We start from the raw sequence: 58,056 nt of genomic DNA on the forward strand, positions 1-58,056 counted from the left end.
GCTATCATGCCTTTTTTTTTCCTAAAAGGAGAGATTTATACATACTATACTTTAACTCCATTTAAATAAAGGATTCACAATATTTTTAATCCTAGATCTTTTGAAACAATGAATATATAAATCTTGTTTTAAGGTTTACTTTTATCATTTCTATTTTATTTAAACTCATACTTACATTGTTTTCAACATATTAATTTGATGAATGCTTTGAGAAGAAATTCACTGAACAAATATACAACAACAATAAAATTTGAATTTAGTGAGATCACTTTTAACATAAAATATGAAGATAATATATTTATCTCTTTTTCTATACCCAACAAGGAAATTAATATCATTCAAAATACCATATTCGAAGTTTTACTTTAAACAAGTCCATACCATATTCAAAGTTTGGCTTTAAACAATCCATGAAAGAGTGGTTTTTTTTATTCAGAAACTGTACAATTATACAAATTGCTATTTATTAAAACCATCATGCATGTCGTTATTAAGTTTAACTTTGAATATGATCATGAAAGTGTAGTTTATACCGATGCAAAAGTTTCATATTAAAATTATTCAAGTTCTGACTTTGAAACATCAAATAATATTATATATATATATATATATATTTGTTTTTTTTAATTCATTGCTAGAATTAATTTAAATATATAACGAGAATTAATATTTTTTGTTATTCGGAAACTCTCAATGAATTATCGGTGATTAATTCCCTTCAAAGTGGAAAAATCAATGGACTAAGTTTTCTCTCTCACAGTAAACATATTCTCCGTGCACGTGGTGAAGAGTTAAATTTCTGACAACGTGCTAATCCAGTTATCATTTACCAATTTACTGGTAAAAGAGGGATATATTATTATATTATTATTATTTATAAAATTAATTAACACAAATAATAATACGTATAAATACAGATAAACCTTTCAAATTATCGTTTGCGCATATTAGTATAACTTATAATTATATAATATTTTATCCCTTTTGTTGTAATTTTCTATATATTTTTTATCAGGGAATATTAGAATGATGTAGTTATTTTGACAAGCAAATAACCTTTCTCAATACAGAGAGAACTTTTAAAGTTGTATTTTTCACTCTTTTTAACTTTTTTATATAAAAAACAATAATACTTATTAGGAATCTAAATGTAAGTTGAAATCTTATATTAAATAGAGGTGAAAATTTTGAACTACATATTAAACAAGCCATTTAAGATTTTAGAGAATGTGATCATAATTGAATAGGGTTGAATCTATATACCTAAATATGGGAATTATTTACTCTAATGTTCAGTGTCATTTGCTTTGTCCACGTGTGAAGCACATATGGACAATTTTATTGAGCAATCAAGTTGCCTAAGGAGGATGCATGCGTGTTCCTTTTATCTACTTTCGTGTTAAAGATGGTGCGAAAATGAAAGAGGAAAACTATGCCAAACTATGGTCAATTCCATAATAGAGACCTTCACCTTCAATATTGAAGTTAAAAGTTGTTTAGAAAATAGAATCGTTAATGTGGACTTTGGTGATCCTTGTGTTCATTGGGTCGAGTTATGCTATGAGTAAATTTGATTTAATCTAATTCAATTAGATTAAATTAAGTTTTATTTATGATTGGATTAAATTCGATCTACTAGCAATAATGCAAAGTTGATAAAACCCAATACGATTCTGTTTTTAAATAAACCATTTGCTCTCGGCAATGCAATTAGAAGTACCTTTTTTTTTTACAAAGCATTATTAAGATAGATTTAAATACAATTTTTCTCTTATTTTTGTTTATTTTTTACAATTTGGTCATTTTTCTTAATAAAATCTCAATTCTAGTCAATTTGGTATTCGTACTTAAATTAACAGAAGATGAACATGTTGGAAATCTAAATATGAGTCTAAGTCCCACATTTGATAGAAATGAGAAAGTAGAACACTATATAAAAGACCCATTAACCCATTATCTTAAGGTTTTGGGGAGAGAGTGGTGTCAATCCCTTATGTGGTTGGACTTAAATTTCATTGGTGAACCTCCTCCTTGATAGGAGAAACATTATGTAGATTAGGAGAAAGTAATTGATTTATTGAATGAACACGGATAGAAAGATCAATTCTTTCTTTTGACAACACCATTTTTTTTTGTGTCAATCCCATTATTTCTTTTGACAACACCATTTTTTTATGGTGTGCAAGGACAAGAACGCTAAGATATAATCCCCTCATTTTAAAGAAAATTGTAAAAAACATTAAACATATATTCTCCTCCAGAATCTAATCTTAAGACTTTTATATGAGCAAAGAATTGAGTCTTAAGAAATGAGACAAAATATTGATAAACATAGAAATCTTTTCCCTTGGTTCGAAGAAAATATATCCAAGTAAATCTATTGTTTATGAACGTAACAAAAATACTTATAACCTGCATGAGAAACAATCGGGGAAATCCCTCAAACATCATTATGAACAATGTCAAATTCTAACACCTAAATGGTTATGCCACATTTAATTCAGTCATCTTTCATTTAAACAAAATAGACAAAAAATAGGATAATATGTTGAAGAAGATAAGCTTAGCGAAAAGAATCGTCCCACTTTAGGTCCCTTTAGAATGATCTTCTCGGACACTTAACCTACATAACACAACCAAAACGAGAAAATTGGACATTATAATTATGATCAACTAATTGGCCAACATAAATAAGATTTGTAGAAAGACTAGGAGACACAAAAACATTATGCAAAGAAGGGGATATATCACCAATAGCACTAATAGGTAAAGAGGTCCCATCAGTTGTGTGAATCTGTTTATTGTCATTATAAGTTTTCATATTGGATAGACACACAAAATAATTTGTCATATGATTAAACATTCATTATCAAGGTACCATGGTTGAGAAGAAACTTAAGTATTACCTAAAAGATCAAAAACAGAAAAAGTAGACATAATCATCCAATGTCCATTTTCAAAGTAAGTGTATTTGTAAGAGGTGTAGGAATAGAAGTTGGAACAGGCAATGTAGAAAAACTCAAAAAAACACCAACAAAGGCATGATAAGCAATTTTGCTTTTCAGAATGAAATGGACAAGTTGTGATAATATGTCATTGTTGCTTGTAGTAGTTAAAAAACTTTTGTGTGCAAGCCTTAACAATATGACCAAATCCTTTGCAACTAAAGCATTAGACACAATGCATATATCTGGTTTTATTCTTCCTTTATGTTACATAGGCGACATTACTAAGAGCTGTAGAATTGGTGTTATGTTCCATGGTTGTGTCAGTTGCTATGTGTTGTTCTTCGCGAAGAAATTCACTTGAGCAAGCATCCAAAGTTGGCACTAGGTTGTGGTTCATCAAATTAGAACTAGTCTTTAAGGTCAAATCACAACTTCATCAAAATTGATCTCCTTTGTTGGTCTTGTGCATAGAGAGGGTTGCACCAGGAATTGTCAGAGCAGTGCAACAAAATTGTTAGCATGAACAACAAACCAAGAGGGGGTGAATTGGGTTCTTATCGCAAATTCGTGCTTTTAATCATTTTATCAATATTTTAATTTCCTTGGCAATTAATTAAAATAATAAAGAGAGTAAGGAAGAGAGAAAATTACACAGATAATTTTTATACTGGTTCAGATCACAAGGATCCTATTTTCAGTTGCCAATCCCAATCAGAGATTAACTTTCCATTAGCACAAAACCAATAAATTGTTACAATCATAAAGAAAAACAAGTTTAAGACTTAAAAACACCTCTCTTGTTATCATAAGAGATGAAACTCACTTCCTCTGAAGGTCACAAGGGATGAACACCTCCTCCGAATGTTTCACGAAGGATGAACACTTCCTTTGAATCTTCACAAAGGATGACAAGCTTCACTTAGCAACAACAACAACACTCAATCACACTCTCAGTGAAAGTTCTCTATGTCAACAATAAATTCTCAAAGCCACAACACAAAGGTTACACAAACCCTAGAACACACTTTTCATAAAAACAAAATACTCATATGTTTTCGTGTATTAAAATGAGAGTTTAAAACCAATATATAAAGATCTCACTCAAAGACACCTCCAAAAATTCGTTATCATATATTTAACGCATGATAATCGATTATCCACTTATGGTAATCGATTATGCATTTAATGAATGCACAACGACCATAAACATGCCTAAAAACTCCAACGGTTAGTCGTGATAATCGATTATGGTAAGTCATAATCGATTATAGATAAGTCATAATCGATTATAGATAATTGATTATCATAGATTGGTAATGAATTATTCCGGAGGCAAAATGAGTTTTTAGTAACCTTTAAAAACCTCTCTACGATAATTGATTATCTTAAGTGTTAATCGACTATTGCAGAGTTTTTGTGACTCCAAAACGAATTTTAAAGCATACAATACATGGAGTCAATCACAAATACAACCTTATACATAAATCTACTTATTAAAAAAGCTTTAACACACAACACAAGTCTTCGGGAAGATCTTTTTACAACTAGAGCACTTAAGACTTGATTTGGACATCATCAAAACTTCTAACTTCAAGATTTTGCTAACAAATAACAACTTAAATTCTTAAATCTAGAAAAATATTCCTCAATTGATAGACTTCCTTGTGTGTAATTAGTCATCTCATACTTCAATTGAAATCTCCAAGTTGTGTTATCCTATGACAAGTATCCAGGTCATGATTTAGGAATCTTTGGTTTCCTAGTTTGCCAAATCTGTTGAACTTATTGGTGCTGGAATTTTGCCATCAATATGACCCCATAAATATTTGCCTTTGAAAAATAGTTTAAATTGAAATTCTCCAAGCAGAGTAACTTTTGCCATTAAATCGAACAAGATAGGATTCAGATTTATCATAAGACATGATGAAGGGAAAAAAAAACCAATGGGGTTTCTTATTTGTTGTTTTTCAAATTGATGCACTTTAGTACTTGCGATTTGCAGAAAACTCATAGATCAAGACAAAACTCACGAAGAAGGAAACTTTTTGGATTAAAACGAAATTCAAAAAGAAGATAATTATGACAAATCCCAATCACCCAAAATAGGTGTTTATTCCAATATGAAGACACCCACCAAAATACAAGATTAAAACTTTTGATACCATATCAAAACAAAAGAGAATATACTTAAGTGACTTGTTTGTATTTTGCAATCTTCTTTTTTTAAATACATGGCATAACATATATTTAAGCGAGAGATTCTAAAAAATATTCAATAAAATGAGCTATTATAAGATATTTCTTATTTACAAGAAGTTATGGTGATAAATTCCGAATGACTATATATAAAAGGTATAAAATAATCTATTAAATACATAATAAATTACGTTTATACAGGTTAACATATAATAATCTTTCCCTATTTAAGCATGCACTACAAACTTTTTAACACAACTAAAAGAGTTTTAAAAAATGTGAGTGATATTTTTCCAATAATTAAAAAGTTGTAAGATAAAAAAAAAGTAAGTAAATTTTGCGTAAATTTATACAACTTCAAAATTTAGTCCTTTTTAGATAAAAGAAAATAACTAAACATGATATTAAGATACACAATGCTATCATTTTATAAATAATTGAGTTTTAAAGTAATATTCATGTGTTGGAGTGTAGCAATGGAGCACACGAGATAGTATTTTATCCGCTCTTGTTTTTTTTCGTAATCAGCATAGATATTTTCTTCCACTACTATAGCCATTAACTTGGCATCCAATATGATTAAAGTTTCCTTTTACCAAAAACACTACTCAAGTTCATTAAAGTTTGACGTCTTAAATAAACATTCGCATAGCTATTTTATGATTAATATGTAATCACCAAAACATTCAAATATTTAAGAGGTGAAGCAAACCCAGCATTCCTCACTTAACAGATAATGAATACGTTAGTGATATCTGTTCCACCTAAACCATTTTATGCCGTGTTTAATTTGCTATTTCTTTTATTTGGCACTTATTTGGTTATGCACGAATCATTCATGAGTCATTAATTTGGTATTTCAAATTTGACTAAAAGCTAATGAAATATACTACTCAACACATACCAAAATAAATGGTATTTTATACATTAATAGATTTACCAAATTATCTATACCAGGTCAAATGCACCCTTCTCTGTATAATTTACTGCAATTACCAATTTTTTCTTCACTTTGTGCAGTTAACATTTTTCTACTAGAAATACTTCGTTCCAAAATTTACTGCAAGTAGAGCTATGACAATTCCTCTGCTTCATCTGTATCAAAATCCTCAATTACAAATTCCTGTAACCATTTTTTATTCTAGACGAGTCAGAGGATCAGTGTCCAAATTTTCAATTAGACTGAACAGTTTTACACCACCAAAAAATAAACCCAACTGCATCGACATATTCTGCACGAAGATGAACTGGGGCGTGTTTTGATGCATGAGATGACATTTAAGAAACTTTACAAGAGATTCTTTACTGCATAGTTGTTGAAGCATAAGGGATAAATCTCATGAGGAAGCTAGACAGGGACCAAATGCAAATCACACCAAGGAATTGTAGGACATTTAGAAGGGTACCCAAAGAGCTGTTTATAGCCATGTTGTGTGAGGTCATTTCAGCTCCTCTGACTGTAAATGATAAAGCTGTCACCAGTTGTGCTGCTCTATTTAGTTGGTGAAGCCTGTACACCTGTTAATTACACTTCATTACTATTATGAATAACAAATTAATTGAGAAAGTTGGTTATAAGAATATAAGAAATTTTTAAGTTGATTCAATCCACTAAGGAGAGCAAAGCTAATCAAAATCTAATCATTTATAGGATCCAGAAAATCAAAATGTAAAATTACACTATCGAAGCATCAATCAGGCAAAAGCAAATAAATGTACTTGACACAATCTAGCATCACAAAATTTAGAAAGTAAATCAACAAGGAAATGGATTGTCCTTACTTGAAAGATTAATGGAATGGCAGACCGTGACGGTGACTTTCTATATCTGGCATACTGCTCAAATGCAAATTGGACAACTATACCAACAAGGTATGGAGCGAGAGTTGCAGAGGCTGCAGGGCCAGTCCATGGCCAGACAAAACCCATAGTTACCATTGGAATTACTAGACTAAGCACAAGAGTAGCAACAGAAGAGACTCTTTGTCCCAACTGTGGGGGTGGTGTATCACTATTGATTGTAGCAGTATCCAGTACCATGGGTCTTCTTAAATGGTCCAGTAGGAAAAGGAATACCGCAACACCACAGTAGAAAATTGCCTCTGTGAAGAATAAGATGAGGAAATCTGGAGATGAAGAAAGAAGACACTTCAGAGTTTAAAACTCAAAGAAAAAATAACCATTCACAGCAAACAAGAAAATAAAAAAGAAATAGAAAAGAAGAATTAAATCAAGCAATTTAACGTTGGAAAGTTTGAGATCATCTACCATGGTTGCAGCACATAATACACAAGAATTACAAACAGTAATTCTACTTTTCGCAGTCACAAACATTTTGAATTTCTAAACCAATTCTAAGTTTAGGAATGATTTGTTTATCATTGATATCAAAGATGCAAAATTATTTCATCCTTGTGTTTGATAGTTTACTCTCCACTTCGGTCCAATCATCCAATGAATGATGTCATTTATTTTATTGAGAAACAAATAATTCCAAGTCAAGCAATGAGCATCACATCCAGTTTATGAACATCCATAATGTTTTCCCTAGCGTCAACGAACCAAAATACATGTAATTACTACTTTCTCTACAGTTTTCATTAGCAGATAGCTATCCATATTGATTGACTCAAGGAGAGAGATTTTACTAGCTTACTGTGAATTACAATCAAATTATAGAAAACGCTCTACATAAAAATAGTAAGCTATGCAAATTACTGCAGACAAACCAATATAGCACAACAGGGTCTTTCTTAAAAGCATTAGTTACCTGTTAACAAAGAGTCCTCAAAAATGATGGAAAGCACTTTGCGTAAATAGAGTGAGGGAAAAATGAAGGAAGCAACAAGGACTGCAGGGCCCAGAAACCACAATATGCTGTTTTGACTTCTCTCTGAATTTGATAAAAGTATCTTACTATTTCTTCTGTAAGGCCGGTTATAAAATGATATTAAACCTGACTTTCCATCACTCCCTGATAAATGAAAATACAAGTTGCTTGCAGGAGAGATGCCTTCTACAACAATATCATTGTTTTCTGGCACTAAAGTAGTTGTTTCAAGCTCACGATCTTCAGAGACAACAAAAAGAGCATTATGCTGTTTCTGTAACCTTCCCTTAAAGTTCAGCATTCCGTGCATAAACTTAAGCTGGCATGATTTGTCTAGCCATGATACAAATGCAAACCAAAAAAGAATGTTAACAGATATATATTTAAAGGAGTTCATACAAAATAAATTATAAATTGCAGCTCACATCCTTCAACTTTGGTCCATTTGCAGATTAGAACTAAAGGTTAGAATTGCACAAGTGACACCGTGGAACATCACAGTTCAAACAAAAGCAGCCTCCATTAAACAAACTGTTATCCATCTAATGAAACTATTACATGACAATAACAAAAAACTATGTTAGAAAAACTGCAATACGGTCCTAATCTAAAATGCATTATCCTTTCCATTTTTCAATCTTAAAATGTAGTATTGAGATCTTACTTTGACTACAGAATATAGATATGGCAGAAGTAGAGGTTAGTTGGACAATGCTTGCCTCATGAGCTAGTTTCCAGAGTGAGTTAAACAACTTTCAAATTCAAGATATATCATAATTAATGGTTGTCTTAATAGAGGGTTTTCCATGGTGAGAGGTTCAGTGAATATTTGCACCTTTATAGAACCCTAAGGTCTAATCCACACATGAGCCTCAGTTCAAGGATTGGCTGCAATATATACTACAATTACACATTTCTACAACAAATGTATTCAAGAAATATGCTTGGGATTTTTAAAGGATGGAAAGGCAATTGAGTTGGATACCTAATGCAGAATGTAGAAATTCAGGAATCAACCAATAAATAAAAAAGGTACCTTTAGTGTACATTTGCAGCTGAGCACCAGTTAGCTGGTTGACAAACAACCCTTGTGATAAGCTCAACTAAATATTAAATGAAAAGAAACTAGGTAAGAATAAATAAAGCAATACTCAAGATAAAGCAGTTATCAATTTCGAATTAGCATTATAATGAAATAGATTTAATCCAAAAGAGAGAATTACTCAAATAGCATATAAAAAAATTGGTCAATTGATAGTTTAAATATTATGCAGAAAATGGAAATTGTAAAGTCACGTCTCATGACCTTGTCATCATTAATTCCATGAAAAACTATCTATATAGTCATTAATCTATAGCATGAATTATTTATATGAGAAAATTAATTGACTAATAATAATTAAATGCATAAACCATAAGGTACGCTAAATTTACATGGAACAAGACTCGTGAATCCCAAACAGAACAGAGTTTGCAATATAGGTCCCAAGACATCTATGGATTTGAGTAAGTGACTATAAAATGAATTCTTAATTATATTTTCTTCACTCAACATTCATATTAAACATTATTCATTGCTCAAATTAATGCACAAAAAACTATTAGAATGTACACATCCATTTGATCATGTTTCCAGTAATTAAAATTTGCAAACACCTATTTGACACATTGTAGCAACTTATTGCACAACTTGTATCTAACCCTAAACTTAAACCAGTAACCACCTTAAGAAACTTGACAGAATGAGCAAGGAAGACAGAGAAAGAGAAAAGACAAAAAATCAGCAGTTTTACAAGCCAATTTCAGCTAGGAAACTCACCAAACCAATTGCTAAGTTAGCAATGACTTCACTAACTACTGAACTTTCAGTTGTCATCAAACCAATACCATTTAGTTCTACCTCATACAACCACCTTAAAACTAATGTCTATGCCTCACATATGTTCTAGCAGAGCAAGCCACTGGTAATTATATTTCACCTGCCAGCTGGTTATTCAAAATTTTCAGTGGGTAACCAAGTTCAGGTGTCGGTTTATCTTATTTGAGGAAAGATCCAACTAAATGTATATTCAAGGGTCTCCTTAATCATCCTCTTCTTTTTCAATTCCAAACGCCTATGAAATATAAAGCTGGCGTCATTGTTAAAAAAAAATCACTAAATGAAGAATTAACATCAATCTTCACAGTGCCAAAGTGTGAACAGAATGCCAAGGATTTTCTTCACACGTCTTCTTCATTAAGCTGCCTTTTCCAAATAACACAGGTGAAGGAATCAAGTGCCTGCATTTCCACTAATGACTATTTCCAGTCAAACCCTACCGATGAAGAAAAATTCAGCAGCAAACCCTACCTTAGCTAAGTTCAATAGTAGGAGATACATTCTCCCAAACTCCAAAAAAAAATGAAACCAAATCAATTTTCAATCCTTAAGGTTTAACAGAAGAAGTTCTATCATCCCAGTTCCAGAAAATTCAAACCACAAGCCTAACACCACTGATAAAACACATAACAATTGGTCACTCTAGGTCAACCCATGTTGACAAGTACTAAACATCAACTATTAAAACCAGGGAAAACTAAAATTGAAAAGAAAAATCATAGTGAAATTGGGGAACGGAATAAATTGATAAAGAATTCCAAAAATTGATTGGCATAAGTACCTGAGCACTTCTCGTGCGTTGTAAAGGAGAAGAAGAAAGAGAAGCCGCGGAACAAGAAAAGGAAGAACCGAACTTGGCATTTGCCATGATAACATGCGAATGAAGGAAGCAACGAAAAGGGTCAAAGAGGGTCGCGTTGGATCACCCAACCATCTTAACTTGAATAAATAAAGATTCGAGAAATGCTAAGAACACAAAGTGGAACGCAAAACAGAGTATGAGTCATACAACGAGCGCCACTTCCCTCAGCCGTAGATTTCTAGGTGTAAGATTGAACCGAACCCTTTGGCTTATGTCGCTGATGCTGAGCTGCCAGCCAAAATACTTTCATTTAAAACCCCATCCATAGTAACAATTTTACGAATTACATTTTATTTTTCTTAATTAAGTTTCAAATTCTTAATTTTTTATTCAGTCTTTGTTATTCAATATTTTTTATTAATGAGATTATCTTATTTAATTGTTTTATTTTGTAGTTAATTACAAAATAACATATTATTATATATAAATTACAAAACATTAACACGTAGAGAAAAAAAAAACAAGATCATACAACATTATAATCCATGACATTAACTAAAGAAAAATTAAACGACAAAAACTTAATGAAAAAATATAAAAAAATTAATACTGGATTGTTAAGAATATGAAAATTAATAAAAATTCAATTAAAAATATGCGAGACCTGAGATTTAACTAACTCTATATTCTTCTAAATTATTATTACATTCTCTTTCATTTTTAAAATTTAAGTTTAAATTTACTTTTTATTCATGGTAATTTCGTGGATGTGGAATATTGATTTCCCATGCAAATTTAACTACACATTTATGAATTTTGATTTCCCATGCAAATTTAGTTACACATTTATTTTGTTGGCTTTTCAAAATTATCTTAATTCACTCTAATTGCTGGTACATGTATATTAGTCAGGCACTTGGGGACTTTAATATTTAAGTGAAGAACAAATTTTGTGATAATAGATTTTGAAAATGATATGAAAATGTTAAATCATTTTGAATTGAGATAAGAAGAAATTATTTGACAACTACATGTTAATGTAAACTGATATTTGAACTTTCTTTTAAAGTTGTTGCTCGGAAATTTTTGACAAGTAGGGTTAAGTTTCACCATAGTTAATGTTGACTTCTTTTTTATGTATATTGTGACTTTGTTTTTGTCGAGGTTTTAAGGTGTACACATGATTAACTATTAAGTTATTAGAGACATACTTTTGTAATGCGCTTTTTCAAATAAGTAACATTTTATTCCATAGCATCGAAACTATGATATCTTTACTTAGTTCCTATGAATACATAAAAAGAGTTTTAATGCTAATTCACTATAGATAAATAAGAAAGTTTAAGATTCTCTCAAGTGTGTCAAGTATTGATGTGTGTTATTATTTGGTCAAATATTGTCTATTAGTCTATCAGTCAATTTTTCACTTTGCTAAAATTTAGTGACTTAAGTTGGAATTTTCAACTCATCGATTCATTTTATTCTATTTCACATAATTTATCAAATTGATGAAAAGGTGGAACAAAACAGGCTAACCTACTAGTCCTTTTTCCTAAATAAAAATTAAAAAGATTGTATTTACAAATATATAGTAATTTTATAATCTGAACCATCAACTCTTACGAATTAAATTATTAATTACAATACAAACATTTAACATGTAAATATAATAATTATTTTAATATATACATATATAAAATAAATAAATAAATAATTAAAAAAAAAGTTTGGCTAGGATTTTCGGCCCGCTCTCTATGGATCAGCTTGCTCTCTTTCCATGAATCAACACATTGCATCATTTTTAACAAACCAATGATGAGACAAATCAAAATGAGTAAGCATTCTTTGAAACACTTAAATTTTTTACATTCATTTGATATTATCCTTACTTACTTTTTATTTTTATTTTTTTCTTGAAAAAATACAAAAGTTTATACTTTTATGATAATTTTATTCTTATATTCTGTGTCAAATGAATGTAAAAGTATATCATAGTACCATTACTCAACCAAAATGGAAGTGACTAACCATTTTTATCACTCCTAATTGTCAAGTGTTATATGTCTCACCTTATTGAAAGGTTTATGGACACAATTATTATCTATCTCACTCGCATCCTTCAACATATTTATAGACATTTTATACACTTTTTGCACAAATATATAACAACTAAATAAGATTGTAAAGACTAGAGATCACACATAAAATTTATATTGGTTCATCGCTAAACACAAAGGTTTTTTCCAATCTTTTCATAACCACATTTAAGAAGTTTTACTAATCAAATATACCAAATATACCAATTTGATTACAACGAGTACATAAACCTTTACAGGTTATGAGTATTAGATTTTCTGGGTATAAAGAGTATCAACCTCTTCAGGTGAGTACAACTCTCCTAGATAATCTTCCTAAGATCAAGAACTCTTGATATTTAAATGAGAAACACTCTAAAAGAAAAAGAGCACAACTAAAGCTCACTAAGGTACAGATCACAATGTAAAGAATATTACAATAATTTATCACACAAGTCTTAGATAAGTGTTTCTCCCTGCACCTCATTGTTTTCTTCCTACATCTCCAATTTTTCAAATAATGACAGATTTGTCCCACTGTCAGGTCAAGAATCTTTGCCCTCTTTTATTGTGTCTCAGATTCTTATCTCTCATATTTCCTTATTAAAAAAAACCCTAGAAGCACCCTACACCTCCACGTCTCATTCTTCTTTTGTCGCGAGTTCTCGGTCTTCTCCTCCCCCTTCGTCTTTATTTCTCTTTCTCGCTCCTCAATGGTCATCAATGTCTGGCCTGGAATGTCCCTACAATGGTCATTGGTGGTTATCGTTGTTTGTAGCATCTTGTTGGTGGTGTAGCGGTGCAACATTTCGTCTTTCTTGTGCAACAAACGTATTCATCGTCTTGGTAGAGGTCACCCTCATTTCTCCCTTCCCCTTTCTAATTATAATGTGCTAATTGAAATGCATAATGGGTTAATGATTCTAAGTGATGCATGGAGAGATTAAGAGGAGGGGATAATGAACAACGTCAAAATGTATTCCGAATGTTGGCAAAACGTTAATATGCATTCGAAAGTCGTTGAAGCCTTGACTTTTGAAAGTCGGTTAAGGCTTCGACGACTTTCGAATACCGGTTAATGTTTTGTCGACATTCAAAATATTTTTTTTATTATAATTTTTTTAAATGTTAATTGTAACTTTTTTTATTTTTTTATAATTTTACAATTATTTGTTGTATAATTTTTTTATTGATATTTTAAATTGTATGTTTTTTCTATTCAATTTTAATTTTTAATTTTATGTTTTGTTTCTTTTTATAAATTTGGAATATTTATTAACTGTTATTAAATTTATTTTTTTGTTTGAAATTATATGAATTTTTGCTAATTTTTTTATAACTGTTTAATTTAATTTTAGCTGATTTTTTTAAATATTACAATCATATTTATTTGTTATTTGATTTTTTTTAATTTTTTATTTGAAATTTTAGCAATTTTCTTAAATTTGGTTAATTGTTTTTTTTTGTTTTTTTATTTTGCAAAAATTATTATGTATTATTTATTATTTATTTATTTTAAATTTAACGAAATTTGTTAATTATTTTGAATTTTATATTTTATATTTTTTAAAATTTATAATTATATTTTTTATATAATTTTTGCTTATTTTGTTATTTTAAATTTTATGATTTTTATTAATATATCTGAATTGTTTATTTTATAATATGTTTGTTTTTTAAAATTTTGAAATATTTAAGTTTTGTTTTTTTTTGTTAATTGAAATTGTATGATTCTTGTTTTATATTTTTTGTTTTTAATTGTTTATTTTATATTTTTTTGGTTATTTTAAATTTTGCAATTGTTTTTCATGTGTAACTTAATTTGTTATTAAATATTTGAAATTTTACGAAATTTGTTAAATTTTTGAAATTGTTGAATTATTTATTTTGTTGGTTTTTATTTTTCTTTTGAAACTTTTGTCATTTTTGCATTTTGTTATTTCAAATTTAACAATTTTTGCTAATTTGTTGTATAATTTTAATTTAGTAATTTTTTTTGTGTTTTTTTATTTGAAATTTTTCTAATTATGTGGATTTTTTTAATTGTTTATGTTATATGTGTTTGGTATTTTTTAATTTGTAATTGTTTTGATTTGTTTTATAATTTTTGTTTTTTTTACTTGAATTTTTGTCTTATTTTTTAATATTTTATATTAATTATTAATGTTATATTTTGATGGTTATTATAATTTTGTAATTTTATATATTTTGGTTAAGAAAGATTGTCAGAACAAGTGATGCATCTAGCTATCGTGGTGAAAGTTCATCAAAGGGTGGGACGAGAAGAAGACCTACGACATCAGCTGGTAGAGCACAGACTCAAGAAGCCAATGCTGATGTGATTGAATTAGTGAAGACTATTAAGACTATATATTGTTGAGCAAGGGGATGTTAACCCGTTATACACAACATGTTGCATTTGCTTTGTGCCAATCCGGGTTAATACATAACTTGAATTTTAATTGCTACTTAGTTGGTTCTATTTATTTTTTGTTATATATTTTGTTGGTGTTGTTGTGTAAGATCGGGGGATCTCTCATGGCAAAAAAGTTAATACATTTGGATTATACCATGAGACAATTAAGCCTTTTGTCTTAATATTTTGTCCTATGCCCTTAGTGAACTTATCGTATGACTATGATGATAAGGGATTAATCATGACATTTGTTGAGAGGTGACACTTTGAGACAAATACTTTTCATCTCCTGTTGTTATTGTTGAGTAAGGGTTTGTGTATGCATAATGATAGGGTTTATGTCTGTGTTGGGTTTTCCCTATGAAAGTATGTATGGTTTTGTTGCGTTATCCCATAAACATATATATTGATGCTAAGGGGGAATAAAGTCATGATGTTTGGAGTTTTTACCATGTAAATATTTGTTGTAAAGAGTGGTATGATGATCATATGTAATATGTTGGGGTTATTTGGGTTGTAATTTGCATAATGTTGGGTTTTGAATGATTCAAATGATGTAATGTATGTATTTGGGTCTGTTTACAAGAGTATGCGAGGCTTGAATGCATACATGATGTGTTAAGTATGATTCCTCGTGGTTTACGGGTGATGTTTGTATGCTTTGAATACTTGATGTTTGTCAAGAATGAGTTTGGGTTCAACAATAGTCGATTATCTTAAGTGATAATCGATTATTTGCACATCGTTTTTTAGTTCGTCACTGGAATAATCAATTATCTGGGATGATGATCAATTATCCTTTCATATTTTGAAATGCTGAAAAATTGGTATTGAAGTTGTATGCAATAATTGATTATCATCCGTGATAATCAATTATCCTAGTGTATTTTTGCTGGAAAAGTGCATTTTAGGGAAGAATGGACGAGTGACAAATGTATGAACTGCAGAACATGACGAATGAGAATAGTTGATGTGTTTAGGGTCATGTTTGATTTATGAGTGGTGATGGAGCATGAATGTGTGATGAAATGCACAAGGGTGTGTATGGTTGATTAGTGAGCATGAGACATGGGAGATTAGTCTACTTGTTGTACCTAGTAAATCCTAAGACTATTTGCGATAAGGACTCCCTTTGGCATTGATTGTTGAAAAAGGAGTGACTCTCTTTGACATTGGTTGTTGAAAAGAGAGTGATGTTCTCTTTGACAAATAATTGTAGAAAAGAGAATGGTAATCGAGTGTTGAATCTTCTTTGGTGTAAGGATAGATGTTCCACCTTGTGTGATGGGGTAATAGGTCCAAAGTCAAAAGAGGGATGACTCAAGTCTGCCTGTAGGGGAGGCTACAAGTGGGTGAGGTAAGCTATAAGAGTGTGATTGAGTCTTATCATGATGGAGTTCATGGTTTAGTGATGCTCATGGTGTTGTTCATGATTGGGATAATCATGATGATGGTGTATCTATGATGATAATTATGGTATTGAAGATGTTCCTGGTTATGCTATATGGATAGTGGTGTTACTATAATGGTTATAGTAAGCAGTTATTTTAGGTGCTAATGAGTGGATAGACTAAGGGTCTAGGTGTGAGATGTTGGAGATGACATCAATGGTTAAAGATCGAGGATTGAGGTTCAAGGATCGATGATCGAGTAATTCATTATGATTTAATTATTTGTGTTAGATGATTAGAAATTTTATTGTTAATACTTTTGTGTATGGGGTGTTTGATTATTATTGATATAATCAGTATGTATATATCTTGTTTTTATGATTATTTTATCGATAGCTTGCCCCATACGTTGTATTGTGCATTTGTGAATGAATTTATCGGCGATGATCGTATAATGCGTTATACATGAGCATATGATATTGCATATGTTCCAAAGGCATGATAGATTCGTGAGATGACAGGGGATATTTGGATTTCTTTAAAAAGTTCTTTTGGTATAGACTTTTGAAACAAGGTAATTGTAGTTTTTTTATTTCCTTAATCATTTTAATTACTTTTGGAATAATGTAATTGAACAAGACTTTTGAAACTATTATGTTTTGAATAAATTATGCATATTTAAAAGTTAAGGTTGTTGAAAAATATGTTTCTGCGTTATAAGAAAGTTTATAAATATTCATTTCTTTTAACCCGTGGTATCTCAGAATTGAGGTATTACATGTCATATTTTTTTCTTCAAATTAATAGAAGATTTAGGAATAAAATTAAGAGGTAATAGAATTTAAATTTATGTGACATAGTCTAGTATGCTAAAAATCACAACTTTCAAACATTTGTATTAATCAAAGAAAAACTACTAGATATTTCACTAAAAGATAAAGACATAAGATTTAATTTAAACAAATCATCCTAAATGTATACTTTAACCAAAAAAAACACACCATGTCTAATAATAAGAATCATATTAGTATCATAAACACATTTCTAACCATGTTGGACTAACAAGGAAGTATTTTTAATTTTAGAAACATGGAAAACTCTATTTAAAATAAAATGATTTTTAGAACATAACTCTAATTTTACTTGACTCTCTCTTAGAACATATGTCATGCTCTTACTCCCCTACTCACAACATACATACTTATTTCCTTTCATATGGTAAATTAGACGCAACACTCATATTAATAGTGTCAACGACATTCGCAACAAGTTTTGGCTAGATCATAAATTCGCCCACAAACAAAACAAGACATGTTATTTCCCATATCTTTATCTTTGTGTTTTTGTTGTTTTTATTAGAGAAGTTGTTTTTTGTTTTAGAAAAGATGTCTTTTCACAAACATATTTTTATTAAAATGAAGTTTTTTTTAAGGATTTTGGATTAAGCTTAAAGTAGTTCTCAGACTTAGAGTTCTCAACCAAATAAGTGTTGAAATTAGACTTAGAATTTTGAACAAACTTTTGTTAAGGAATTTTTTTTCTCAATACAAAGACACACAAGCAAATCATTAAATGAGAAATTTTTAGGTTTTAAACTTCAAGCACAGTTAAATCGTAAAGATGAAAACTTTGAGATCAAAAGAGTCACAAGAAGGATGTTATAATATATTTTTCAATTTTATATCATAAACAATATTTTCAAAATCATTTGATTAAAAATAGGTTTATTATCTAACATTTGAAATTCAATTATTTTTTTTTTTCACAATATCTAGATAAACCTTTTTTCACAAATTAATATTTAAGTTCAAGTGCTTCCAATGATTCAATAATAGTTTTAGTATGACAAAATATTGTGTGCATATTATCATATAAAACACTTAAAATATGTTAATGTTGAAGCATCACTTAATAATAGAAGAATTAGTAACTTTAAAAATCACATAAAATAACCCTATTTCAATAAGTCACAAGTTCGTCCAGTAGAAAAAAATTATCCGTAAATTTTGTAAGCTTATTTGAGAATGACTTCATTATATCCATAATAAAAATAAATATTATATAATATTATCTCTGGCTTTTGCAATAAATGAAATAATGAAGAATAAACTAAAAGATTTCTCTATAATAATGATAAAAATGAAAATAAAATAGAAAATAATAATAAAAACATAAAAATAATAATAATAACAAAAGAATCATCTAATCAATAAATGAGATCTCATCCTGCACCTCTCTATTCTTTCGTATTTTCAAGTGTGCCCTTATCAGGAAATCTTTTGACGGTTTTTTTTATTTTCACCCATTCAACAATTAAAAAAAAGCACTGACCCCTTCCTCCTCTGTCTCTTGGTCGCATTTCATATTCTCCTACACCCCCTTTTTTTCTCCTTTCTTCTCACGGAATGTTTCTCCCCTCCTGCATTTTATTTGTTGTAGCCTCGCGCTTTATTCTCATAGACTTGTTCTCGTTTGGTGGTTGCATCGTGGTGGTGGGTGAGCTCTTGCATTGGTGGTTGTGCGGTTGAAGTCCTTGCCGCAACTGAAGTGCGATTGAGAAGCTGTTAGAGTTGGAGATGCGGTTGATGGTAACCGCACTTGGAAATGCGGTTGACGCTCCGCATTTGAAGCTGCAGCCGCACTTGGAAATGCGGTTGACGCTCCGCGTTTGAAGCTGCAGTTGATGTTCACCATAGTTGGAATTGCGGTTTAGGAATTTTTTCTTGATCCTGGGTGTGGTCACCATGGCCTCAGCTTACATCACATTCGAGCTTGGGAGGAACACTCTAATGTTGGATTCAAGCTTCAACGCCAAGCTTGGTGATTTTGGTTTGGCTAGGTTGGTGGATGGTGAAAAGGGGTCACAAACGACGTTTATAGCTGGAACAAGGGGATACGGTTGCACCAGAATATGTGACCGCAGGGAAAGCTTATAAAGAATCTGACTTATACAATTTTGGAGTTGTATTATTGGAGATAGCGAGTGGAAGAAAAACCATTGATCTAAAGGCACAGGAGGGGAAGGTACCAATAGTAGAGTGGGTTTGGGAGGTGTATGAATTGGGAGAGATAGTGAAAGTTGCAGACCCAAAATTGTGTGGAGCATTTGATGATGAACAAATAAAAAGGTTAGTGGGTATAGGTCTTTGGTGTGCTCATTCAAATTACAAATTCAGGCCTTCTGTCATGCAAGTCATTCAAATGCTTAAGTTTGAAGCTAAATTGCCAACTCTGCCAAAATGGCTACCTGTTCATAATTTTTATCCTTCAACAGTAAAAAGTAAATTTTTCATCGTCTTCAAACACTGTACATACCCAGCAAAGGGGGTGTAGGGGAATATGAAACGTGTCAAAGAGAGGCAGAGTAGGAAGGGGGTTGGTGCCTATTTTTAATTGTTAAATGGGTTAAATAATAAAAAAGTAGTAAAAGGATTTCCTAACAAGGATGTAGTTGGAAATATGAAAAAAATATAGAGAGACGCACGATGAGATGATATTAGCGAGGTGTAGGAAAAATCATTCATAAATGATCTATAAATCGTATGAACGTCAATATTTTAAAAATTAATATAAAATAAAAGACTAAAATTACTTTCATGTAAATTGAGCGTGAAGTGAATTGTTATGTTTATGTTTGTTACATATTTTTTTTCCATCCAAATAAGTTATATTTATTGGAAGAAGAAACTAAATAATAATAAATTTGATTCAATTAAAATAATAGACAGAAATAACTCTGTTTTAAATAATAATAAATACGATTAAACTAAAATAAATATAATACATTAAAAAGAATACACCCATAAATAATATTTACCTTAAAAAGCAATAGTTCATAAATAAAAAACATATAATGAATTCCCTACATATAATTATTAATAATATATTACTGATAATAATATATTTGAAGAAAAATAATAATTACTAAACGGATATAATAAAATTTATCAATATAATTATTTTTATTTCAATAATTAAAAATGATATTATAATTTAGTCATTTTAGTTATAATAAAGAACAGTAATATATATATATATATATATATATATATATATATATATATATATATATATATATATATATATATATATATATATATATATATATATATATATATATATATATAAAAGAAGACATTTTGAGTTGATATTTTTTAAACATTTATCAATAATAACCAAAACTAAGTAAAAGCCACATTTCAAAATATGTACATAATTGAAAGAATAAGAATAAGGATGTGAACAGATTATAACTCTAAACTACCTATGAAATATGTTTTTTTTTTCTAACTGTCACTAATATATTGAATTAAATATACACTTTATTTATTTATTGATAAAAAAAATCAAATATTTATTTATTTTATTTAAAATATTATAACAACTAAAACTAAGTAAAAGCCACATTTCAAAATACAAATTAAAGATATTTTTTATAGTAAAAGATAATAAAATAAGTGAGTGTTAGATATAATCATCATTTATTAAACATATAATAAAGATTTATACCATTTTTTTAAAAAAAATTATAATATTATGAAATTTTTTTTGTTAAAAATATAAAAAAATATTTATTGAAAATAAAAAGAGTGTAATTTTCTATTTATAATTGAAATTTGTGATAATACTTTGTTAGAGATAGAGTCAAAAGAACAGTTTTATGATACAGAGTGAAACAGAAGCTCAATCAATCCAGTTTACAAATGCAAAAAAACTGAGTTCTGTTAGAAAAGTAAAATGACCACAGTGCCTCCACCCTCTCCTCCTCCGCGCTCCGCCTCCGATTCCGGCAACACCTCTCCCACCGGCAAGGTGAGTCATTTCACGCTCCTCAACTTCACGCATGCACACACGCCTCTATGCTGATTATTCCCACGCTTTTCTCTTCTAAGGTGGAAGCTGCTACAAACAACGGGAATTGTAACGTCGACGATAAGAAACCTAATTTTACCGATGGGCTTGAGTAAGTTCCTCCCATTTTTCTTTTTATTTTTCTGTTTTGCTCGTTATTCACTGTTGGTGCTAATGTTCTGTGTATAGAGACTTTTTTTTCTTTGTTTTTGTTTTGGAATTTCCTGAGATCTTGAAGTGAATGGCTTGCTAGTTTAAAGTTGTAAATTTCAAGCGGCTATAGCTGCTTTTATTTTCGTTGCCATGGCAATGTCATTGATGATTATGAGCGGGCTCTGATCCCAGTCAATTTTTTGTGTATGGGTCTGTATCTTTAGGTCTTGTGATTCGTGTTCTGTTTTTGAACTTAAAGTTAATGATTATAGGAAAGATGAAGAGAGATGGATGAGGAAAAAAGATAAAAACAATGGATGGAGATTGAAATCATGCAGAAGAAATGGTCATAGAAAATTTTAACAAGAATTTTGGACAATATTGCGTACCTTGTTGAGATAGAATTTCTTGTTGGTCAAGTAGTTTAGCGGCATTGATTTGCTCACCTTCTGTATCTGGGCTTTTTTCTTCTCCCATGAGGTGTTTCCACACCCTTTAGATGTGAGTCTAACCCCACTTAAATTTCCAATGGAATGGCTGTGACCATAGGTGCTTCCTGCTAGACTAAATCACCTGCAATGTGAGTAAAGGTTGCTCAGATAAAACAGACCATGTCAAATAGACGAAGTACCAAGTTTCAAGCTTAAGTGGCAGCAAGATGTTTAAATTTATCACGCATTTGGAAATAAATGTGATCAATAGTAGAACTATTTCAAGCCATTTTTGAGATATTGATGAAGGACTGCAAATGTTGTTTTTTGTGTTGAAATTACATTGTTATCTGCATTTTAAAGCAGATTCTTCTGTATATTTAATATATTTTGCTCTGAATGAGAATCTCCTTTGAACTCATTACTTTTTGTCATAGCAATATGCAATTTTAGTTGAAAGCATAAATCTCTATGTTTGTTCAATTTACTACCTAGCTGTGTCACCTTCTATATTGTGGTCATAATTTAGTGACATCTTTTTTGGGAAACTAGGGAAAGTTTAAGAGTTTACTTCTCTTTTAATATCTTCTTATTTTGTGCATATTGTCCATCCAAATTCCTTCTCACCATAGGAGTTTAGGAAGATCAAAACCATATCAGTATCTCATGGTGCTGACTGAAAATTTTCATGGATGTTTGTAAATAAATTAAACTGCACATCTGGTCTCTTTAGTCATAATTTCATAGTCAGTTACACAGTCATCAGTTTTCCCCGTACATAGTCATTAGTTTCCTCCAATATGCCCATCACGTCCACATTCTCAGTGAGTGATATTTCCCTGACACACCTCTGTTATTGTCAGATTTAATTCTTCTTCCCCTTTATTTCATTCTGTTTTTGACAAGAAAATCCAGTTTAGAGTGCTGTAAAGTTTGAGTCTTGTATTCTAAAGGACACAAATTCAAAATCGTTGGGTTGAAAAGTGTTACTAGCTGCAAGTTATTTATCCAAACTGAAATAATTTATCATATTCTTCAATTTACAGTCACTTGGACAGTCCACAGTGCATTGAGAGATTCAGAAAATATGACAATGATTACGCTCATCGATTGTTGGCAAAATATTTCTCTAACAAAAACCTTTATGGAGGTATGCAAAACATTAGCTATTTAAGAAGGAATATGCAGATAACTCACTATGCATTATAACATGTTTGCTTTCCCCACTACTATCATTACATTTTCCTTTGATTTATGTGTGAAGAGCCCTTATTGCGTACCTTTTTGAACATTTTTGCTGCTGTTTGTGTATATTGCTTTAATTTATTACCTTGAATTTGTTTACCTACAAGAGCCCATTTGATTGCTTTTTCATTGCAAAAAACATTACTTTTGTATTTGTAAATTTATAAGATGTACTAAACTAGAGATATCAATTTTAAATGAACAAATGAATATCATCAAAAAACTAAATGTGAGCTTCAGATCAAGTTCATTCGGAAGAGGGTGTGTTTATTGTCAGTGGAAAGAGATCAATCAACATTTTGAAGCTATGGTTAAGCAAAGATATGTACAGAAAACTCTGACGGATAATAGTGGCTTAATGAAGAAAGAACATGTATGACTAAATGAAATAAGTTGCACTTATTAAAGAGAGATTTATATAGAAAATCATATGAACATTCCATTTTATTCTATGATCTAATTTAACTAATAATAATATTTTAAAATAAAATAAAATTTAAAAGCTAATATTTTAGTTTCAGAGTTCTAGCAACACACTCTACTAAAATTATTAGTTAAAGTATATGAAATAACACAATTTTTTATAGTAACCCCTTATTTAAGTAGTCTTCTTATTCTCTACCTTTCTATAACTTCTAACCAAACAATTGGGTTGTGCTAGAGAGAATATTATTAGCATGGTAGTTGAATTGAGATACAAATTATGTATCAAAGAACTTATATTTTAAATCGTGAGTTGTTTTGTACTGTTAATCATAAGTTTCATAAACATTAAAAAATGTAACATATATTTAAATATAAAAGATATATAAACATGCAAAGATACAATTAATAACAAAATAACCTCAGTCAAAAAGAATGGTTGATTGTGTATTTACTACACAATTTCAGTAACACAACCTTCGAAAAAAATAGTGTGGTTGTTGCATAAGATAAGATTCCTATAACCATAGTTATATGCTACCAAACGAATTTTGTAGATGTCATCAAAGTTCACAAATGCCGTCTTTTCTAGTTGCACATGGTGGCGCGTTGTCTTCTCTGGCTTTGATCATCATCGTTGGACTTGTCACGGTCTCCTCTCTCTGGATCTGGCTTTGCTGTCTTGATTGGAGAATTTTGGATTTTTAGGATTTCTCTCTCCTTTTTATCTAAAGCTTCTTCTGAACTTGCTTTCAATAACATAAATGAAAATGTTGAAGATGAAGGAAAATTAAAGTCGTATCTGCTTGAAAAAACTACAAACGTAATTGGTGATGAAATAAATGAACTAGAAAAGTAAATTCTAGAGACATAAAATGCAAGAAAATAAATTACCAAGGATTAAACAAGAATTGGTAAAAGAAATCAACTAAAGCGGTAACCCAAATTGCTACCATCATCATCACTAGAGTTTCCATTATCAAAGTGTATGTGTTGTAAATACAATTTGTCACACCATTTTAAACACAAATTACCTATTTATATTTTCCTACCCTTTTTGACAGTTAAGCCAATATAAAAACAAAAAGAAAATTACATAATAATCAGATTAATTGTCTAAAACGGCTCACATTGCATCAATTATGCCTGGTAAGCCCAATCATTGAAGCAATTACTTTTACCCAGCGTCTCCTTCGATTTTCATGTAACTTCTCCTTTGATTTCGAGTGTCTTTTTCGGTACATTTTGAGTTTGCCTCTTCCTCTGTCATCCCCTGACTCTTTCACTGACCCTTTCTCGATATTCTATATGATCATATATTTATTGACTCATTGAAAGTGACATTTGCAGTAAATCATATATTCCTCCACTTGTAGTTATTGACTCTGGGATTCCAATTCTGTATATTATATATTCTTCAATAAAATCGATTACATCTTTCTGATCCACTTCTTTCCCTTCAATGGGATAGCTTTAATCCATTTAGTGAAATAATCTACTGTCACAATTATATACTTATGACCTCGAAAAGAATGTAGATAAATTTGTCCTAATGGAAAAATAGCATGACCTCTAACTCAACAATTGAAAAAAGATAAGTTCCAATGGGATGATTCTGCTTAAGCTGCATTTGATAGTTTGAAAACAGCTATGACTCAAGTGTCTGTACTTGTTGTCCTTGACTTTGAAAAGACCTTTTGTGGTGGAAGTTGATGCTTCAAGAAAAGGGCTAGGAGTTGTTTTGATGCAAGGAGGGCAACCCGTAGCCTAGATGAGTCAAACTCTATGAGAAAGCCTTGAATAAATCTGTTTATGAGAAAGAATTAATGGTTGTGGTCATGGGAATACAAAATGGAGGCATTAGGAAAACACTTCATTGTTCATACAGATCAAAAGAGTTTGAAGTTTCTAGTTGATAAAAGATTGATGAGTGAGGAACAATATAGGTGGATCTCTAAGTTGTTGGGGTTTGATTTTGAATTAAATAAAAAGAAGGAATAGAAAATAGAGCAACGGATGCTCTTTCTAGGAAGTTGCAATATTCAATTATTAGTACGGTTCAATTCTTTGAATGGGAAGAGTTAGAAGCTGAAATTGAGAAAGATGTGAAGTTGAAAAAGATCCTTCAAGATCTGTTGGTGAAGGAGGGCAAGCATCCATCCAAGGTATAAATTGAGCAATGGGAAGTTATACTATAAGGACAAGTTGGTTATTCCTAAAGACTCCTAAAAGATCAACTTAATTTTGAAGGAATTTCATAATATTGCGGTGGGAGAGCACTCGGCATACTTCCGAACTTACAAAAGGATTGCTAGCTTGTTCTTTTAGGAAGAAATGAGGAAGAACATTCAATAGTACGTGATGACTGTTGCAACCCTTACTTGTTCCCAAACAAATTTGGACTGACATTTCTATGGATTTCATTAGGAGTCTAACAAAGGCAGGAGGAAAGGATACAATATTAGTTGTGGTTGATAGACTCACAAAATATGCTCACTTTATTGCTTTTGCACATCCTTATAATGCCAAGGATGTTGCTGATTTATTTTTGAAGGAAGTGGTAAAACTTCATGGATTTCTAGAATCCATTGTTTAAGTTGGTTGAGACTAAGATGAAGCTCAGTTTTTTCATATCATTGGAAGTCTCAAATCGACTAAAGATAAGGTCAATTTAGAGTATATATATGGGTACAAACATCACCTTACAAGCCAATTTTGTGGGGTTGAGTTAGGCTTAAAGTTCACTTCTTAACATGGTATTAGAGCCATGGGTTAAATCTTATCTTAGTGAGTTTTGTGTTTGTTGGGCATATCATTCTACCAGCTATAAGATCGCTATCGAACCACCCATGAATGTCTAGTTCCACTTACGAGATGAATATACTTTGGCGTGAGGGGGTGTGTTGGAAGTCTTACATCGACTGGAGATAATGTCAATCTAGAGTATATATGTCGGTGCAAACCTCATGTTACAAGCTGCTTTTGTGGAGTTGAGTTTGATTTAAAGTTTGGTTCATAACAATTCGTAGACAGATGAGCAAACTAAAATGGTGAACTAATGCTTGGAGACTTATTTGTGATGCATGACAGACACTAAACCCAGACATTGACTTAAGTGGCTTTGTTGGGCTGAATATTGGTATAATACCAACTATCATGAGGCCACTAAGATGACACCTTCAAAGGCATTGTATGTAAGAGATCCTCCTCATGTGATTAGAGATGTTTCAGCAACTCCTATGAACGAAGTAGCTGTGATGATACAAGACATAAATGAAGTGTTAGTGAAGTGGAAGAACATGCCAAATTGTGAGAATTCATGGGAATCACTGAGTAACATGATGGAAGCATTTCCTGAACTTCTCCTTGAGGAGAAGGTGAATTTTAAAGGAAGGTGTTGATACGAACAAAGAATTGGAAGGGCATATTAGGAAGATTCAAAATGTTTATGAGAGGAAGAAGTGGAATCCCATTTGATGGAGACCACAGCACATGCACAATGAACAATGATTTTCCTGATATTAGAATTGTCTGGCAGGGTGAGGGAATGTAGGGAGTCTTTTACGTTTTGGGGAGAGAATAGGGAGTATAAGGGTAGTATTACACGATCTTTTAAGGAGGCTGGTTTTGGGTGGGGAGAAAATGGATTTTGGGTTGGGATTTGGCAATAGGACCGACGTTGTCTTGGTTACTTTGTTTTTTGGTTGAAGAAATAATACCAGGGATTTCCTTTCATTACTTTTCTTTATTTTTTGGTACCTATCTGAGTTTAGTGAAGCCATCACCGAATAGTGAAGACTTTATCCTCGTATGAGTTCTTCTTGAAGGAACTCAATGCCCCATTTCCTTTATCTCCCTTTGAATGTACAATGCTAACGGTCATGAATGTGGCTCCGAGCCAACTTCACCCAGGGGCCTTCTTACAGGCTTTTCAAATACTTAGTTATTATCTCCAAATACACCCAACTATTAGCAAATTTATGTTTTTTTACCTAGTGAAACATGGACCAGAGGTTGGTTGGGTGTCTCTAACCGGTGCCCTACATGGACCAGACTCGCTTTTATTGTGGGTTCCAGATTACTGTCTGGCAGTGTTTACCATAACTTCATGATCATTTGCGAAAGCAGGTTAGAAGTAAATTTGAGGACTTCATTCCTTAGTTTCTTGTGAACGTTGTATTATGAGTTTGATATTTATTTTATACGTTGAAATATAAGTTTTAACTTCCACAAAAACAATTTAGTGTCAGTTGATAGTAAATATATTTTTTTGCAGGAAACGTATTTGATGTGCAACTAAGAGTAAATGATGAAATCATAAAGTCGAGCGGGTAAGCATGTCTTATGCGCGTTCCATGTTGGAAAAAAATAAAGAGAAGAATACTAGTGTAGAATTCCTCTTTCAATATTGTTAGCCTCTTTGTACAGAAAAATAAAGTTCAATGCAAGAAAAATTGGCTCAGCCCCGTATATTAGTAGAGCATAATAGACTTCTAATATTCCCGTTACTAATTCCTACTCGTTCATTTTTGTCTAGCTTGACTTGTTACAGGTCATATGCAGATCCTGTAGTAGGTTTTGAAGATCATTCCAGCAATGGATCAACACCACCAGCAGATTCCCAAGCTAGCATCCCCAATGGGAAGCATGTGGTGAAGAAGACCTGAATTAATATGCCTTGACAAACATCAATGCATCTCATCATAGAAATCTTAATGCAATTCAATGCATTTTTACTAGAAGGAATTGGGGAACTTGTGACTGAAATTCATGGCCTCAATCATCAATTTCCTTGCCTGACAGATTTTCCGATCATGATGTGTTATGGGTTCATCATTTCTATGATGTTTCAGCGTACCAACCGCTAAGTGAATAATTGTCACCATTTAAGTCTCCATTTCATGAGCATTTTCTAGTTTGCCTAAACTAGTTCGTAGCCTCGTACATTAAAAGTCCATAATATAATAATATAACTGGTACTTTGCTCTACTTTTTTAAAAAATTTATTTCAATGCATCCTAGCATCAGTTTGGATTAATGAAAAAAATGGTTACAAGTCTCATTTTGTTTGTGAAAAAGTTGCTTCTATCAAAATTTAACGAGTAGAAACTGAGGAAAGTAATTTTAATAAAATAGGAAACCTTTGTGGTGGAGACGGTGTACAACAAAATCATAGTTGTTCCACGAATACTAACGCAGACTGTGGTGGCAGGTTTGCAAAATCTGCAAACGAGTCCATACAACCATGGTAGATACACCAGATTAAGCACACCAAGAATATTGTTGGCATTATAATGAGTTAAAGAATCAAATAGGAAAAAAAATAGCAGATGATATCATACTGCTTAAACATAACAGAAGTCCTATTTATTTAGCTTATTAATATAGACCAATACGTAACAAATTTCTGAACAGACTAACTAATGATATTCTGACAGAAACTTTACCTCTGCTTTCATCATGCGGGGTCATTCTACAACCGATGTATTCCCAGATCCTGGCTGACAAATGTTACAACAAGTGGGGCAAAGCCTAAACAATCGCCAATTCGGCCAGGACAAGGTTAACACTAGTTTCCTGTGTTCAACAATGCGGTCGATGATACAACAGGAAAACACCAGTTTTTGGTAAACTACCAAATGACCAGTTGCAGAACAGAATTAATATCGCTTAGAACCTCGAAACACGAGAAGTGATTCAACAAAAATAAACAATTACAACCTAATCTAACAATAATGTAACGTTTTCAATATAACATGAATTAGGAACTTCACTTCCTCAAGACCATAGGCTCAAAATACCAAAACCCCAACAGAAAACGGGATTGGCCAATCTCATTCAAAAAAACTCAAATGCTACGGAGTATTCTCTCCTTCACCACTCTTTTAGCCATTCCAGGAGACTACCCCTAAGAATATTTTCAATGTTCAAATTCAAACCTAAATAAGATTAGCCCTCTTCAGAAATCTGATTGTTCGACAATAATAGGGCCATATTGATTCCACAAAATCAAGATACATCTCCAGTACCCAACCCTGCAATTCTTTCAACTTTTTTCTTGTTAGTTGTCTGTAGTCTCTATTTTTTGCGCTCAATATAGGCTGCAAAACATTAGTTGAGATATCCTCTTTGAGCTTGCCGCGAAAAATGTAGCTATAGGCAGAAATGCAGTAAGTGGGAGAATTCTTGAATAATTTCACAGTCTGTTTGAAGCTGAAGGCGTAGAGTGCACAAAGCCAACGTATTATCATGACTTGCATAGCCACAATTAGTGGCCCCAAAATCCATAAAGGAGTTAAATCCTTGGAAACTTCAGCACCATATTTTACATTAACAGCCAGGTAGAGAGGAACGCTGCAGATAAAAGATAAGGTTAGAAGACAGAAGCATTGTTGTGCCATCAAATGGTGTGAACATTGTCTAAAAGGAAAGAAAATCGAAGAATGATGCAGAACCTAATAGTATATTGACAAAGCAATAACGTTGAACTAAATGTGACAAACTGAAAATTAACTTGAAGATGACAGAACAAAACTTGAATATGATACAACAAAAAAGCCAAACATGTCCTCCTTTCACAAAGACTGCATAACTTGTAGAGAGGAAAAGACCATCGTACTTACAATATCAACAAAGGAATCTTTATTGTCGCATCCAGGGCCAGAAAATGGGACCATGCTACCTTCAAAACCTCACCTCTTTCCTTAATTTGAGTCCCTTGAAGAGTTTTTGGTAAATCCCCAGCTGATGTGGGTTCTTCAAAAATCTTCTCCACTTCTTGACTTGACGGCTGTGTGCGCAACATTGTCAGCCATTTATTGAAAAGCTTATGAATAGAGGATGACGTTGGAAGGCTATCATTTGTCTCAGATGCATAAGATAGTGGAACATTGTGAGCTTCCTCACTCTCTCCTAGTCTAACAGATGTCTTGGGTGCCTTCAATCTACTAGCCCTGGTTCCAGAATCATCATTTCGGGTGCTGCCTCTAAAGGCTGAAATCTTCAAAGGTTTGAGCTTACTTACACAAAAGCAAGAAGGTCCTACACTGGAAACAATAAACCCTTTCACGAGAAGCAAAACTACCAGGTCATGCACATGCAGTTCCAGGACAAGTTTGAGTGTGAAACAACAAGGGTATGCAAATTAAAATATTAATTGAAATATTGAAATCAATAAATATGAATACATATACAAATCAATATGTACGACTTTTAATATTAGTACTAGAAACAGAGAAGAGCATAATAAATGCATCAAACAAATTGTAAAAGTAATGTTTAAAAATACAGATTGGTTTTTCTCCCTCCGGAAACCATTTTATTTGCCCTAGTGTAATGTAAATATAATTGGTAGACAAGACTTGTAATTTTTTTTAATCTTGTGTCAAGGAAGTTCCCTCAGAGTGAAATGGACGTTTGATTATGCTAATTAACTCTATGAAACAGCCACCTCTTACACAGACTAGTTCTAAACTTCTTAAAGTGACCAGATAACAAAGACCCTATTTAATTTCTACCTTAGACAAATATTCCGCTTTACTGAGCAATGCCAGTTAGTTCTTCCATTCATGTGATGCTTTGTAAAACACTCCTTCAACTTCAGCCTTTTGCTCCATGGCAAATGCCTCGAGGAAGATGTCACGAACAAACCCTGCAGAAAAGAAACCAAATCACCAATAAAGTTCATAATCCATACCCAACCATTTGAAATGCGAAAACAAAAATTTGCTGACACCACCCAATAACAAGACTTTTTAAACTTTTTTAAATGAGAAAGAGAAGTATGTAGTCTCAACTTTCAAAAACATTTTGACCTTCACAACCCAGGACATTTCAAAACTAACGGGGGAAACCATGCGCTCCAATTATTAATTTGATACAAAAGTTGTATCCTTACCACCAGAAAATGCATCCTTCAAAACTAATATTTTAGAGCGTCTTTCTGCCGTGAAAAGCTAGAAAGTACATATATCTCATGGACACAAAGCATCGACGATAATAAATCACATCGTTCGACATTTTTTCGTAACATAGCCACCACTAATTTGACTGACATCAAACATAAAACTAGATAGTAAAAAGGAAAATAAAACTGAAAATAGATTGCAAACACAATACAGTATTAAACCTTGTGAGGAAATAAATAAACTCATAATCCAAATACCTGAGACTGATGTGCTACGAAGGCCATTCTACACTTTTATTCGTTATCTAATCCACTTAACAAACAGGACCTATTTAACAATGGAATTAAAGATATATATAAGAAAAACATTAAGACAATAAATAGAAGCCAAATTACACAAAAGTATAACAGTTTTACATTTCAAATTTGAGAAATGAATGTAAACTAACTTTACAGCACAGATTTTGAGAGAAGGTTGTGGATAAAGCGAAATTTGGAGAAACGGATAAGAAAAACAGTACCGTGTCGAAGAACGATGATGCGGTTTCGGTGGGGAAATGAATTGAAATTGTAGAAGAGTGTGGGTGAAGGAAATTGCAAGCGTAGAACCCTAATCCAAAGATGAAAGTGCAAAACAGAAAGAATATATGATATGATATCTGTTACACAGTGCCACCACCCCTATCTCTTCTTCCCCTAATTCTTCAGTTTTTGTTTTGTTTTACTTTTATACAAGAAATGCAAACAAATAATGGCAATACTTTTTTTAAAAAAAATATTTTTAAAATAATTATAATTAAATTTTTGTTTTTAAGAAAAAAATATTTTAGAGGTTATTGTGCTTTTGCTTAAAGTCTTATAAATGGCAGAATTTAACAAAAATTATTATCTGGTTGGAATATTTGTTCCTTAGAAAAGAGTCTTTTTTAGGTTAAATTAAGTTTCACTCTTTCATTTTGTAGTCATGATTTTATTAATTGTTTTTTAAATGACTCAAAATTAATCTTTATTTAAAAAAAAAACTTAATATGAATTTTGTTGTTAAATTGACTTTAACACAGTTTAAAAATGTAATGGGTATGTTTTGTCACATAATTATTTTATTTATTTTATATATTATATAATAAGAATAGTTTTATAAATGATGACGACAAAGATAACCTCTTGGTCATAATAGAGGATGCGTAGAACTCAATGGAGAATGATTTCTTTATCTAACGTGTTTTAATATTCAATTAAAAAGATATAAAATTTTGAATATTCAATACACGAAGAAAAAGTTAATTAATGATAAATTGGAAATACCTAGCAATGGTCCACCATGCATTTAGCCTACGTTGCATAAGAATTATGAGGTAGTTTTGTTGACTCATCCTATAATTTTGTTTACTCATCCTGTATAGTGATTACATTATGAGTCAACTTGCATAAAAATAATCTTAAAAAACTTTATAATGTAACAAAAAAAATTTGTTACAATGTATTGAGTTTATCATTGACAATAAAATTGATTTAAATTAAGTAAACATAAGATTAAGATTCACATCAAATAAATATATTAAAGTTATACTTCTCATAAACAAAGAAATATAACAACAAATTATCGTTTAAGATGAAAAAAAATATAGTAATTAATCAATGTTAATTTTAGTTAAGAAAACTAGAATAAAGATTAAGCATGGATTAAAGGAATAGTAAAATAAAATAAAAGAGAGTTATATCTGAATTAGAAATTAAAATATGAAAAATATTTTTTTAAGTTACGTAGGTGAATTCACTTCGTCTCATCGTTACCTTAAACCTAGGTAAGTCTACGAGCTAAAATATTTAGTTTATCCCACACATTTTCTTACAAGATACGGGCTGACCTATATGATTTCATCTAAAAATAGCTAAATTTATCGTCGACTTAAAACTTCGTTAAGCAATTTCTTTTTAACCACAACTAAATGAATTATAACTTTCACTTTATACGAAATACTTAAAAAAAGTTAAACATGTTTGTAGTGTTGAATATTAAATACAAAAATAAAATTTTGTTTTTATATCAAACTATAATATATTTTGGTTCTAAACTTTGAAAATAAATTAATACAATTCTTTTAGTCTAATAATAATTTTTTTTTTCTTTTACGAGTTAATCCGTCTTAAAGACTAACATTTGAACTGAAACCTATCAAATGATGTAAACAAATTAATTATTAATTTGAAATATTATTTTATATATAAAAAAATTAATATAATTGAATTAAAAGAATTATATTTATTACTTTTAAATTTTATGACTAAATTATAACAAAGTTTGAAACAAATACGAAATCTATCTATTGTTATTGCCAAATTTTCATTCTAGACTACAACATCTAATTTTTAAAAAAATTGTAAGGTTTCTGAGAAAATTTATAAAATATAAGCTTATTATTCTCTAATTTTTCTATCTAATATTTGTTAATCATGGCATTTTGAAACTAATTATCACCATACAATTTAATTTCTACCTTAAAGGTTTTATTTTCACATCCACATTGTTTTTCATTGCCAAACAATGATGTATTCTCATCTACAAACACGACAAACTTTATTGTCAGACAACTTTTTAGAAATTATTTTTGTTGACAGATCAAACACTCTTGTTTCTGAGAAAAGTCCAAATAACATTGTGGAGTTTCGTTCAATTTGTGTGTTTTTGCTTCTTTTTTTGGTTTCTCGAAAATATAACTAACGAACGTGCTTATTGATAATTCAATAATTGCATAGTTTTTAATTTTATAACCTTCAACTTAAGGTAATTTGAATGAGACAAAAGTAATTGAAAAGTATTACAATCGAATGTGACAAATAATTTTTTCTAACATGGAGGTTCATGAAAGTTGCTTGTGGTTATAAAATAAGGGGTTGTTCCCTCCACCACCACAACCTTCTTTCTATACCTCCCCAATTTATTTTTTTCTAAAACTATCCTTGTGATAATTATTTTTTTACTTTTATCCATCACTTTTTATACTTTTAATTAAAGATCCTAATTATTTATCCTCGTGTCCTTCTTAAGAACATCGATCATGTTTTGTCTCTCTCCCAACAACGTCATCGCACCATGGTTGTCATTGGGCCCAATTCCAAGGTCACTGGTGCGTAAAAGAAGATGTTACTCTTAAACAGATGTGAGCATCCGTCAATAAATGTCAACATCCATTAAAGGTAAAACGGTTGTGGATCTCCCTCACTCGATCTCCCTCACTCACTTCATCCTTTCGCGCCTCGAATTTCCTCTTCCACTGAAGTCGCAAAATGGAAATAACAAAAAATCAACAATGATGGTTACTCTCTACACCACCCCACATTGTTCCCTGCACCACTACATTTTTTTTAGATTTCAAAACTATTTTTTATATTTTAAAATATCTTACACCCCCACTTCTTTTTTTTAACGGATGTGACCACATCCGTTAAAGATTTTTTTTTAGTTTATTAATTTATGGTATTTTAAATTAATATATAAATATTATTTAATTTTTTAAATTTATTATATAATTATATATAAATTAATTTTATTTAATAAAATAATAATTATTAATTTAATTTATTAATTATTATTTAATTAACTATTTAAATATTTTATATAAGATTAGGTAAATGGATCTACCATATCTGTTAAGATTTTTTTTTTAGTTTTGAATTTAATAATTTATTGTATTTTAAATTAATATATAGATATTATTTAATTTTTTTTAATTTATTATGTAATTATATAAAAATTAATTTTATTTTATTTAATTTAATTTATGTATTATTATTTAATTAATTATTTAAATATGTTTTTTATTTTTAGTTAAACGGATGTGTTACATTCGTTAAGATTTTATTATTATTATTTTTTTACTTTTTAGTTTATTAATTTATTGTATTTTGAATTAATATATAAATATTATTTAATTTTTTTAAAATTTATGATATAATTATATACAAATTAATTTTATTTTATTTAATAAAATAATTATTATTAATTTAATTTATGTATTATTAATTTATTAAATATTTAAATATATTTTTTATATTTAGTTAAACGAATGTGTCATTCGTTAAGGTTTTATTTTTTATTTTTTTTAATTATTATATATAAATTAAATTTATTTTATTTAATATAATAATTATTATTAATTTAATTTATGTATTATTATTTAATTAATTATTTAATATCTTTTATATAATTATTTAGATGGATGTGCATATTTTTTAAGGTTTTTTTTGTTTTAGTTTATTAATTTATTATATTTTTAAATTAATATATAAATATTATTTATATTTTTTTAATATTTTAAATTAATTTATAAAGTATTTTATTATTTTTTTTTATAATATATTATATAAATAAAAAACATTTTTAAAATAAATTTCAAAATAAAAATAATGAACTAAAATATAAAAAAATAGGTAAACGGATGTCAACGTCCGTTTAGTTATATCAATATCCATTGAATGAAGATAAAACGATGTTTACATCCATTTTATACCAAAGATAAATTGAATATGAGGTGGTAAATGGAGCATTTAGTGGTGGTAGAGGGAGCTACACTCATTAACAATTATTTCTCAATTTCCCAAACCTGCAAGCAAACACAAAATAAAACAGATACAATTTGGGGATTGCCTTAGCCACATCATCATCGAAAAACGCGTCGAATTGATTCGCGGCAGCGCCATATTTCCAGAAGAAATGCCTCAAATTCTTCACGTGTTGGGTCTAGCGAGGTAGCGAATCGCATTGGCGCTATCACAAGAACTGATGGCATCCATTGAAAGTATTCAGAGGTTGGTCATAATGATTTGAATAAATAAAGTGGATAGATAATGTACCAGGCAAAGGAACTGGAATGTTCGTGGATGTCTTGGTTGCAGAAGACACATCATAAGCGATTGCGAGAAGACGAGTTGCGGATCGAGAGGGATAAGGGCGTTAAGGAAGAAGCGAATGTCAAAGAGTTTTTTACGAAATCGGGATAGGAAGCTGGAATGGGATTTTTTGTGGTTAGGGAAGTACTTGTGGCAGAGACCTTGGTCGTGGTTTATGTTGCACGCTTTGCAAAACTCGTACTCGGTTTTCTGCTTCTCCTTTTGCATCTTCTTTTTTCCTTCTCGCTCCACTGATTCACGCTCCTCCATACCAGAGATCAACATCAATGGAAGCCCAAAAGAAAAATGGAAAAGAGACAAATGAAAGAAAAAAAAAAAGGAAAGAAAGAACAAAGGAGAGGAAGTGAAACGAAAATGAGGATGAGAGGATGCGTGAGATTGGTGGGGGTGCAATTGGGCAATGAGTAAATAAGTAGAAGTTGGGTTTCAAATAAATTAAAAAAATCTTAAATGATAAAAATAACAAAATTTTAACCTAGAGTAGAATTAGAATTAAAAGAATTTAGGGAGGTGTAAAAAACACACTGTGGTGGTGAGGGAACAAAACTCTAAAATAAGATAAGCAAACAAGACATTTAAAATAAAAGCCAGTGCAAAAGGAAATTAAGAATTTGCCTAGAGCAAAGAGAGTAGAAGCCCATCACGCTGGAACATTCTATAAATACGTTTCTATCAGTCCATTTCTTGCTGTATCCCCATTCTTTTCTTCCTGTACCCCCATAATTTTTAATATCCCCATTTTATCCCTAACAAAATTATTCTCCTTCGTTGGCCAACACAGACCCATACCAATCCCCTTTCTCTACTCTTTCGTTCCACCTCTATCATTTTTCTCTTCTCATCAAGCTTCGGTTTCGGTGACCCTCCGACGTCATGGCCACCCTTACAACCACCGCTCCCCACCCACATTCACAACAACTGCCACACATAATCACCACCCACTCAACCCCCACATTCCATAAAAAACCTAAAATCTTACTTCTTGAATCGCTGCTTCAATTGTTCCAAAGCCAAAAGCTTCACCAAGCAAACGAACACCCTCAACGTACAACCGGAAATGGCCAACGAAATGTTGAAGGAGGTGCAGCGCCACTTCTGTAGGAGGAGAAAAGTGTCAATCAAAAGTACATTTAGAATTTTTAATATATTTTATTTAAGATAAAATGGGAATTTTATATTTTATGGGACTACAAGAGAAACATTGAGAGTGCAGGAAGAAATATCCTTTTTTTTCTATATCTACGTACATTCTTGTGTAAAAGAAATTATAAAACGAAAATGAATTTTAGATTATATGATTTACAAATTACTTTACAAAAATAAATTTCCAATTTTAAATTGTTAGATTATATGTTTTAAAAATTATTTAAGAAATAATTTTCAAATTTTAAATTGCGTAATTTAAAAAATATATTTTTGTTAATATTTTTCAATTGCTCAAAATTATCTTTAGTTTATAAATTATATAATTTAAAAATTATTCTTAACTTTTACATTACATCATCCAAGTTATTTTTTATTTTCAAAATACATAATTCAAAAATGAGAAAATAAGAAGGGTTTTTCATACGAGGTGAAAAAAGTTCCACAAAACGGAAAAAATTATGTATATTAAAATATATAACTAGGAAGGACATGCTGAATTTGAAACAAAGCTACAATTTATTAGAAATCATAAGAATTTTTTATACTAAAATTTTATTAAAGCAATAGAAAAGCCTAGAAATAGAAAAAAATGGTTCTATTACATACAAATTATTTTTGTTTCATTATGTCATACTTTTATTGACGAAGAATACATTATGCAGTGAGATTGGTCATTTTATAAACGAAAAGTATATAAATCATTTTTAACCTCAAATAAATCAATCTTTTTTCTCTGGTATTTATAACATTATGCAATATTTTGTCCAGAAAACAAGTTCGAGATTGTGAGAAAAAAATAAGTTTTGATATAAAACCCAAATTATATGTAAAATCAGGTATGAGAAATACATAAGTCAAGATTGGGTTGTTATTAAGTTTGACATTTTCCACATGAGGAGCACTAACATGTTTACCATTAGGCAATCTAAACAATAATAGGAGTAATTAATTTTTTGGAATAAAATTTGTCAAAGAACATGATAAGTTATCAATTATCCAATAATTTTTGTTCTTAAATTCAGCAAGATTAACAATAGAATACTAGTTATATGTATACTCGCCTTTTTGTGTAGAGTTTAGTCCAATGTATGAAGCAATTGATCATACTTAATTGGTTTGTGTTGTATCAGGAACATGAGAGTTTGATATAGTTGTTGAGACAATATGAAATATTGACTTTCACTGTGTTTAGAAACTATTGTCGCGAGTTCCTTCCACACTATTTACAATATTATTTCTCTTATTATAGGACTTGTGCTTTGGCAAAAACCTATATTTCTTATAGTAGACTTGATAAAGTCCTATTTTAGATTTAGCAATATAAGGTGCGATGGTGATTAACCAAGCATAAGGAAGAATCTCCATTGCACATTAGGATAACCAAAGTTATCTAGATATGAATGTTCACTTCCAAGACTCAAAGAGAAGAAAAGAAGTTCAATTAATGGAAGCTAAAACAAGAACATAAATGGAGACATAGTATTTTTGTATAATGGATATTAAAGTAACGAAAGAGAAGAAAGATGAAAAAAGATGAAAGAAAAGAGGGAAGCAGGAGCTCTGGATGAAGGCACGTCACTTATGAAGGTATTAAAGCTCATCAACCTAAGATTAATGATGTTTCCACCACTTGAGAGTTATTCTCAAAATAAGGCTTGAGGAAGAAGACACTCATAAGAAGAGCCTCTCACAAAGGTAGTCAAATATTAGTATATAACTTCAAAATATTCAACCCTTTCAAGAGTCTTAAAGTGTCTCTTATATAGGTGAGGGTGGGAGGTCTCTTAGAAATAATAGAAAGTCAAAAGGTGTACATAGAAAAAAAAACAAACTAAGCTTCTAGAAACTAGGTCTTAAGGAGGTGTCTTAAAAAGGAGAGAACCCTAGCTTGACCTTAAAGCCTCTCTTGAGCGCGCTTGACCTCTTATAAAAGAAGGTCAATTCCAAACTCCTCCTCTCTCTAAATATGCGACCCTCATGAGTGGTTCCAAGGTTAAGTGATGTCAAACACATTTACAAAGGGTTGATTGAGGATCGTCAGGCTTAGAACCTTGAACGAAATTTTGAAATATATTAAAAATGGGGAAAAAAATTCAAATCGTCAATATCTTAAGTTAAAAAACTCTTATTGGGGTGTTTTCAAAACGAGGTGAAAGCTCACATTCTGAAGTTCAATTTTGACTCAAGAAATACTTGATTTAGACTTGTAAAATGTAAGTTATGACTGGAGATAAACGGGACAAAATTGAATTTCTATAATTCGGGAGGAGAAAGAAAAAAATGAAGTGATATAGAAAAATGGAAAGAAAGAATCACTTTTTCTAAGAGAGACAACACACAAAGGATGGAAAGTTCTTTGATATAGCCAATGGTTCTTGAATCACTCAAGAACACAGGAGAATCACTCTCACTAAGGTAAAAGAGTTAGAAAATCTAACATTCCGAAAAAAAGAAAAATTCACTTGTATTCTTTTATGAAAATGGTTAAGCTTTTAAAAGCTTTACCCATCATAATTACAAAAGAGTTAATTGGGTGACTGTAACTACAAATTGTGGCAACCAAAAGTCACCAAAATAACAATCAGCTTTGCATTCTTTTTGTTTAAAAACTGATGACTAAGTGACCAATTGGACCTTTATTACAACTTGAAAAAAAAAATAAAGCCTATTAATTGATTAACCTAATACATAATTTGGTCAACCAATTTACAAAGGATTGAACCATTATTTAAACAATCTAATAACTTAAAAGAAAAAAGCAGTCAAGTGGTTTGTCTTTCCTGTTAAGAAACATATGAAAAAAGTCTTTGATATATAAGGAATGAGATAAGCCTTTTGATATATAAGGAATGAGATCCATTAACCAAACATGTGATTTCACCTTGGAATATTGTTCATTAAGACCACTCAAAAATTGTATAGTTTAATCCTTCCGTTTTCTTTTAGTTATAATAGAAAGAACACCATGTGAACATTCTGCGGGGAAAACATAAAACGAGGTCATACCTAAAATTATTTGGTTAATCCCACTTAATTCTAAGTTTATTAAAAGTTTAGTAATAGAAAGATGTCTTTGTTTGAAAGCTTAAACATTCATCTTTAACTCTTACATGCAGAGGCGTTGGAAGTCTCACATCAACCATAGGTAAGATTAATTTAGATTATATAAACGGATGTAAACCTCACTATACAAGCTAATTTTGTGAGGATGAATTGGATTTAAAATTTACTTCTTAACATGATATCAAAGTCGTAAGTTATAGTCTATCTTAGTGAAATTTGTTGCTTGTTAGGTTTATTGTTCCACTCGTTGTCAGGTGGCTATCAAATTACTCATTGTTGTCTAGTCTCAAGCTCGTGTTGGAAGTCTCACATCAACTAGAGATAAACCAATTTAGAATGTATGAAAGGGCGTAAACCTTACTTCAAAAGAAATTTACCTGCAAATACTAATAATTTGAATCGTTTCAAATGTCTTATTCGTGTTCATCTATAAGAAACTTTGTTGAAACAGAGTGAAAAATCTAAGATACTATCATGTTATTACATATACACCAAACAGAATACAAATTTCATATTCAATTTTATTATTAACACTCATAGTAATGAATATATATTTGCTGCAGGTAATTGTTGTCTTAAAGTTTAGGAAAAATAATATAGGTTGTTAGATTTTCACTACAACTATGAATAGATGTGGTTGAAATTCTTCTTTCATAAATACAAAAGAGAACAAAAAAAATAAGAAAGAAAGAAGAACCAGATATAATTCTTCTTAAGAAGAACTGGGATACCATATTAAAGTGAAATGAGAATCATAGTAGTGGGTATCATATCTCCTATTCATGATGGAAAACAAAGAGAAAGAGACACAAGAAAAGGAGGAAAAAAGAATATTATTTATGGAATGTGTATGCATAAAGAGAAGAAGAGAATAAATACACCAATGAGAAATAAAACTGATAAAATGATAATTATATCCATTATTATTTTTCTGTTGTTGAGGAATGTGAAAAGAATATGTTTCGTATACTCTATTTTACATGTTATTCTTTTGCTATGTAGAGAAGAAATTGATATTGTGTTACAAAGAGATTAAACAAAGAAATTGATATTATGTAGAATGTTTGGAATGTATAAATTTATTTATTGTTTGTTATTTGTTATTTAGAATTTGTAGAGAGGTCTGGTGGAGAGAAGAAAACGCGTTTGTGTGTGACTTTTCAGATTTGGTTAGGGTTGATGACTCATTGAATGGGAGGCATCAATGTTTCATTAAATGTAGAAGAATATGTTTGGGCCATTTCTGAGAAAAACAAATAAGCCACCACTTTAACAGAGACATGCCTGCAGTGCCCATTCCCATCAATTTTTTTAATTTATATAATTCATTTTCATTTTTTTCAAAATAATTTACTTTTTATCTTTTACTTTTGTCTTCCACAAGTTAGTACTGATAACTTACTCCCAATATATTACAACTCCTAACAATTCAAATCAAAGCATGTTTTTTTTTCCTTTTAAAACAAATTACTAATTAGATTGAAAAAAAATCCCGTAATTTTAGATAACTGTCAAAATAATTTTATATTTTACGTCTTTAAACTGATCTATCTTATTGATTACGTGATGATTTCTATATGGTTTTAATATTATATTTTGGTATATTACACTAATAATTTATATGAATAATAAGAAGATCCTTTTTATTTTATTATTAGGTTTTAAATTATAAATTAGATTAAAAATGATTCCCAAATATAAAACCCATTTTAATTATCATTTTAATTAACATGTTCACAACAATATTTATGAGAATTGGATTTACTAATGGCATAATACTTATCACCTATATACTTATTCATTAATTCATATATATATATATATATATATATATATATATATATATATATATTATAATAATAATAAATTCAAATTCACACAGTATTAGTCACACATTGATTTATTTTTTATATTAATAATTACTAATCAAAATAATATTGATAAAATTTAAATTAATGTTTATTTATTCATTATGTTATATAAAATTATTTAATATTGTTCTTATGTCTTCGGTTAATAATATATTGTTATTTTTGTTAATAGTTATCATAAAATATTTAAATATTTAATAGTTTTGTTTTACATTATTTTAAATTTACTATTTTAACGTAATATTTTTATTTTATATAAACTATTTTATTTTATCGTCAAATAATTTTTAATGAACCCGATAACAAAACAAAAACAGAAGTAATTTCTTTTATTAATTATTTATTAAATCATTATTTGTTTAAAATTGAAAACCTGTGTAGAATTCAGTTCTCGTTTTCAACGTTGGATCAGAAATGAAGGTCAAAACTTATTCTCGTAAACTGAATTCTAATATTAAACAACAAAAAGTGTCTATTTTGGTATATAAAGTGGATCTAATTTTTGGTTGGATAATTTAAAAATATATGTATATGGGATAAAAGTTCAAACTATGTCAGCCTTTTATCAAAACCAAGCAAACTGAATAACCCTGAAAAAACAAAAGATACTGTATGCACATAATATCTGTACCTCCCAATCTGCATTTAAAGTAAAAAAATAAATAAAATAACTGCAGTTGTAACATATCAATTTTAATTTTATTATTTTTTTAATAATGGAAAACGTATTTAAATTTTAGTAATTGAGATATCAATATAATAATTTTGAAATTAATATCATATTTTTTATTTTTTATAAATATATATTAATATTATTTTTTTGTTAATGTAGCAAGTAATTAATTATTTTAATCATTAATAAAATTTAAGTAAAATTAATAAAACTATATTTTCACAATAAAAATATATTTTGTCTTATTATATTAAAAAAACTGTTAACGTTTAGTATAGTAAACTAACTATTTATCTTTGAATTAATAACTCCTTATTGCCTTGTATTTACTACTCTTTCTCTTTGAAAGGACGTGGTTGGTTTCTGTATTTTCATAGAAAAGAAAATATAATAAATTCCTTTAAATATGGTAGGTTTTATTTTGAAAGTGACTAATTTGTACCAGTGCCAATAATAGTTGTAGTGATTGCAACACTTTTTCTAATAGCTTCTGCGCAACCTGATGTGCTTTGAAAAAGGAAGGAAAGAAAAGAATAAAAAAGACAATAGTGCAATGGCCCATGCTTTTGTGGTTACAAACTTTCTGTAGCTTATTATGGGTCGCAACAATTTTTTATATTATGCTTCGAGTAAGAATCACGCCCTTGCAAAATCTAACAACAATAGAAATGTTTATTAAAAAGTGTTTAATTATATTAAGTTATATTTTGTATTAAATTTGCTTTTCACTTCATCCTTTAATATAAAATAATTTGGGAAAAAGATGATAAAATATAAAAATAAGTTGACTTTACGAGAAAATAGTTTAAAAGCATAAGTGAATTTAATAAAGATATTTAATTATTTTTTCATAAAATATTCAACAATAAATATACTTTTTATTTGGTTTAACATCACTTATTTAAAACTTATTTTTTTAAAAATATTTTCTCTATTATCTCTATAGATATTTGATTTTATCTTTCATCTATTTGAATATTGGAGTATGTCATTGAATTCTTACCGTCGAGATCTACAATCTTACCCAATTAGAATCTTAATAGAGAAAATTTATCTTTTGAGTTTTGTTAGTAAATTTGTTGCATTGTGGGAGTGTAAAGGTTTGCATGTGATGTTAAAGAGCTCAAGATAAATATTTGTTCAGTTAATATTATAAGGGTGTGTTCAAATTTCTCTCTGTGTAAGTAGAGTAACCAATGTGAGGTAAAACCTGTGTGGAACACCTTTTGAGCTTGAGAGCATTCATCCAGGTAAGAGAAGTTAATTTCAAATTTAAATATGCTATTATATGATAAATTTTGATTTGTGTCTAATGTTAGAATGTTATAATTTGTTGTGTATTTGAAATTATATTTCTAAATGCGTGAATTTTGAATTGATATGTTATATGTAGTAAGAATGAAACTATGTGATTTGGTTGAATTGAGTGTAAATTCGTGTAGTATGTTAATCTTTGAAAGAATTGTTGAGTTGTTAGATTTTAACTTTGTTTGATTTAGTTTGATGTGTTCTACATGGTTGTGTTAAGATTAGTATCTGAGTTGTGAAATCGAGAGTTTATATGTGAGGTTGCATCCTTGGCTTCTAATAGTCTTTTTAAGTGGGATGAAGATAAAAAAAATCATTAGAGTTAATGGTATAATCTGATGTGCAGATTTATTCCTCTAGTTTATGCAGACTCACCAGTCGAACCAAACCTCCATTGAGTGAGCATTAAAAATAAGATTACAGAGAGAGCATAAAGACTTCTCACTCGTTGAACGAATTAGAGTTCACTAGGTGAGCTTAATTTAAATTAGCTCCTACGGATTGAGTCACTAGACAATTGAATAAGCCATTGAGCAAAAGTGAAATTCTCGTTTTGGCATAGAGGTATGGGAGGTTGATCGCTAAGTGAGTCTATCTTTGTTGGGCAAACTTATATGTATTTGGTTTCAGGGCTTGGCTCATTAGGGGAGTCACTTGGTCGCTAAGTGAGTACATCCCCAAGGGTAACTTGTTGAAAGAGCAAGTGAACTTGCCGAGTGAGTTTGTGAATTGTTTTATATGATATATTGTTTAAAATGTGACAATCAACTAATAATGTATGATTTGTACGTGAAAAGAAGATGCATGTAGTGTGTGATTGTTGTATCGAGTTGAAATAATTGAAATTTTATTATGGTTTGATATGAATAATGTGATTGAGAAGATAATGATTCCTAAGGTGAGAATAATACTGTGTATGGTGATCAATGAAGTGTATTGAATGTCAAAGCGAAATTGGGACTATCCTAACTTTACTAAATTTTGGACTTAAATAGAAAAATATATTTAGTTGTGAAAGTCGAAGGAAGTTTTTCTCTATAGATTTTGTAAGAGATTGAATCTACTAGATAAGAATTTATCTTATCATACTATTGGACAAGGCGTTGCCTGACCATTTTATATAGTTATAACTCTTAAAAGACAAGGCCGACTTATGAGAATTACATGGTTTTATTGTCTACTCAATAAACTAGTCCTTTGGAGGTTGGGTCAGATGTATATCTATATATGACAGAGTCATGAATATATGTGTGATATTTGTTATGCTATTAAAGATTGAGTATGAGATATGAATTATTGAAATGATGAATGGTTCATATAAGTTAATGTTAAATTTTAAATGTAGTATGATTTAAATTTACAATAGCTTAATCAATTTTTTGTGTTTGTTTGTGATTTATCCATCTATGATGATCATATGCTATACACGAGTAAATGATGATGCAGGTAGAAGGGTTAAGAAGTAGTGAGATTGTTGATGGTCGGTTAGAGTATAATTATTGCATATGTATATAGTTTTTGTATTATATAGATCCTTCATTTGTTGAAATCTTTTATATATAAGAAATTTATATTGAGATTTAAGGAGGAGTGTAAATAAATATTTTTTACTTATGTTATTGTTTCTTTCTTAATACCTAATTTGTAATAATTCAGTTAATATAATAGTATAAATATGTTAAATTAGGATGTTACACCTTGTACATATCAACTTAAGAGTTGAGATCAAAGATAATTTAAATATATATTTGATTTAATACGCTGAGACGTCTTTTAAAAAAATTCATAGTGAAATTCTAAATTTAAAATCAACAATACTTTAAATATAGTAATTGACACTAACAATTTTATTTTAATACATCAAAATACAATCTTACTAAATTAAGTTATAAGTTTCATGATTTAAGTAAAAATTTTTAAATTGGATTAGGGTTCTGTCTTTGACCATAAAGTTCTTTCATAGTTACCCATAAACAAAGTGTGAGAGGAGAAAGGAAGACAGAGAGATAGATTGAGAAACAAATGTTTGACAATAGAGATATTGAAGAACACATTCTCATAGGATGTCTTATGGCAATATTAATATTCTATTATGATTATATTATAAATCTTAAAGTCCTAGAATAGTTTTGTAGAATGGAATAAGAATGTAGGCAAACTACAAATTAGTTTATATATAAAAGATTATTTGAATGCAAATGTGTGCTACATGTGTGTGTGTGCTACATGTGTGTGTGTGTGTGCTACATGTATGTGTGCTACGTGTGTGTGTGTGCGTCCGCGTCCGAGTGTGTGTGCGTGTGTGTTTGTGTGTGTGTATGTGTGTCTGTCTGTGTGTGTGTGTGCGTGTCTGTGTGTGTGTGTGTGTCTGTGTGTGTGTGTGTGTCTTTGTGTGTGTGTTTGTGTGTGTGTGTGTCTGTGTGTGTGTGTGTCTTTGTGTGTGTGTCTCTATGTGTGTGTCTCTGTATGTGTGTCTCTATGTGTGTGTGTGTGTCTGTCTGTGTCTGTGTGTGTGCGCGCGAGAAAGGATGGTGCTAAAAAGTATTGCTAGTTTGTTGTAGTCTATCTACCTACTATGATTGTATGTTGTATGTGAATAAATGATAGTGCAAATGAGAGTGATGCACAATAGTGACATTGATGACAATTGAAAAGTGAGTAATTATATATATATATATATATATATATATATATATATATATATATATATATATATATATATATAAATAAGAGTTTCAAATCATGTTTTAATATGGAAGACTATATATACAAATTATATACTTATAAGTATAATTTGTTAGAATACAAACAAAAGTTTCATATGGGATAAAACAAGAGATGAACATTAGTTTATATACAAATAAGATACCTCCATTGGTAAGAAATCTTGTTTAGCGTATCAAAAGCAAATTCGTGAGGGTTTGACTTAGAGCAAACAATATCTTACCATTATGAAGACCTATGTGTGATGATTTACTTAATTGAGATGTTATATAAAATGGATTTTGTAATGAAAAAAATAAGGGTAATTCTAGATCATTTTGATATTCATAGTTGAAATTTTACTTCGTTAATTCATGTCACGTTTTATTCATGGTTGTAGTTTCATGTATTTGATTATAAATTGAAAATCATTAAAAAATATATATTGTCATTTACTTTTTCTTAAATAATATATCATCATTTGGTGAATAAGTTCATCAATAAAGATAAAAATTATTGAATGGACACCGTGATAATTACTTATAGTTCCAACTCGTGTTAATAATAAGTACAATTAAAAATGTTAAACAAAATACAATAATTAGGGATGGAAAAAAAGAATTAGTTTTTTTGTTTTGGCTTGACTCATTTTTTCTCAAATAGGCTAGAATAAGTCAACCCGTTTACATAATACGAGCCAAAAAATACAACTTGTCGTGTCCTATGACGAGCTAATATGATAGTTTGTTTGACTATCCTTTTCCAACACCTCAAACAAATAATTTCCTTCCATTCTAATATCTCCAAATTCTATACCTAATCTCTTATTTAAAACTCAAAATTACACTTAAAACAAACAAACAATTGTAATCCCAACAGAGAGTATTAGAATAAAAATCTCAAATAAAAAGGGGAAAGAAAAAAAAATCACAACACTAAGAAATAACCAAGAAACACAAAGAAAGAGGGTTGAATGGTCATGGTGATGGAAGAGCGGCGACAACAACTTCCTCTCCTGATCATGCCCATAGCAAAAGCGACCATAGTAGGGCTCGATCATGAAGGCGGTGGAGTGCTGATGGCATCTTTAGGTGTGGTGGCAACCTCCATCTATGTTTCGTGTTGCTAGAACTAGAGGATAAAAACCTCTCTGCATGATTTGGAGATCAGGAAGAAGAGGCACCCACATGATAACAGTTTAAAATATCGTTATTTGTGATGTGATTTTGATACTGACTACACCCTTTTCTCCTTAGAAACTTGCTTGGAATCATTTTTTTCATTAAGTTGTGTGAATAAGAGAGTTGAGGTTATACTTGATGATTTTATCACTAAATTCCCTTGATTTTGTAAGCTATTGGAATGATTTGAAGGAAGAGTTAAAGTACCAAATAGTTGGAATGTATAAAAGTCAACGAGAGTGCAAAAAAATCAACCAGAGTGTACAAAAGTCAACCAAAATGCAGTTTGCGAGGCTTGGGCGCCCTATTTAGGCCCAATTTTTGCTCTTTTTCGACTCTTTTGGACCGGGCCCTTTTTCTACTCTTTTTCGACTTTATTTAAAGGATCCAGGCGCTCTAGGTTTGGTATCTCTGGCTGGAGCAACACAACAGCACACTCTTCCATTCTCTGAAGGCGGATCTGAAGGCGAGAGCTTCCTCTTCTACTTTTAGGGTTTCATTATCTCATGCTTTTCCATTATTCATCTAGTTTCTCTATGTTTATGGCGAACTAAACTCTATTTGTTGTTGGGGGATGATGTAACCTTGTGAACTCTCATGTATTTGAATTGATTCTTAATTTATATACTTTTTCATTAATTGTTAGGGAATTCATCTGTTTCAATGCTTGCTCTATTTAACTCATTTAGTAGCATGATTTATGAATTGCATGAGTGTCGGGAGGTTCCTTACAATTCAGGTTCTTGTTGAATTCTCCCAAGGGTAATATTTCTCAGGGATGAGGGTATGAGTACTTGGTCGTCTTAAGCTCTCGATCTTCAGACTTAATTTTCTAGGAACGCTAGGAATTGCACGAACTAGAAATTAAGGCAGGCTTATTGCGTCGAGGGATCGGGTTCTAAGTAATTTAGTGAGTGACGTTAACCTTAATGTAAAAAGAAGAATTCTTATATACATGAGAGTAAACTTGGTGAAATCAAACCCTAACAACATATTCATCTTATATTAAACAACATCTGTTCATCTTTGTGTTACTCTACTATTGATCAATTTGCATTCATATTTAATTTTATGCCTTTGCATTTTGAAACCAACAATCTCGTTTTATTTAAGTCTTAATTAATTGAGTTATCACACAACTTTTTAGTACCGAGAGTCCTCTGGGATACGATACTTGGTATTAACATTTTATATTACTTATGCGATTTGGTAAACTTGGCAATCCATCAACACCAAATTATGGGTTTCGTCTCTCTAAGTGACCAATGGTGGTCGCCACTTGCCTTCTTCCTCTAGGGTTGAGTCTAGTTTTTTCTCTCGAGGTGTGTTGCTTTGCTTGCGTCGTTGAGTTCAATTTAGTGTATGAGTAATGATATCGTGAGAGAAGTGAAATGAAAATTGTAACAAAATAATGATACAGGTCACACATGCTAGTTTGTTTATAAATCACTCACAAATTACAGGTCAACCAACAGTCAACGCATCCTACTGTTGGGTTATTGGGCTTCCTTGCTATGTGGAGAATAGACCCAAATAATGTGGACCATTATGTCTTACTAGGTTAAATAGAGATAGCTCAGATTAGTAGGACACATGAGAGTCATTTGAAGAGAGGCAAAAGCCAAGTGAGAGAAAAAGGAAGAGAGAAAGCCTCTCCCGCATAACCCTAAACCCGCACTGGTGTTTTCATCGCTATGAAGTTGTACACCGTTGGATCGTGCTGATTTTTGGACAGTGGGTACCAGACATATGGTTCTTCATTTGGACCGTTCGAATCCTCAATAAGGGGTCTAGTTTGGGAGAAATAAGTCCCGTACCAGCAACCCTATTTTCGAGAATTTTCATCTTCTTTGTTCTCATTTGTAAGCATTTGTGCTTAGTTAAATTGACTTATTGAAAATACCATTTGGTGTTATTATTGGAGACTCTTTTGTATCCTATTATTGATCAATAGTGGATTTTTCTTTGGTATGGACGACTCGTGGTTTTTATCTTTGCATTGAGGGTTTTCCACGTTAAAAATTGTTAGTGTCTTTTTGTGCTTTGGATTCTGTTTTGTTGTATTTGTTTGGTGCTCCTCGCAGATTCTCGAAAGAAGGGGGATTGAATTTCCACTGTGTTATTACCTTTTGCTGAGTTGTTATATTTTTTGGCCCTTCCCCCATCAGAGTGGCATCATAGCTCTTTGGTTAAGGGACTGATTAGTTTGCGTGAATGATGGAGGCACATACAAAATTTATTCCTTTGAATGGAGAAAATTATTACCTATGGAAAGGCAAGATGAAGGACTTGATATTTGTGAAAAATTTGCATCTTCTTGTTTTTGCTTCCAATAAGCCGGAATCCAAGTCAGATGAAGAATGAGATTTTGAACATCAACAAGTATGTGGATTTATCAGGTAGTTTGTTTATGATAATGTTTACAATTTTTTTGCTAATGAGACACATGCGAGAAGCCTATAGGATAAGCTCTAGTCCTTGTATGCTTCTAAGTCAGAGACTAATAAATTGTACTTATTGAAAAATTTTGTGGAGTTGAAGCACAAGGAAGGAACTCCTGTTTTAAATCACTTGAGTGAATTTCAAGGATGATATGATCAATTAGCAGGAGTGAGTATAAAATTTGATTATGATTTATTGGTTTTATATATTAAACTCTTTACCGGATTCGTGGGAGACATTTCGGGTTTCCATGATAAGTGATACCCCTAATGGTGATATTTATTTGCAAATGGCAAAGAGTGGTGCACTTAATGAGGAGATGAGAAGGAAGACACAAGGTACTTCATCTCATTCAGAAGTGCATATTACAGAGAATAGGGGGAGATGCCAGAAGAAACAACAAAATAGTGGTAGAGATAAAAGCAGGAGCAAGTCCAGGTCTCGGTACAAGAATGTCGAGTTTCACTATTGTCACAAAACAGGGCATATAAAGAAGAACTATTTTTTGTGGAAGAAATAGAGCAAAGACAAAAAGCATAAGCAAAGAGAAAAAGATACTGATGATGGTGATCGTGTTACTACTACTACATGTGGTGACCTTGTTTGTCTTCGTGATTGTGACACTATTAATCTTGTATCTGATGAGAGAATGTGGATAATTGATAGTGGTGCTACACTGCATGTTACATCCAGGAAGGAGTTCTTCACATCTTATACACCTGGTGATTTTGGAGTATTGAAGATGGGTAATGATGGGGTGTCTAAGGTTATTGGTGTTAGTGATGTTCACTTGCAAACTAACATGGGGATGCAGTTGTTGCTTAGAGGAGTTAAACATGCTCCAGATGTTCGCTTTGACTTGATTTCTGTGCAGGTTTTTGATGATGGTGGATATGATAACCACTTTGGTTCTAGAAAGTGGAAACTCACCAAAGGTAACTTTATTGTGGCTAAAGGGGAGAAAAACTCTAAGCTTTACTAGACAAAAGCTTTGGTTGCTAAAGATAATGTGAATGTCGTGTATATGAAGTCATCTTTGTGGCACATAAGGCTTGGGCATATTAGTAAAAAGGGACTTAACTGCTTTGCTAAAAAAGATGTTCTCTCATGATTGAAGAATGTAGAGTTGGAGAAATGTTCTCACTGCATGACTTGTAAACAAACCAGAGTATCCTTCAAGAAGCATCCTCCTTCAAGAAGCGTCATCCTTCCAGGAAGTCAGAGTTCCTTAAATTGGTGCATTCTGATGTTTTTGGCCCATTGAAGGTAAAGTCTTTTAGTGGTGCACTTTACTTTGTTAGTTTTATTGATGATTGTTCCAGGAAGCTTTGGTTTTGTGCACTATAGAGAAAGGACCAAGTGTTGGACAAGTTTAAAGAATTTCATGCTTTGGTTTAGAGGCAGTCAAGCAAGAAGCTGAAGCACATTTGTACTTACAATGGTGGTGAATATTGTGGACCGTTTGATGCTTATTATAAACAATATGGTATTGCACATGAGAAGACTCCTCCCAAAACTCCTCAGCTGAATGGTTTAGCGGAGAGCATGAACATGACATTGATTGAAAAAGTTAGGTGTATGATTTCTGAAGCAAAATTGCCTAAGCATTTATGGGGTGAGACATTGCTTACAATAGTGCATGTTATTAATTTAAGTCCTGCAGTTGCTTTAAACTCTGAGGTGCCTGACAAGATTTGGTTTGGCAAGAATGTTACTTATAATCATTTACGTGTCATTGGCTGTAAAGAATTTGTTCATGTTCCAAAGGATGAAAGATCCAAGTTGGATGTGAAGACAAGGCAATGCACCTTCATTGGTTTTGGTCAGGATGAATTTGGTTACAAGTTGTATGACCCCGTTGAAAAGAAAGTTGTTAGAAGTCGTGATATGCAATTCATGGAAGATCAAACCATTGAAGATATTGATAAGGTGGAGAAGTCTACACCTAAGGAAGATGGTAATGTGGTTGATTTTGATCAAATTCGGTTGTCTATTAATGATTTGGATATTGATGTTCATGATGATGAACCACATGGTGATACTGATAATTAGCAGATTGGAGATGGCTTGGATGTTCCTACTGATAATGTTGATGAAGAGGAACATAATGTGTCACAAGATGAGAGTCTTGGTGATGTACCTGAGCTACCTAAAGCTCAACCTAGAAGATCTCACAAGCCAAAACAACCTTCTAAGGAGTACTCTACATCTACCATATATAAAGCCAGATTAGTGGTGAAAGGCTTCAGACAAAGAAATGGTGTTGACTTCAATGATATTTTCTCACCTGTGGTGAGGATGACATCCATCAGAACTGTGTTAAGTTTAGTTGCTACTCTAGATTTGGAGGTTGAGCAGATTGATGTGAAGACAACTTTCCTCCATGGTGATTTGGAGGAAGATATTTACATGAAGCAACCAGATGATTTTCTTATTGAAGGCAAGAAAGACTATGTGTGTAGGCTACGAAAAAGCCTATATGGTTTGAAGCAGGCTCCGAGGCAGTGATATAAGAAGTTTGAGTCGGTTATATGTGAGCAAGGCTACAAGAAGACTACTTCTGACCATTGTGTTTTTGTTAGGAAATATTCTTAGAATGATTTTATTATACTGTTGTTATATGTTGATGACATGCTTATTGTTGGGAAAGATGTATCCAAAATTGACAGGTTGAATAAGCAACAGGGCGAGTCATTTGCAATGAAAGACATGGGAGTTGCTAAGAAGATTCTTGGTATAAGTATCACTCGTGATAGAAAAGAGAAGAAATTTTGGCTATCACAGGAGCACTACATTCAGAAGGTGTTGCAAATATTCTAAATGAAAAATGCTAAAGTTGTAAGTACTCCTCTTGCTATTCATTTTAAGTTAAGTGTTAAACAAAGTCCTTCAAATGAAGCTGAGAAGATAGATATAAGCAAAGTTCCTTATGCTTCTTCGGTGGGTAGTTTGATGTATGCAATGGTATGTACAAGGCCTGATATTGCACACGCTATTGATACAATTAGAAAATTTATGTCAAATCCAGGTAGAGATAATTGGAATGTTGTGAAATGGATTTTGAGGTATCTTCGTGGTACTTGTGGTTTAATGCTTTGTTTTGGAGGTGATAAGCCTACTTTGGTGGGTTACTCAGATTCAGATATGGCTGGAGACATTGATTCCAGAAAGTCTACTTCAGGCTATTGGATTCAGTTTGCAAGGGGAGCATTGGCTTGGCAATCAAAGTTGCAAAAGTGTGTAGCGTTGTCTACTATTGAGGCATAATTCATTACAACTACTGAAGCATGTAAGGAGTTTTTATGGGTGAAGAAATTCTTGCAGGATCTTGGTTTTACGCAAGGGAAATACTTGTTGTATAGTAACAGTCAAAGTGTTATTCATCTTGGTAAGAATCCAACTTTTCATTCTAAATCCAAACATATTGATGATGTGAAGTATCATTGGATATGTGATGTTTTGGATGCTAAGTTGTTAGAATTAGCTAAAGTTCATACAAATGATAATGGTGCTGATATGATCATTAAGGCATTGCCAAGAGGAAAGTTTGAAGTTTGTTGTGAGATCGTCGGTTTGGCGGATATCTCCACATAGTCGTGAGGGGGAGATTTTTTGGGTTATTAGGCTCCCTTCCTATGTGGAGAATAGGTCCAAATAATGTGGACCATTATGTCTCACTAGGTTAAATAGAGATGGGTCATATTAGTAGGGCACATGAGAGTCATTTGAAGAGAGGCAAAAGCCAAGTGAGAGAAAAAGGAAGAGAGAAAGCCTTTCCCGCATAATCCTAAATTTGCACTGATGTTTTCGTCGTTGTGAAGTCGTTCACTGTTGGATCGAGATGATTTTTGGACAGTGGGAGAAATCAGTCCCGCACCAGAAAACCCTATTTTGGAGAATTTTCATCTTCTTTGTTCTCATTTGTAAGCATTTGTGCTTAGTTAAATTGGCTTATTGAAACTACCATTTGGTGTTATTATTGGAGACTCTTTTGTACATATTATTGATCATAGTGGATTTTTCTTTGGTCTGGACGACTCGTGCTTTTTACCCTGGCATTGAGGGGTTTTCCACATTAAAAATTGTTGGTGTCTCTTTGTGCTTTGGATTCTATTTTGTTCTATTCGTTTGGTGCTCCTCGCAGATTCTCGCAAGAAGGAGGATTGAATTTTTGCTGCGTTTTACTCTTTGCTAAGTTGTTATATTTTTTTGCCCTTCCCCCATCACCTACCAATAGATTGATGGCCAAACAGATTGAGTTGATATAAACTGACAAGTTTAATATTCTAACTTTATCCACCTTTTTCCTAATAAGTTGATAGATAAACTCATGAGACTCAAACTTGTTTTGTTACACATAATAATAATAATAATAATAATAATAATAATAATAATAATAATAATAATAATAATAGTTTTTCTAATAAGTTGAGAGATAGATTCATAAGACTCGACCTGTTTTGTTATACATGATAATGATAATAATAATAATAATAAAAATAAAAATAAAAATAAAATAATAATAATAATTATTATTATTATAATTATAATAATAATAATAATAATGACAATGACGAAAATAATAATAATAATAATAATAATAATAATAATAATAATAATAATATGAATTATTTATCTTTTGAAAAAAGATAAAAGGATAATAAATAGTATTTTCAATTTAGGATGTATATTAGTAGAAGTGTTGTATGAAAGTAACTTTATATCTTTATTAATAAGTTAGGTGTAGAACTAACTTACTAAAATCTTTTATTTGAGTGGTTTTAACAAATATAATTTTTAAAATTTTTATTATTTTTTTGAAAAGTCTAAAAATAACTTAAAGTATCAGAAACAATAATTCCCAAAACATTCTAGCCTACTAATTCGTCTAAACATATGTTTTGTGACCATTTAAAAAAACAAATCGAAAAATAATTTAAGGAAAAGAACTCAATTCTTAGTAAATAAATCTATATAGAGTAAATAAATGAAACTCAATATTTAGATTTGAATAAAACTAAATCCTATTTTTGCAAGCACAACCATTAGATACCCTTGTTAATAATAGATTCTTATTTTATTAACTTAAATTAGATATATAGATCATGTTATGTGTTTGAATTCGACTAAAGGAAAACGTTTTTAGAAGTGTTATTTATTTTTAATTTTCTATTTATCTTTTTTACATTTACAAACGATAATATTTTCAATAAACACGTGTAGAGAAAAAACATAAAATTGTGGAAGAACTTGTTATTTTGAAGTTACAAACTATGGTATCTCTTATATCATTGCTAAATTTTCCGCACAAATGGCAATGACAAAGTTGACCTTTCTATGACTTTAATATATAATACCATTTATGAAGCCATTTTATAAAGACCAAAGTTTGTTTAACTCTTTCAATATTTGAAAAATATTAATTTATGAAAATATAATTTTCAAAAATACAATGAAATATATGAAAATACAATATTAAATTAATTTTTAAAATATTTTCTCTTTTCATAATACAATATCATTATTTTATGAAAATATAATTTCTCAAAAACTAACTTAACACTTTAAAAAAAGTCAAAATGAAATTTTAATCCAAATTAAATAAAACCAAAGGTTTTGGACTTCCAAAATCAATATTTGTTATCGATTCTTTTTTATAACTTTAACCATCTGGTGTTAATTTATATATATATATATATATATATATATATATATATATATATATATATATATATATATATATATATATATATATATTATACCGTGTAAAACAGCTCCTACAACTAATATAAATTAATATAAGATATTTGCATCAATGGCAAGAATGATCATCGTTATTCTCACTCACATTATTCTCAACTAAAGTTTTTTTTTCATGTAATTAGGTTAAGTATATAGAATTATAAATTTTCATTTATTATAATTATACTTTTGTGAGAAAAAAAATGTTTTGATATAAATACTATGTATTGATCCAATAGAGCTATATAAATTGTAGTCAACAAAACTTGGTTTAGCAAGTTAAAGTGGATTGAAATTGAAGACAAATAACCATAAATTATTTAATGATTGAGAATAATTAAGAAGTGTCTAAAAGTTACACAAGTTTTTAAGTTATTTAAGGGATTCGTAAAAGGGATGATCCAATGTAGCTTGATGATAATATGTTTTTATTTTTTTTAAATTACTTAATATTCAAAAAATGAGCCGGTTTATAAGTCTAAAATTACTTTAACCTAAAAACTTATTATTTCAATATTAAAAAGAGCATATAAAATAAAGAGAGTATTATGTAATTTCTATCTTTAGTTGCCTTGTCATTTCACATTGATATCAAAATCTTTAGAGGAAGAATACTATCATTAAGCTAATATTTTATATAACAGAACTAATATGTTTTAAACTAACTTAAAAACTTGTGAGAGAAACTACCACTTAGCTTGAGCATGAAAAAAAATACGTAATTGTTATTTTAAAAATATTTTTTTTTATCATCTTTAATAGTACTCTTTTATATAATCTCGATCTCAATCAATAAGTAATTTAAAATTTATAATTACAAATTACAATATCACAATAATAACTCGGATACCTTGTCATTTCGTTACAATAAAAGATAGAGTTAAGAATAAATAAATTGAAATTTATATTTTAATTCATGTTTATACTCGTGGTTTTTATAAAATATTTTTTATTTTACTTAATTAAGATTTTAAATAGCATAACAATTTTGGTATTTTTAATTTTATTAAAAAAGATTACTGAGTACTTAAAACATTTTTTTAAGAACTTTATTTAGGAACGACGAAAAAATTTGTATCTAACTGAATGGGAATAAATCCTAAATAAATCTAGACATACGGTTGAATTGGATTGTATAAACTAATAATGTTGGATAAATAAAATCAAGATAATTGTGATTAAGTTCGGATAATAATGAATTGAAATTTTATAGATATCCAATGCAACCCAAAATTATATTTTAATACTTATAAATTTATAAATATATTTTAAAATTTTGATTTATTTTTAATATGTTATAAATTCAGAATGAAAAAAACTCGACCGAATTAATCCACAACCCAAATAACCTAAATTCAATTAGCTCAGTAAATTAAACGATCATATATGAATTTTAAAATATCAAATTTAGATTCTTTTGGATTTGTCAAATTGAATCCAAATCCAATCCTATACACCAATGCTCAGTTG

General features: G+C 30.4%; 3 protein-coding genes and 1 long non-coding RNA gene across 8 annotated transcripts; 1 reads left to right on the top strand and 3 right to left on the bottom strand.

The window, feature by feature from the left end:
* Positions 1–6,217: 6,217 nt before the first annotated feature.
* Positions 6,218–10,944, bottom strand: LOC108330616 (uncharacterized). 4 transcript variants are annotated; one of them, XM_052876558.1, is made up of 5 exons: positions 10,635–10,944; positions 9,011–9,044; positions 7,915–8,307; positions 6,927–7,270; positions 6,218–6,662 (listed from the first exon to the last, which is right to left on the bottom strand). In XM_052876558.1, the coding sequence occupies exons 1-5, from the start codon at positions 10,719–10,721 to the stop codon at positions 6,447–6,449; spliced, it is 1,074 nt and encodes a 357-aa protein (XP_052732518.1). In that variant the 5' UTR covers positions 10,722–10,944; the 3' UTR covers positions 6,218–6,446. The 4 variants fall into 4 exon arrangements, with proteins under 4 accessions (XP_052732518.1, XP_017420598.1, XP_052732519.1 ...); XM_017565109.2 differs by having other exon boundaries at positions 9,011–9,077; XM_052876559.1 differs by having other exon boundaries at positions 9,011–9,099.
* A 10,243-nt stretch (positions 10,945–21,187) lies between these two features.
* Positions 21,188–28,629, top strand: LOC108330004 (uncharacterized). The gene is made up of 5 exons (XM_017564441.2): positions 21,188–21,349; positions 21,430–21,500; positions 23,019–23,122; positions 27,917–27,971; positions 28,178–28,629. Exons 1-5 carry the CDS (start codon positions 21,275–21,277, stop codon positions 28,305–28,307), a joined length of 435 nt encoding a protein of 144 aa, XP_017419930.1. The 5' UTR covers positions 21,188–21,274; the 3' UTR covers positions 28,308–28,629.
* A 467-nt stretch (positions 28,630–29,096) lies between these two features.
* On the bottom strand, positions 29,097–32,247 carry LOC108330039 (uncharacterized). 2 transcript variants are annotated; one of them, XM_017564484.2, is made up of 5 exons: positions 32,068–32,247; positions 31,805–31,874; positions 31,158–31,291; positions 30,264–30,686; positions 29,097–29,994 (listed from the first exon to the last, which is right to left on the bottom strand). In XM_017564484.2, the coding sequence occupies exons 2-5, from the start codon at positions 31,829–31,831 to the stop codon at positions 29,580–29,582; spliced, it is 999 nt and encodes a 332-aa protein (XP_017419973.1). In that variant the 5' UTR covers positions 31,832–31,874; positions 32,068–32,247; the 3' UTR covers positions 29,097–29,579. The 2 variants fall into 2 exon arrangements, with proteins under 2 accessions (XP_017419973.1, XP_017419974.1); XM_017564485.2 differs by lacking the exon at positions 31,805–31,874.
* Positions 32,248–35,966: 3,719 nt separating this feature from the next.
* On the bottom strand, positions 35,967–36,928 carry LOC128196295 (uncharacterized). Its single transcript, XR_008248423.1, has 2 exons — positions 36,401–36,928; positions 35,967–36,326 (listed from the first exon to the last, which is right to left on the bottom strand). It is a non-coding gene; the product is annotated as an uncharacterized LOC128196295 (long non-coding RNA).
* Positions 36,929–58,056: the final 21,128 nt, after the last annotated feature.

The sequence above is a fragment of the Vigna angularis genome, chromosome 4 (assembly GCF_016808095.1).
Source record: "Vigna angularis cultivar LongXiaoDou No.4 chromosome 4, ASM1680809v1, whole genome shotgun sequence".
Taxonomy (NCBI): domain Eukaryota; kingdom Viridiplantae; phylum Streptophyta; class Magnoliopsida; order Fabales; family Fabaceae; genus Vigna; species Vigna angularis.

Bases quoted from the DNA above. Each gene is read 5' to 3' on its own strand.
- LOC108330616 (XM_017565109.2), bottom strand. From the start codon at position 10,721: ATGGCAAATGCCAAGTTCGGTTCTTCCTTTTCTTGTTCCGCGGCTTCT. The intron at 8,308-9,010 runs GTACCTTTTTTA...TATCATGGCTAG, and splicing joins GCTGCAAATGTACACTAAAG to ACAAATCATGCCAGCTTAAG. The intron at 7,271-7,914 runs GTAACTAATGCT...CTTCATCTCCAG, and splicing joins TGAGGACTCTTTGTTAACAG to ATTTCCTCATCTTATTCTTC.
- LOC108330039 (XM_017564484.2), bottom strand. From the start codon at position 31,831: ATGGCCTTCGTAGCACATCAGTCTCAG. The intron at 31,292-31,804 runs GTATTTGGATTA...TCTTTTCTGCAG, and splicing joins TCGTAGCACATCAGTCTCAG to GGTTTGTTCGTGACATCTTC. The intron at 29,995-30,263 runs GTAAGTACGATG...TTTTATCTGCAG, and splicing joins AAGATTCCTTTGTTGATATT to CGTTCCTCTCTACCTGGCTG.
- LOC108330004 (XM_017564441.2), top strand. From the start codon at position 21,275: ATGACCACAGTGCCTCCACCCTCTCCTCCTCCGCGCTCCGCCTCCGAT. The intron at 21,501-23,018 runs GTAAGTTCCTCC...TTCAATTTACAG, and splicing joins AATTTTACCGATGGGCTTGA to TCACTTGGACAGTCCACAGT. The intron at 27,972-28,177 runs GTAAGCATGTCT...ATTTTTGTCTAG, and splicing joins GAAATCATAAAGTCGAGCGG to CTTGACTTGTTACAGGTCAT.